Source organism: Pistacia vera, unplaced genomic scaffold (assembly GCF_008641045.1).
Source record: "Pistacia vera cultivar Batoury unplaced genomic scaffold, PisVer_v2 Contig173, whole genome shotgun sequence".
NCBI lineage: Eukaryota > Viridiplantae > Streptophyta > Magnoliopsida > Sapindales > Anacardiaceae > Pistacia > Pistacia vera.
The window spans coordinates 1,163,410-1,235,498 of NW_022195823.1; the positions used below are offsets into that span (position 1 = coordinate 1,163,410).

The 72,089-nt window shown below is 34.0% G+C and overlaps 4 protein-coding genes and 1 pseudogene across 5 annotated transcripts; 3 read left to right on the forward strand and 2 right to left on the reverse strand.

Annotated features, from left to right (window-relative positions):
• The first annotated feature begins 4,872 nt into the window (after window positions 1-4,872).
• Window positions 4,873-13,486, forward strand: LOC116125860 (AT-rich interactive domain-containing protein 4). The gene is made up of 15 exons (XM_031411576.1): window positions 4,873-5,722; window positions 5,822-6,013; window positions 6,717-6,770; window positions 6,957-7,045; window positions 7,288-7,561; window positions 7,666-7,722; window positions 8,614-8,645; window positions 8,825-8,960; window positions 9,052-9,225; window positions 9,799-10,347; window positions 11,054-11,191; window positions 11,264-11,362; window positions 12,714-12,814; window positions 12,936-13,026; window positions 13,124-13,486. The coding sequence occupies exons 1-15, from the start codon at window positions 5,570-5,572 to the stop codon at window positions 13,217-13,219; spliced, it is 2,235 nt and encodes a 744-aa protein (XP_031267436.1). The 5' UTR covers window positions 4,873-5,569; the 3' UTR covers window positions 13,220-13,486.
• A 96-nt stretch (window positions 13,487-13,582) lies between these two features.
• On the forward strand, window positions 13,583-13,751 carry LOC116125939 (annotated as a pseudogene).
• Window positions 13,752-14,672: 921 nt separating this feature from the next.
• Window positions 14,673-19,435, reverse strand: LOC116125896. Its single transcript, XM_031411606.1, has 8 exons — window positions 19,341-19,435; window positions 17,422-18,296; window positions 17,084-17,161; window positions 16,844-16,945; window positions 16,616-16,681; window positions 16,074-16,139; window positions 15,787-15,855; window positions 14,673-15,360 (listed from the first exon to the last, which is right to left on the reverse strand). The coding sequence occupies exons 2-8, from the start codon at window positions 18,154-18,156 to the stop codon at window positions 14,920-14,922; spliced, it is 1,557 nt and encodes a 518-aa protein (XP_031267466.1). The 5' UTR covers window positions 18,157-18,296; window positions 19,341-19,435; the 3' UTR covers window positions 14,673-14,919.
• Window positions 19,436-26,221: 6,786 nt separating this feature from the next.
• Window positions 26,222-27,953, forward strand: LOC116125864. The gene has a single exon (XM_031411581.1). It carries the CDS (start codon window positions 26,477-26,479, stop codon window positions 27,590-27,592), a length of 1,116 nt encoding a protein of 371 aa, XP_031267441.1. The 5' UTR covers window positions 26,222-26,476; the 3' UTR covers window positions 27,593-27,953.
• Window positions 27,954-28,995: 1,042 nt separating this feature from the next.
• LOC116125914 (probable E3 ubiquitin-protein ligase RNF217) lies at window positions 28,996-32,380 on the reverse strand. 2 transcript variants are annotated; one of them, XM_031411629.1, is made up of 5 exons: window positions 32,202-32,380; window positions 31,064-31,182; window positions 30,930-30,975; window positions 30,011-30,675; window positions 28,996-29,344 (listed from the first exon to the last, which is right to left on the reverse strand). In XM_031411629.1, the coding sequence occupies exons 2-5, from the start codon at window positions 31,174-31,176 to the stop codon at window positions 29,266-29,268; spliced, it is 903 nt and encodes a 300-aa protein (XP_031267489.1). In that variant the 5' UTR covers window positions 31,177-31,182; window positions 32,202-32,380; the 3' UTR covers window positions 28,996-29,265. The 2 variants fall into 2 exon arrangements, with proteins under 2 accessions (XP_031267489.1, XP_031267488.1); XM_031411628.1 differs by having other exon boundaries at window positions 28,998-29,344; window positions 30,930-30,978.
• Window positions 32,381-72,089: the final 39,709 nt, after the last annotated feature.

The window sequence follows — 72,089 nt, forward strand, 5'->3', positions numbered from 1 at the left end:
ACTTTCCTCTGAATTCTATTCCATTCTCTATCAGACATCTTCTCTGGCTTACTCTTCTTTGATGCCTGATTAAGACCTTGTTGTACCAAAAGGTCTTGTATCGTACTTTGCCATAACATAAAATTAATTTTACCATCAAATAAATGAATCTCAAACTTAGACATACCTCCAAAAAATTTGAGTTGCTTGATAGTCACTGATCTACTTTTAAATCCAACCTCCTCTCGAGCTTGCTTTCTCTTAGATCACGAACCATGGGCTCTGATACCACTTGTTGAAAAAAGATTCCCACAACTCAAACACAAAATTAAGGCAAGCAACTAAAAATAAAGAAAACCAAAACACAAGAATTTTAAAGTGGTTCGACCCAATCAATTTAACCTACGTCCACTATCCACTCGAATAATCTACTAAGTAAAAGCTTACAACTATACAATTTTTAGAAGAGAAAAAATTGCAAACTCCTTACACTATCCCAAAAAGCCCAATTACGCCTTTAATAATAGCCTACAATGACTATTCTTTTGGTGTCTATCTTACACTTTTTGAGATACTTTAAAAGTCTAATCTACAAGTCTATTTAAAGGGGAGAGTCCCCTTGCAATCCCCTTTCCCAAGCAATATGTGATTCAAGGCACAATCCCAACACATACTGCTTCAAGTTTGCCAGCACATTCTCCAGCTTCAAACTGGCTGATGATTCTCCCATGTAAAAGTTTCAATCTGCATATTTTAAGATTAAAAAAAAAAAAACAACAAACATAAAACACAATTAAATCAATACAACACTTGAACTCGTTAACAAAAAACAAGACATTTACAAATACACTAATGATATATGCTTCTGGGAACTAAAATGCAGACTTTTGTATTTGGCTGTATAAATTTGTTGGTTGACTTTCTATTACTTGAATGAGGTAGTCAACTTTGTCTTGCAAAGTTCTCTCTGCCCTATTGCATCAGAACTCTCCACATTCCCATGTGTTGGTGGTTGGTCTTCTTTATCCCTTTCACTAAGAACAACATAATCAATCAAATGTTGAATATCGTGTTTCTGCATTTGCACATCTGACTCTTGGAAACGAACAGAATGTCTAACACTAATGTTAACAGGGCGTTTCCCTTTCTCCAAGGATTGATTTGTGTTTTCCATGCTATCAACATTAACGAAACAAAAACAAAACATAAATGTATTAAGAAACAAATTTCAATAAAACAAACACTTGCAAACAAAAAAAAAAAAACAACCCATTAAGAGGTTAAAAACTAAAAATCTTAGATACATATAATTTCAATCAAAACCGAAAACATAAATTATATTTGCTTCTAAATATAAAAAACTACAATCAATCTTCCAAAACTATAGAAGCCCAAACACATACTTAATCCACACTCTCAAAATGCAATGCCTGTCGAACAAATTATAAAATATATCATAAAAGACAGTTTAATAATTGAAATTAAAAGGAAAAACAAAAGAAACTATTAAAAGGGAGGTTAATTATAGAGATGTTGTTTTCTCAGTTAAAAAAGCTTTAACACAAACACCACAGTCGTAATCAAACGAAGTAGCAGCAATACAACAACACTAAGCAGACAATGAGATACAAATGATGAAAGCAAAATTAAAAAAAAAAAAAAAAAAAAAACCTAATTAAATAGTAGCCGAATTTGAAATAAAACCAGCCAGACTGTTTATTAAAAATCAATAAACCGGCTCACAAAAAATTAAAATTTAATATTAACCCTAAATAAACTATAACCAAATTTTCAAGCAAAAATTCGAAACACTTGGTTTAACATTAATTGTCCAATTTAGAAAACAATACAAATTAAAATTATTTACGTGCATTAAATTGGTGTACATGGAAATGTAATATTTATTTTAAATTACTATTCTTAATTTCTTTATTGTCCAATTCTAAAAACATTACAATTTAATATTACTTATTTAGATTAAATAGGTATACATAGACATATAGACATGTAATATTTATATCAAATTACAATTCGTAATTTCTTTATTATTTATTACTTTTAATTATTAATTGAACATTAAATTAAATACTATAACAAATCTTTTATAATCCATTATTTTACTCAATCTTATGATACTTTATTGATTGTATAATTTCAAAAAAACATTGCAATTTAATATTACTTATTTGGATTAAATAGGTATACATGGACATGTAATATTAATATCAAATTACAATTCCTAATTTCTTTATTATTTATTACTTTTAATTATTAATTAAACATTATATAAAATACTATAACAAATTTTTTCTAACATATTATTTTACTCAATCTTATGATACTTTGTACATTGTATAAATTTTATAAGCAACCTGCGCAACGCACAGAGTATCCATATAAATAGCTACTCACTATCCTAAACTAGGAAACTTTGAAACCATGTCAAATTGAGAGGGCAAGAGAGACAATTTGAATAAAGCTGGAGTATACCCGAGAGATATCTTTGAGAGGGTAAAAGAGACAACAGAAAGGTTAGAGTATACCCGAGAGATATCTTTAGATGAATTCAAATCTGGCTTTCTTCAAGTTGCCTCTCTTGCCCTCTCAATTCTGATAGACATCATAGTTAAGGTTCGCTTAAAAATAACCATTAATAAACTCCAAGGGTTGGTCTGACGGTCAAGAAGGTTTGTTCCCTTCATTGACTTCCTAGGTTTGAACCTTGGGGCCACTTACTATATTTGTAACTTACCTTGGAACATTAGGTTTGTAGGGTATTCAATAGACCCTAGAGATTAGTCGAGGTATGTACAAGCTAACGATGACATCCCAATCATTAAAAAAAAAAAAAAAATCAATAGAATGGTAGCTTGAAAAATATATGATTATTTCTTAAGCTTTAAACTCCCACATACACAATTTTGGATGTAAAAATTATTTTAACTCACGTTACAATTATACAACAAAACACATTACAAACTTATAATTAAAAACATATAAATATAAATAAAAACCACAAAATAATCAAAATTCATCTATACAAATCCAAATTTAAGTGAGGGAGAGTGAGATGTGCTAGGTTAAAGACCAGAGGGTCTGGAGTTCGAGTTGTACCAAGTGAGTGGCCAAATAATTACCATACCCAAAAAAAAAAAAAGACAAAAAGAAATCCAATTTCACAATTAATCACTATAAGTCAGTTACGAATCCATATCATAACATCAAAATCTTTCATTAAACAAATCAATCTCTAGATCACATTTTCATTTAACTAACTCCATTGAATAAATTCCTTAAATCGAAACATATAAACACAAATCATTCTTTTAGAAGTTATCTACCTCCACAACCACCAGCAACAAGCCAACCCATCGCAAAAGCCACTTACGATCGTGTGAAGCACACCTACCAACAACAAAATTTCATCTCTTCACAAATCCAACGATCCATCAGAATTTAAATTTGTACGTGGTTACCACAGATTAGGGTTATTAGATTTGGATTTTCATGTTTAGATTTATATATATTAGATAAAGGGTTGTGATACTGTGACTTAAAATTCTGACACTCCTTATAAACCATTTATCCTTATTAATATAATGGTATTGTTAATTTTAACGTTTGAATATTAAAATGAGAATAGCATTGATAGTTTATGCAACACGATTTTCATACGGATTTGTGCCCGGATCTCCTTCTTTGTCTGTTAGAATATATACCTTCCTGCCTACTTCACCATAAAAAGGGTATCATTACTTCTATGAGAGGTGACAAATTGTTGCTTTGCCAAAGATAGTATGAGAAAATGTGAATTAGCGCTGCTATGAGATTTGCATACTATACATGACATAACACATTAATATGCTCTTTTTTTTTTTTAATGATCGAGGTGTCCGAATCAGTTTGTACACAACTCAATTAATTTTCTAGACTCATTGAATAACTTATAATCACAATGTTTCAGAGTAAGTTATAAAATATGATAGATAACCCCAAAGTGGTTCTAACCCAAGAAGTCAATAAAGGAAACAAACCTTCTTCACGGTAAAGGCAACCCTTAGGCATTTTGTATAAGACCACCACTTTCATGCATTACATTAGAGAAGCTAAAGATGAAACCTTCTTGCTCAATAAAGTTTGAGTCAACATAATTCTTAGATTCCATACCTGAGTAGTCCAAAAATTATTGGAAAAAAAAAAATTGGGGCTGTCTCACATGCTTTCATGACACAGCATTTTTCAGTAAGAGAAAATGAGAGTTATTGATTCTAAATTTTGATGTTTGAGAGTTGAGAGTTAAACCAATGACTTTAGAAAATAGTAATTTAATAGCCCATTGATGGGTAATTCATATTTCATAAACAAAAAAAAAAATTATAATTATATAAAGAGAAAATCAAGACAAAGGAGAAAAGTCATAAGTCAGATGACTCCTGGCAAATGGGACCCAGTTAAAAAAGACGAACCAAGAACATCACATTACTTAACTCTTCCAAAATAACTTTACTAGTATTAACAAGATTTGGTGATGATCGTGATCAAGATTTTGGACAATAACAATAGAAGCTGTGTCTGAATCATGGACTGTGTCGTGTCCAAATCCAAAACAAAACCAAAAGTGAAATTTAATTTAAGAATCTTCTTTTCATATCTTTCCCAGAAACCCGAAGAACAAAAAAAGACACCTAAGCAAGTGTTTTCTTTTTTCTTTTGGTTTTTAATTTTCTTACTTTTTTATGTTGATTTTGTTGTTGGATTCTTAATTTAACCCCGAATCTAGGGAACAAAAAAAAATGTAAAAGATAATTTGTTTCTATTACAATTAATAAATATTTAATTTGAGGTTTTATTTTGTCAAAACGATCACACGGGTTATTTTGTTTTTGGAAATCAATGTGTGTTTTTGTTTTTGTTTTTGTTTTTGTTTTGACGTGATTGGGTGTGAGTTTAAGAAACTGTAGTGAAAACTGACACAAAAAATAGTCTGATTGATTTAATAAGCACAGCATTTTCTTTTAAAGTTTATTTTGTTTTAATTATTTAATGCGAGACTTTGATTTTGTGGTTTGATTTATATTTTTTATTTATTATTTTTTAGTTGTAAGAGCGTGAGGAGATTTTTATTTGGACGAATAGGTTTAGAAAAAGATATGTCCTTTCGGGTTTACTTGAGATTTCTTTATTAGCATAGACCTAATGCACACTTAGGGTTTCTTTAATTTTACTCCTCGCTCTTTCTCGATTTTGGTCGTTTTGAGGGATTTTATTCTCTTTTCTGGTGATTTTGCCTGTTTGGGTGGCTTGATTTCTTGCTTTCTCATCTGCGTCGCTCTTCAACTTTGTGAGCCTTGACTGTTTAGTTTTAGGGATTTCGAAGTTTTTGGTGACGAAAAGTTCGTGTTTTTGTTTGGAATTCTTACTCCAGAGAGTTTTTTTCTCTGGATTTTAGCAACAGGGGTCCTGGATTTGTGGCAAATCTTAGGGTTTTGATTTAATTTGACAGTTTGGTGTTCGTTTTGTTGCTGCAAAGCTCTGGGTTTGTTGTTGAAGATCCTTTTTTAATCTCACTTGACGGTGTGGTTATGTATGCATGATGTTTCATGCACAAGGTTCTTCAAGGAATCATTGTAGTTTGCTTGCAGTTCTCAGCAGAAAATTTGCCGATAACAAGCAAAAACGAGCAGCCTCTGATGAAAAGCCCAAGTACCCGTTTCCAGAACTCTCTTCATCTGGTCGACTTGAGGTGTAAATTATATTAATTTGGCTCTAAGTTTAGTTTTATGATTTTTTTTTTTGTTCACCAGGGTTTAACATTATTGTCCTTCTTTGTCTTTGACTGCAGGTTCAAGTTTTGAGTAATCCTAGTACTGATGAATTCAGGCGGCTTCTTGAATCATCAGAGCCTAATATTGTGTATTTGCAAGGGGGGCAGATTGATGATAGTGAAGAAATCGGGTCTTTGGTCTGGGGAGATGTTGACTTGTCCACTCCAGAAGCCTTATGTGGGCTGTTCGGTTCCACATTGCCTACCACTGTGAGTTATTCATCATTTTATGATTGTCGGTTGTAATGTATGTTGATGATTGGGTGTATTCCATTAGTGGCTTGAAACTATGAAATTCGGATCTGCTTCTGAAGTTGTGATATTTAATGTACTTACTAACTAGGCGCTAAAAAAGTGGACGATTTAATTTGCTAGTGGTCTTCTTCTTGTATGTCTGTGTATGACGTCTAATGGCTACTTGGTTGGTGTTGTTTTACGTGGTTTAACCTTTGCTCTCATCTTTTCTAAGTCAAAGCTAAGTCTCTAGCTCTCAACTAATCTGTGATGGGCTGAGCTTCTAATTATCCATCAAAAGGATGAAGATTTAAGAAAAGAGAGAAAATATGTTGTCAAATGGCATAGGGTCAAAAGGACTATTTAGTTGAAGAAAGAACTGTGGGACTGACCATTTTTGTTAAGAGTTAGTTTTTTTATCCAAAAGTGATTCTTCTTGTTTAACATCTCAAACAAGTTTTGGATAATATGTTTTGTAGTTTTTAGTCTGAGGAGGCCATTCAGATCAGTGTAGTTTTCTAGAGCGATTCTTTGTTCTAAAAATTATTAGTGCTACTCTTCTTTTCTAATTCATTTCCGTGTTTTGGATCTAGTACTGGCTTCTTTATAGTGTTTGCATCTATTATTGATGGCCTGGCCCATTTATTAATCTTCTTAATCTACTCAAATATTCGTGCAGGTTTATTTAGAGATTCCAAATGGTGAAAAATTGGCAGAGGCACTTCATTCAAAGGTTGCAGAGATTGTCGGCTATTTTATTTTGTTTTATTTTTAAATTTTTGCTGCATAGATATTTGGCAATGAAATTATTGTTGATCCTGGAATTCAAGTTTTACTTGGAAGAAGGGAATCTGCAGTATATATATTTTTAAGCTCTTTTATGCCAAAGTTGTTCACTCTGGTGTTTTTAATCTTGCAGGGAGTTCCTTATGTTATATATTGGAAACATTCATTTTCGTGCTATGCAGCTTGTCATTTTCGTCAGGCACTTTTATCGGTGGTGCAAAGGTTTGATCTTCTATTCTACCTTATTTTTATCTAGTTATGTTTCTAATTGTAACAAACAATTTTAACGAGTCATGTACTTTTCATTGAAAACTAACATGATAGGATTCTATGCCCTTTCCCTATGGACATCTTTTGAGATTTATTTATGTAGATGCTGGACAATATTTTGTGGTAAAGCTATTTAGCATGTCTCCTTATAATGAGTATCAAAGACAATGTTCTGGAATTTTTTTTCTTTGCAGTTCGTGCAGCCATACATGGGATGCATTCCAACTTGCCCATGCATCTTTTCGGATGTATTGTGTACAAATCAGCAATGACGTGCCTTCTAATAGCCAGAAAGTTAGTAGTAAGCTGGGACCATATTTGCTTGGGGACCCTCCCAAGATCGATATTGCTCTGCCTGAGGTAGATGTGCAGGGGGAAGAAGATTCTCCTGAGAATCTTCCTTCTATAAAGATATATGATGATGATGTGACCATGAGATTTCTTGTTTGTGGAATTCCATGTACATTGGTAGGTTTTATTTATTTAATCTTCAGATCTACTTGCTCTTTGATTGGTGAATCACCAGTACTATTTTCTTAGTATGTTCTGTTGATAAACTATACTCTTCACAGGATGAATGCATATTGGGATCTTTGGAGGATGGACTAAACGCTCTTTTAAACATTGAAGTAAGTTAGATGCAAGACTTTTATTTAAAATTATTTATTACACCTCAATTTCATGTTGTAGAGTTGATTTGTTTGAGCCTTCCACAGTACATAAATTCTAGTGTTACAAAGAGTTTCTTTGGCCGGTCTCTTTGCAAACAATCCTCCGCTCCCTAAAATTATAATAACTTCGCTTTGCTCTGTAAAACTCTGAAGATAGGGCTGGACTCTTGTAGGTCCAGGTCAAAGTTGGATTCTGATAAAATTTTTATTATCAAATTGGGAGCTGAAGTCCATACCCAAAGTGGAATTGATAATAAGCATACAGTGACTCCTTTTATGAAAGTATGTCATTCATAGTGTTAGAGATAATATTTGACATCAATTTTATTTTTATTCTAATGTACCTACACTTTCCTTTAATCCTCAGGCATGTCCGCCCAATCAATGACCAGCCTTTCTGTTTTAACCTAGCCAATTAAGTTGGTAACCTTTAATTACAATAATATAATATTAAGTTAATGCAGTTACAGTATCATTTGTACTTCATACGCCAAGTCCATGAGGACAGGGAAATCAGCTAACCTAAAATGCAAGTGCCAGCGGCTATTAGCCGGATACCTACATCACTAGTGTCATGTGAATAAAATTATCAAAATGACATTGGCAATTTGTGAATGAGCTAAAGGCTCCTACATGTTTTTAATACTAAAGCATATCAGTTAGACGAATTCTTCAATTTCACTGATTTATTTTGGATTCTATCATTGTTATTCTTGTTTCAGGATTACCATTTCCAACCTAGTTATTCTGTTTTTGTTTTCTACAGTTGTTCATTTTGTCTATATATGTGTGTTTTCTATTTGTAACTCCTTTTTCTTTCCTCTTTTTCCCCTGGTGATGTGTCTGCAGGTACGAGGAAGTAAACTCCATAATCGGACAAGGTACATAATGATCATGTGCCAAAACATGTTATTTTCCACTTCTTTTTCTTATACTGTGACTTGTATTTGAGTTAGTGACTTCTTAAAATGTACTTATTTGGAGATCGCATCTTCTCCAGTGTAATGGGTATCTTTTTGGTCTCAATGGTCTGCTAATCATTTGAACTCATTGTTTGCAGTGCTCCACCACCGCCACTTCAGGCTGGAACATTTTCTCGTGGTGTAGTTACCATGAGATGTGATTTATCAACCTGTAGTTCTGCCCACATATCACTTCTAGTGTCTGGGAGTGCACAGACTTGTTTTAATGATCAGGCAAGGATTAATTATGTTTACAAGATTTGACTGCTGTTTGAGTTTTAGATCTCTAATTCATATGTCTGACACTTTTGGGTTTGTTTCTCAGCTTTTGGAAAACCATGTAAAGAATGAGATTATTGAGAATTGTCAGCTAGCTCATGCATTGCCAAGATCTGAGGAAAGCAAACCGCCTTCATCTGAGCCTCGAAAATCTGCCTCAATAGCCTGTGGGGCAAGTGTTTTTGAAGTTTGCATGAAGGTTCCCACATGGGCTTCACAGGTTAAGATTTCTCTAGCCTTCTGACTTCCAATTTATCTGTCTTTTTTTTTTTTTTTAAATTTCTGTTTCCTGTTTCTAGAGTTCCTAGTGGCTTGCTGGTGATAGACATTAGTATTTGTTTGGTTGACACTATTTTGCATATCTGACGCAATGAATATTAATATCTTGTTAATTTCCGATCCAAAACTTGTGTGCATGGTATCCCCAGAGTAGGGATTTTGATTTTTCTTATGATGTGCCGCAGAGAAATGGATTAAGGGTTACTTGAGAATGATTGATTCAATGACAGCAAGCTTCGTGTCAGCTTGATTCAAAACTTGTTTAAGCTTCTCCTGGTACTTTATTTTTGTTTGATATTAGTGGAGGGAATTCTAAACTTTGAAGTGCTTATAAGATAAAAAAATTAGTTCTGATTTATTGTAGCAATAGACTTTTGACTAGAGGGACTAGTAAACAGTTTCAATTAAGGTTTGCTATGCTATACCCAGAGACTCTTTATAATCCAATTTTATATTTGCCATGAGGTCAATATCCTCTATGCTTATGGCTTTTTATTGTGGTATGCATTCACAGGTTTTAAGGCAACTGGCACCAGATTTATCTTATCGCAGCTTAGTTATGCTGGGAATTGCTAGCATTCAAGGGTTATCTGTTGCTTCATTTGAAAAAGATGATGCTGAGCGCCTGCTTTTCTTTTGTACAAGACAGGGAAAAGAACTGCATACCGAAAATTCTATTCTCACTAGGCCTCCTAGTTGGTTAACACCTCCTGCACCTAGTCGTAAAAGGTCTGACTGTTGCAGAGAAACTAAAGGCCTTGAAGCTGAAAATGGAGGTAATGTTAGACCAAAAGTGAATGCTGCTGCAATGAGGCCGATCCCTCATACTCGTCGTCATAAGATGCTTCCTTTTTCGGGATTTTCTGAGGCTGAAAGATATGATGGTGAACCAGCAAAGCCTATCTTGCCAGTGGCCCCAGTGAAACATGGTGCTGTGGGTCCTACTCCTGTGACACATAGGAAATCGTCGACTTCTTATCAGGCTCAACAGATTATTTCATTGAATCCACTACCCCTTAAGAAACATGGTTGTGGTAGAGCCCCAATACAAGCTTGCTCAGAGGTTGGTATTTCTGACTTTTCAGACGTGGTTTGGGATTTGCTCATGATGTTAGTATTTAGAGTGTTCTTAAATTTCTCAATAGGGCTTTTTTTTTCTTCTTCTTTCTTCTTTTTTCTTTTCTTAATCTTTTGGGATTGGGGTATTATTGTTAAGATGGAGAATATTGGGCAACAATTTAGCAAGCGAGGGCCTTCAAGAGTCTTATTTTCATACAACTCAACTTTTATTGTTTTGCTTACTCGATTCTATCATCTGATAGTATCCTAAGAAATTGTTTTATGTTTTCCTACTAATCAGTTGGTCGGGAATTAGCTACTTCCATTATGTATCTTTGTATTGTTACTTGTTACCAAATATTTTATTTATTTATGTTTGAAATTAAGTCTTTAATATGCAAAATTTATTAGTCTTAATTAACTGGCAAGAATATCTTCTTAACGATCATCTGACTGGTATGGGCCATAGGTTGGATTGGCTTTAAATTATGATTGGAGGGGGGTTTTAGTACTGTGGGCTCATCAGGTTTAGCCTTTTTTATTTTTGGGCATGTATCTTCCACAAAAAAAAAAAAAAAAAATAGAAAAAAGATTTTTAATGTCAATTTTATGTGCCAGGACTCTAGCTCAAGTGCCTCTTTATAACAAGGAACAGAAATTTTCTTTTTTTGGTTGATTAAACTTTTCTTATAATGCTTGTATTCTGGCAGGAGGAATTTTTGAGGGATGTAATGCAATTTTTAATTCTTCGTGGGCATACTCGTCTTGTTCCTCAAGGCGGGTTAGCGGAGTTTCCTGATGCCATTCTCAATGCTAAACGTCTTGACCTTTTCAACTTGTATAGAGAGGTATGCTCTTTGATGTGCTTAATATGATTTAATAGTTAGTAGAAATCAATATTGAGATATTGGGTCCTTCAGGTGGTTTCAAGGGGAGGCTTTCATGTTGGAAATGGCATCAACTGGAAAGGACAAGTTTTCTCAAAGATGCGCAATCATACTTTGACTAATAGAATGACTGTATGGTTTCTCATGTCTAAATCGTATTCTTTTCTTGTTATTGGTTTTATGTTGCTCTATATGAAAATGCATTATCAAGGGAAAAAAGAAAAAAGAAAGCCATATTTATCTGAGAGTAAAGAAAAGATATGAGATATGTTCAAGTTCAGAAGTCTGAACCTGAACTATATAGTCCATGAACTCTTCTTACACGTTTGCTATATGCATTTGTGATGTGAAACTATTTTGTTGGAAACTATTGAAAGTATTTTGGTTTGTTCTGATACTTGGTTTACGTCCAACTTATTTTCATTTGACTTGAACTTCTCTGGCTGTTTAATCCTTCACTATGTCTTCATACTACATTATTCATTTATGGGCTGTCTTAATTTTGGTTTGATGAGTTCATGCTTTTTTTTCTTTGGTAAATAGTTACTAATGTCTTATATCATTCTAATAATCCTTGAAAGTTTGATAACTTCAAGATGTGCAATAATATGCTTATCAAACAGGAAATTATGCCACACCTTTCCCTGACCGGCGGTCTCAAAGTAATTTTAGATCTATTTTTTTGTTTCAAATATTGAAATTATATGATTTGATCTGATGTCACTAGCGTCATTTCTTTTTTCTAATGCCATTTTTCTTCTTGATTTCTGAATATCATTTTAAGTTTGAAAACCAAATAGTCTCTTAATGGTGGTTAGTAGTTATGCACTTAGGTTTAGAGTTTATAATCATTCTTTGGTTGAGGGTAAGTAACATGAAGTCTTTTAGTCTTAGGAAAGCATATTTAAGTTATTATGATGTGAAAGATCAACTGTGTTAACCTGTCAGATTTAATTTATCTTTTGATTTACTGCCTGGTGACGCCCGACCATCAATATTCGTCACCGTAACAATGTAGCCAAAGATTGTGCTTTGTCTTTGCTGTTGCTGGACATGGTTATCACTATTGCGGGAGATAATCTTTTGCAGAGAGTTTTTCTTGTAATCATGTCATTATTCTTATTTATTTATTTTTTTGTTTAGAATAATGTAACATATCCTAAGTTTTATCCCTATTTTTTTCATCACAAGTGACATGCTAGCCAATGTTTTATTATCATATCTGCTATCCAATGTCTTATTATCATATCATTTACCACATCAACTAAGCATCTATATATCAATGCTAGAATTGGGAAACACATGACTTGGTATGGGACATCTTAGATAAGATTTGGATTTTTGTAGTGCTATCCTTTGTTGGTATCTATGTGAAAATGTTACTAGCATTCTCGATTCAAACTTCTCAATCTTATTTTGAATACCCTGTTATATACTGTATGACTTTGGTGAATTCACTGGTTCCTTCTGTCTTGTTATCCAGGGTGTTGGCAATACTCTAAAAAGACATTATGAAACTTACCTTTTAGAATATGAATTGGCTCATGATGATGTAGATGGAGAATGCTGCTTATTGTGTCACAGGTCTCTCTCTCTCTCTCTCTCTCTCTCTCTCTCTCTCTCTCAACCATCCCCCCACCCCCAAGTATCCAGTAATTACAAAATTGTATGATGTATTGATAATTGGATGTTTTGGGTCGTGCAGTAGTGCAGCAGGTGATTGGGTTAATTGTGGAATATGCGGTGAGTGGGCGCATTTCGGCTGTGATAGGCGGCAGGGGCTTGGGGCCTTTAAGGTTGTTTGCATTTCAATTTTACATAATAAAATTGATTCCCTTGAGGTGGCAAACTGCATCAGATTCATGATCTTGACATTTATGTGGTAAATGACAGGACTATGCAAAGACGGATGGCTTGGAGTACGTGTGTCCACAATGCAGTGTCACAAATTTCAAGAAGAAATCCCAGAAAACGTCAAATGGCTATTAACAAGCCCTAACTTAAATTTTAGGTTCCTCTCTGAAAACCTTTCTCGCCCTTTCTATTTTCTTTCCCAATACAAATACGTGAGAAGGCATGGGATTAGGAATGTAATTATTGTTGTATCCCCCAGCGTTGTTTTAATATATAGATTATGCCATTAAAGTCCCACCCAATTTTTCCTCTATTGTTATCAAGAATCTCGAAGAAGAGAAGTTTGTAGATTACATTTTTTTAATTAGTTCAATTTAATGAGGTAGTTCTGTCAAGTGTCAAGTATATCTGGTAAACGATTTATTACAACTTAAGGCAGATGAGAATCTAGTGTTTTCTGGTCTAAATGTGGGTTTCAATCATCTTGATTTAAGTTTTATACCTTTCTCGGCCTTTTGGCTAAGATCAAGTGTAGTATATGTTCTTATCAGTTTAATATCTTGATTTAAGTTGTATTCCAAATTTGGAGTCGCCTTATTTTTCCAGTGTTGCAGCTGGCTTTATTATACACACTAAGCTTTAACATTTAGCGGAGGGAGAAAATAAATGCTGTATCCAATAAGACATATGAATATGAATTGCCATGCCTGCAGAAAGAAAGCCGATGCCAAATTGTCATGGTGCGAAACATTCTTACGAGTGGTGGCTTCTTCATGTTTAAAGTTTAACCAGTGTTTTAAAACCTAGTCTGGCCTGGCCGGTTGATCCAGGGCCCAAGACTTTCATTGGGTCAGGTTAACAATTTTCTTATTCACCTAAAATCCTAGAATTTGGAATGATGATCGATAAACAATTGAAGGTTAGGATGTTGGGGCTTTTGAAGAGGAAATGTCGATAAGTGCAATGGTGGCGACGGAAATGATTTCCGATGAGTTAATCGACTGGAAATCGAAAAAAAACCGGCGGCAATAGTTGGCTTTTGCCAACGATTGAGATGAACGGGTGTAGGGTGAGATAAGTTTTGGTCAGGAGGTTGAGGGGAGTATTTTCGTGGTGATGAGGAGGGTTGTCGATGTCGACAGTAGTAAGATTTGGTCGAAATCGGTCGTTGTCGGCATTGGTGAGATCTGGTCAACGTTGGTGTCGGTGAGATCCGGGGATGAAATTGGTTGATTTCGACCAGATCTTGGATAGATTTTCTAGGGAATGGGTTCAAGGGATGATTGAGATTGCATTTAGTGTGTCGTTGTTGTTAACCAATCGACTGTTGATTTGTATTTAGGGTGTGTTTGTTAAATTTTAAACCTGTAAAGACTTAATGAATTTTTAGAGATGTATTTCCTGAATTTTAAACTTTTTGACACCCGTTTGGTCAAATTGGTTAAACCGGTCAATTTGGACCCAACAACTTTGCCAACTTTCACCCCGGTTGGTTATTAGGACATTGTTTTAAACTTTAAAGTGGCTATCAGCGGGGAACTTGTGTCTTTCAATCTTCTGACTGGGTTACTTGTGAGAAAGACCACTGTCGAAGCTCATATATTAATATCCAGAGTAAATTAGATTATGTAAACCTTTCTGTTTGCAGAATATGAAATGCATTTTCACAAGTATCAATATACACCGTTGAAAGATATTTCCTAGTCTCTATACTGCATTTTAAACAGGAAAACTATAACGAAAAGCAAAAGGAAATAAGTGAAATGCCTCCAGCAACTAGTAGCCCTAAGTCAGCTGAAAATTAAGGGAAAAATGTCTTCACATGTAGAGATCGTTCAGGTTTTGGGTTTTAGCTCTGCGGCAGTGCAGAAGGTGTTCCTCATTTGCTTAACAGCTCCATTGCAACCATTTATCATGACTGCTTCTCTGACGGGCTTCCCTGTTACAATATTGCTATCGCTTGCCAAACTGTTGTTACTGCTGCTGCTGCTGCTGCTGCCGCTGCTATTATTTTGAGCAACACCGTTACTGAACCCGATTTTCTTCCACTCATCGGAAACAGATATAGATGATGAAGATGCCTTCCCACTGGATATGGCAGTAGCCAAAGCAATAGGCATGAGGCAGAGGCCTTTAGTCTGAAGATATTGCATTGCCATTGTCACATTTGTTTCCATTAGCTTCACTACCTCTTCTTCAAAGGCAACTTGATCAGGATTCAGAGAAATATCAACTCCTTTACCAGCTGTTGGTGATAGTGACAAACCAGTGGAGCCCTAACACAGATAAATTAGGGTGTCAGTAGTGAGCTAATTATTTAATTTTCAGTTATGCAAAACACAGTTATTTCCTTGACACAAAATATTATCTTCTAAAGAATAACGAGAAGCAAAACTTAGTGCATAAACCTATTTCATTGTTGCAATAGTGGATAATTCCTAACTGCTAACACTTTGTAATATAAGAAATTCTCTGTCCTATCTGGGGACATTACAGTATATAGTCTTCTTTCAGTTTTTCTCCACCATGGATGGTGACACCAAACTAGCAGAGCATTTGCGTGGGTAAATGCCCTAGCATTTAAAATGAGCCAATAGTGATTAATTCAATAATCACTACCAATTTTGTAGAAACAGAAGACTCTTGAATTTTCTAAGTGTGAATAAGTTTTTTTCGATATAAAATAGAGAAGGATGCTGCACCTCAGCTTGGCCATCTGTGATGAGAGGAAGAACTGCCCCTGCAGCCCCCAATCTGCTCACGCTGAGTACCTGAAATTGTTAAACTTTGCACTATCAAGGTGCTTTGAAGTTTACTGGACTAAAATTGTCTACTACTCTGGCGGGGTCCTCTATTGATTCATCCAAAAAAGGAAAAAAAAGTAAAAGAAATTTTATTACTGGTACTGCTGCCATTTGAATTCAACACAACTCCAATTTTTTAAGTATAAATGTGGGATACCTACTGGGACTTTTAAGCTTAATCATACCTTGACTTGGAGTTGAAGAAATTTTACATAATCTATGATCTCATCAAGCATCGATGCCTTGTCCGTCTGCAGAAACAAGATGGGGTCACTGGAATGTTAGAGAACTGCTATAAATTTCATACTGCATAATTAAGCCTGAAATCATTATGTTTGTGTGGAATAAGAATAATTAAAAGGAAGTAAAACGTACTGGCACAAATTTTAATTATGTTAAACTGAGCTAACAACACTATATATATATATATATATATATATATATATATTCTCGGCTTGCAAAATCATAAATGTAAAGTGTTCATCAGATTAAATTTCACTGAAAATGAGCCCATGAGTTAGCTATCATAGATTTCCAGTTAAATCTACTAAACATTTGCCTTGGTTCTCAAAATATTTTTGCAAGATAAACCATATATGCCCTAGACATAGCTGCTACATATCTATTTAAGTTTCAAACTGTAAAAACACCTGGATAATCACTGAAGAGAACAGATATATCAGAACTGCTGTTAAATGATCATGGCAACAACTTATAGAAGAGGTACCTTATTGGAATTAGGTACAAGCTCTTGCAAATTCTTCATCCTTTCAGCAATTTTCTCTCTCCTAAGCTGCACTTATTCATTTTAAGAAAAGTAAAATATATTAATTTTGAAAGTTCTAGCAAACCAAATCAGATGATACAGCTACTACAAATTATGCAACATGAGTCCCAAGCTTGAAACTGATGTAAGAAAAATAATTGATGATATTATAAGGACATTAAAACCAACCCTTTCAGCAATGCTGTGTGGGTCAGTGGCCTGGCCTCGACGTGCCCTTGCGCGAGGCTTTCCAGTTCCATAAAAGCTGCCAGTTGGAGTAGCTGATACTGTCTGTATAAAGAAGTTGAAAGCTTATTAGTAAAATACTTCACTGGACTCCCTTCACTCATTTTTAATTGCTGCTAAGAAATTTAGGTCTGATAAATAATTAAAATTGACCAGAAATTGAGATCTCGATATAAGAAGAACCTGCAGTGGAGATGGCATCATTGTTTGGGGTACAGCAGCAAAGGACGATAATGGATGATTTTGCAATTCTTGTTTCCCCTACATCATATTAACAATATATATCATCGTTTCATGTTTCCAAAGATGGTAGCATGGAGATGGTAATGTGTCCACTGTGCTTTAGGCTTTCTTCTCCAAAACTTAAATGGTAAATTCCCTTCTGACTCAATTACTAGAAGTAATGAATATAAGGAAGCCACAAGGACATGAGAGTTTAGTATCTTATTAAGTCAGTTTTGCTGTTCGATACAACTTTTAAGCAGTAAAAATTAAGCATATCGTTTGTATAAAATGAATACCTTGGGGGTGACTGAAGCAGGCAAGCTATCAAACTGCAGGATTTTCTCCATCCCCACGTATCTGGTCCTGGTAGTATCTGTATCATTGTTGATATTTGCTGCTTGCAGACCAAAGCACTGTATTCTATCTTGTCCCATTACATGAGACAAGGAAGAAACCTCCTTATAAGATGATGGAAACCAAAATCCTGGAATTGGAGAAAGAGTTTGTAAATCTCTGACAGATCTCTGAATATCAGACAATTCACTGCCATTTCCTCCAAGGTGTCCTAACTCAGTAAAAGAAAGATCAGATGAACTTATATGACTGACCACTGGAAGCTTATTTGGATAACTGGGATTTACTGAACCAAGGCCAGGAATAGCTGTATCATATCGCAGGCCTACATTTCCAAGTTTTAAGCTTCCATTCATCTTACTTGAGAGGTTGCCATTGCAGTTTTCATAATCTTTTTGCGCTTGAGCATTTTCAGAAAGTAGATTCTTGTCAACACTGTAATCTGACTCTTCACCAAGAACAATTGACGACAAATCCTGATCAGCTAAACTCTCGATTGTGTGGTTTGTACTTATAATACTTGCAGGTGAATTTTTCTCATCATCTTCATATAGTTCAACTGAAATTGGAAGCAGTCCATTTTGTCGTTCACAATAGTCCAAAGTTGATCTTTCCTTTGCATTAACATCTGACCATGACGAAGAAGAGAGATATTGATCGAGATACTCATCCATCATATATCACTACACAATCTAGTCTTTTTCTTCTTTCCCCTTTGTTTATATCACGGACAGTACGGATTTTAGAAACTGAATTTACGTTAATCAGTACTGAACATATGAAATGAACCTCCTCTGCTCATACAATTGGTCTGTACCTTCAGTTCATGAAAGACAGATATAATTAGCGTATAAATAATCCCTAAGCAAATTGAGACTTGAATTACAAGGTAAACATCATTTTAAGCAAGCTTAAAAACTAGTAAGCATTGATCAATAAAATAAAAATTGGCGCTGGAAAACTAAAGAATGAGCTTAATTCCAAATTTAAGAAGCTTGATCGGAAAAGGTCAAAAAAAAAAAAAAACAGTAATCATGACATGAGGGTTTTATAAACTCCTTAAGAAACCCCTGTTTCTTAGGCTACAAGAATTATAATCTTCTGAACCAGGATGAATATTCTTAATACAACCAATAAAAAGAAATTAAATAAATAAAGAAATTCATTATAGGTATAAACATCCAGGAACAGAAGAGCAATTATTAAGCGGCCACACAGAACTACAATTTTAAGAATGTTTATCAATTAAGCTCCTCAAAATGATGAATTGGAAACTCCAATAGAAAGAGGGCGGTAAAACGAAAGAAAAAAAAAATCACCTGAAAGCAAAAAAGTTAATGTTTGATAAATCTCAATCTGATAACTCATAGTTGATCAAAAAATCCATTCATATATAAACTAGGAAAAAAAAATACAGAATAGCAATCCAGAATCAACCATCTAAATTTCAACAAAGAAGCTCCTACAGGCTACAACAATATACAGAAGATTCCTTTTTTTTTTTTTGTCTTCTAGGAAAATCACACGTCCAAGTCCAAGAGCAAACTTTACAACAATAGAACAAAAGGAGCCTCGGATACCTTTCTCAAAACCCAAAATTCAACAAAGCAAATATAAAATTCACAAAAAAATCAATCACCAGACCACTGTTAGTCAGCTCAACTTTACATCATCAACTTATCTAAACAACATTTCGAAATTTCAAGCAACACACTTCAGGCAAACACCTTATAAGATAGTGCATGAAGAACCTGATACATATTGAAATCATTCATAACACAAACACAAAGTATATGTTAAAATGATCACCATCATTGCACGCACAAAATAAAAAATCAAACATTTGGAAAAGAAAACTTACACAGAGAGAGGCGAGGAAGGGAGAGACTGTAGTAGAAGCAGAAGTAGTGAGCGTTTACTCTACTGAGCGTCCAAGAAAAGGAGTTGAGGTTTTAGCTTTTCATGAGTAACCGCTCTTTTATAGTAAAAGCTGATTTTGTATGTATTATTATATGGAATATTTCTTCAGTAATTTCACCTTAAAAGTATTGGTGTCGTGTCAGACAATGAGTGGACATATCACTGTGATTTTATTCTTTATATTTATTTTATTTGATTGAATTTGGTTAGGCTAAACGTTACAATCTGCTTTAAGAAATGGGGTGACAGTGCGGGGTGCTAGTTTCCTGAAATGTAGTTGGGTGTTTGGGATAGGGGGTAATTTGGTGATTTAGAGAAGAGAAGTTTTCATCTTGGCGGATAAAGCGGAGAAGTTTCAGTTATTATTGATTTGAGTGGCCTGCGCCAGGTCAGATTGCTGAAAGAAAATAGCGGAGTTTGTTACAGTGCAATTCTGTAATTTTTGCTATCAAAATTGAACACAATGTTTTGTATTATGCTATAATTTAATTCTCTTAGATTATAGGACATGAAGTGGATGAACACTAATTTATGTCATAATATTTCCTTAACGACACGTGTAAATTGATGTCCAGTTAATAATATGTTATTTTCTTTTAAATTAGAAATTGTAGGTGTGAGAAGATAGTTTTGTAATTGTAATATACTGATTTTTTATTGTTATTTTCCAAAAAAGTAAAGCATCTCTTTTAGAAAACACAACAATATGCGTTTTTAAATTTTGGGCTGGACGAATAATAAAATTGTGGTTATACTTGGTGACAATTGACAATAGCTTAAAAGCAAGCTTTATGTCTTTTTGTTTAGTTAAATAGACAATCAATATTCCTTTTATTATATGTCGTTAACATAAGAAATAAGCCATAAATAATTAATAAAATGGTTAATTGATCAAAATAATTTATTGATAAGAGCTTGAAAGTACATATTTTGTTAGTGATTTAATTTGATTATTTATGGAAAAATGTGTTTAATTTATGGAATTTGAATTAATTCTTTCATAAATACCTTTTACGGGATCACGGGTGTATTTTAAGTATTTTCAGGTTTAAACCGATATATGAAGGAAAAAGAATGATGGCGATGAAATTCATGACAAGTAGGAACAAACGGTGTAAGAATCGGAGTTGAAACGATAAAGTTGTAACGCGTCGAAGATACAACGTAAAATCTAAAAATCCTTCAAGATGAGCATGCTTTGATGTTTCTATCATAACTTGAGATGTAGAAATCGGAATTTGACGATTCTTGTGACGTTAGAAAGCTTATTCAAAAGCTACAAAGTTAGTGTGGTTACTTTACCAAATTCTGAAGATTACAGACTCGTGGGACAGAAAGAACGATCGCCGTAGCGACTGTATCTTATTGCCGCAACGATAGGTCACGGGCCTGTTTGGGTTATTGCATTCTCCTAGTCCGAATCTGAATGGGTTAAGGTATTTAATTCTCTCCTAAGTAACCTCCAAACGCTAGCACTATAAATAAGGGTCTTTAAGTAGTTTTTAGGAGATTAGAGAAGGAGAAATGATGGCTACTGTTTTGGAGATCGGAATTCTTGCAATTCTCGTTCGCCAATTAGAGAAGTTTTCTATTTTTCTTTCTTGAATTGATGTTATTGAATACAATGGTTGTTTTTATTACTGCATTTATGAACCAAATCCCTTTTCTAATTTATGAATATATGTTGACTTTATCGTTGTTAATTTTTATTGAGTATTAATTCTAAGTTTTATTATTGTGTGTAATGCTTTCAATTCTTAAGGATCGGAGAGTTGAATGATATCATGGGTTGGGTTGAGATTGAGAGATTGAACCTGATTTGTCTAAGGTAATAAAACCATAGATTGAGCGAACGCTAGAGATAGGTTACCGCGATTTATGAGGCTCTGGTAAATTCCATAGAACGTAATGATCTCTTAGTTCCTAAATCCAACTTAGAGATATTTTGGGTTGTTGCTTAAGGGTTAATTCGCTAACTATTCGAGAGAAAGTTGGTGAAATATCATGGAGTTTGGCCTTTAGAATAAGCTTAATTAGGTTAGCAATAATTGTTAATGCATTGGATTAAATTGGTGTGAAATATGTGCCCTAGGTTTAGTCATATTGATCTGTTTACCAAGTTATTCATAAAATTCTGCCTTTGTTTAGTTTTTAGTTTGTTTTCTTTTTCATTAAATTCATTCTTAAAATTCAGTTTTATCAAATAGTAACAAAATAGACTAGTTTGATACTTGGTAGGTAATTTCCTTGAGATTCGATACTCATTTACTCGAGCTTTATTATTTGCGTGATTTTGTACACTTGCGAAAAGCCTGTCAATTATCCATGAAAGTTGAATATTGGTTTGATTCTGTTTCCAATTTCCATGTGCTCCTACAGCCACACCCAAAGATAAGATATTATTGTACATACAACTTCTATATAGCGTCAACAAATCCGAATTGAGATTGATATATCATACATTAATCTTTCTAAATTTATGATTTATTTCAATTCTTCTTTATGTTTCAACATAAAGTATAAACTATTAAGGGGGTATTTGTCTAAGCTTATAAGCTGATCAAACTAGTTTATAAACTCTAAAATTAAGCTGGCCTGTTTGTTTATAATTTTTTTGAGTTTATAAGCAAATAAATAAGTTGGGGGGAGGTACTTTTTTTTTTTTTTTTTTTTTTTTATTTATAAACACTCTGCTTTTTAAACTAGTTTGACCAAATATATTATACATTATCCTTGTTTAATTTAAAATTCCATAGTATATCCTTATTTAATGTAGTACCATTTTTAGTTATTTTATAATAAAATGTACTTATAAGCCACATTTTACAAAACACGTCAACTACTTATCAATCACTTATAAATACTTTAACCAAACACATAATTGCTTAAAATTTCAAATGTTTATAAACTAAAATTAGCTTATTACTTGTTACTTATAAGCTAATTTTCATAAGCTTAACAACAACCCTTTAGGCCTCATTAATCATGCTAAAATAAAATGTGAGTATGGATGAATGATATCCATGGGCAAAACCAGTTTTTATGTAAGTTCCAAAACACTAAAGCCATGATTTTAGGCTTTTAAATCCTCATGAAGAATGAAATTGTTACATCTTTTTCAAAGTATTTGTTGCATATAAAATACCTAAATAGATTTTTTCTTTGAAAAAGTCAATGATTGATAGGCGGTGCGGTGTGCCCTTGGTTAGGTCTCTAGACAATCTACTTGATGGTAACGGTGAGAATGAGAAGACCAAAGGCTACAGAGTAATGTCACCACAACAAACCGAAAAAAGATTATAAAAATAATTTCACTTTGTATGCTATTACCCTGCACAATCAGTTAACATTTCCTATCAAACTAACTGGTTAATTCATGATGTCCAATAAACTGACATTGTGGTGACTGAAGAGTGTTAATTTTCTCAAGTGAAGCTGACTTCTTTACTTAAAACAGGGAACATATGGGGTCTTTCTTTGACAATTAAACAAAGGATACATTATTCTCAATCATATGAAATATGAGACAACTTTACTGTTTCAACCAATGTAAGCTTTTATATTATCTTATAATATAACTTCAGCTTAAGCTTATCATTTGATTAATCACATTGTACCAATATGATCTTCAAATTAATTTAACTTTTCTCATCTAGATGATTCTGCCTCCTCCTTCATTGCCAAAATGTCCTGGCCATACTTATTTAGCTGTTCATTCTCAGGTTGTTGTAAAGGAACCTGCAATGCAAACGACATGTTCAATGTGCATATGAACAAATACTTGCATTTTGAAATTAAATAGTATAAGACAGCAAGAATGAGGTACTTCCAATACTACCTCTGCCCCATACCAACTACATGAACCTTCATATCTCACTCTCCCTCCAGAACCCAAAAAAAAAAAAAAAAACATAATATGCATCAACTTGAAAAAACTTAATCTGGTAACAAAAAACAGAGGTTGGATTTATCATCCAACATACAAACTTGTACTTACAAAAAATCTATTCTGTTACGTAGTAATGTTTTAAACAAAACTTGCGATCTTCATGATATGAGTAGAATTTTGATAAGAAAATTGCAAATTTTTAGAATTTTTATTAATGTTGCAGTTACTAGTTCAAGAGACTTACAATTGATCTCGTGTAGAAATCTAAGCATCCCTTATTAATTTGACATAGAAATTCTAAAAATAAGATTGCCTAAATACATGAGCTAGCCTACAATAATGGAGTCTTTCACAAAATCGAAGAATGATTAATGCATACTAAGAGACATTGAAAATAACATCTTTCTTCTCAACATACCTCTTCCAGTTCTTGTTCAGCTTCATCAACATAATAATGTCTTCATGATCTCTCTCATCCTCATTCAACTTCAGAAAGTCCACATACTCTGTCCCTTCATCAAGACTGCCATGTTTCTGTCATAGAAGGATTTGAAAAGGGTATTTGGAATCTGTAGCCCACATCTTTGTCAGTTCAGTAAGTAATTCTTCAAAGACAGGAAGGGTCGTCTACATTTTAACTTTCTTGGCTTCATCCACTATTCCTCCGGGTTTTTAAGCAGGGACCTGTAAATGATGTGCTAAATGTGTTAGCAAAAATATTTGAACTGTATTCTGAGAAAACCTCAAGGAGTAGTAGCTTTTAGCTGTTGTCTGACTTCAAACATTTCACAAATTGAGCAATTGTTCAAGTAGCAAAGATCCTGTGCAACAATGTCATAAGTCCATTTCCTCTTACATGTAAATGTAAATTGTAGTACAGGACCTTCATGTGCATTATATACCAAAATTTAAGAAGATGGACAATCAACATGATTTCTCAATTCAATAGAAGACCAAAATGGTGAATTAGGGTCCAAAATAACAAGAGATGTGAAAAGTAAGTCCGGTTACACCTACTCCCAATCCTAAATGGTATCAACAACATAGAGATCATGTAAGGGTAATTCATCCTAGCCTTCTAACCTCACAAAACGACTATCCCAATGAGGACAACGCATAGATACATTATGTTACTGAGCATCATTACATAATCTGGCAAATTAAATGGGAAATACTGGTTTCTGCTATCATATTATCAACCTCCATTTCTTGTCAATATTTATAATGCATTTGTTAAACAAGTTAGGTAGCAGATTTCAGCACACAACAAGGCAAACATAACGTAATGTTGAAGAACTAGTTGGGCTGAAGTATATAATGAAGAGAAATAACAGGAGGTAGTCATTATAGGATACAGAACTGATGCAACTGAAAGGATAGTCTCATTGTGTTTTACAGTATAACCCATATTTTCTGGTAGCACAAGAAAGCTATACAAACAAAGAAAACTAGAACATAGAAATTGCTGCACATACAAATAAGTATCTCCGATTAGATTTATAAACAAATTAACCCAAATAATAATACGAGACGGCTATAGAACTTCCAGTCAAATATAGGCAAACGTGCTAGGATGTTTACTACAATGAAGAAACTCAAGGAAACAAATTTTATGATTCTAGCCTAGTTAGGGTGAATGCATAGTGATGTAAAAAAAGAAAAAGGTAATTATATGAGAGTGAATACAGCTTATAAAACAAGAAAGACAGTATTTAGTTATTTGAAAACAAGTTGAACTTCATTTGGAAATTATATTTATATATTCATACCTTATAATGAATCTACATTTGTAATGATAATATCTGACTAATAAACCATATTAATTTCTTCATGATCAATAATGTTCAAGATTAGATAATGTCAAACACCATTCATACAATACAAATGGATATCCATATATCTGAGGCACTGAGGCTGCATGTGTCATTATCACAAACAAATCATGAACAAATTCTGTAATACATTGAACCAACATGTTGTCGTACAACTTAACTGTTACGACATGATTCCACAAGATTAAATTTCTTTTCTGGTTTTCCAACACAAATATAACAAAACAGTGTCCACCAATTTCAAATTATGAGTTTGAAACAGAATCAGAAAAGAACAGTGAAAGTCTGTAAGGATTTACAATAAAACGGTATATAACAGATATATTATAAAGCAAAAGAGTTTGAATTAGAAAACTGAAAAAGACATCTTTGCATAGTTTTAAATGCCGACAACATAAAACCTTCATTGATATATTTTTAGATTTTCAAACTCAAATCAAGTAATAACCCATAACATTAAGCAAAACACAAAAAAAAGAAAGAAAAAAGTAAGCAACTGATAAAAGCTTAACAAAGAACATGACATGAAACCAGATATTGCCCCACTATCTCATATCCATTATTTCGTTACTTCCTCTGCATCCAAACCATACATTCCATATGCTTGCCATGCAATTACATATTAACACGCCACTCATAACTACTAACCATCCAACTCACTCAATCAACTCATTCATGCAACCTCTTACCCTTAACATTTCGAGAAGCAACTGAACCCACTACGCACAAATTCTCTAGCTCCACTCTTCAGCTACGACTTAATTTGTAGTTCAATGAAATGAAAGCCAGTCATAGCCCATGGTCAAGCATTCAACCACCATCTTTAGCTTAGACAAGTTGTATAAACTCTTAACTCTCCTTCTCTTTCTTTCCAATTTAAAACTTGGTTGCAGGGACACAAAAAATAAAAAGAAAAAAGAAAGCCGCCAAATATCAGCAAGAGCTGCATGACCCACATGACAAATTCCATCCAAAAGTAAAATCAAACATCAACTAGTCAATGTAGGCAGCATTAAATGAACCACTCAAAATAAACAAGAAGAATTGACTCACAAGTTCGATGAAGAGATGGGAGAGATAGAAGGCGGCTGCTACCTCTGTTCAAAGAATTTCTTCGTTAATTAACAGACTGATAAAATAACCATAAAATAGCGTCAGTTTGACTTTTTTGCCCTTCATATAAGGGATATAATATCACCAAAATCAGGCTTCTACGAAAAGAGAACTGAAGCCTCTTTGACAAGAAATTAGCACAAACTTGTCATTAAAAAAATAAAAAGTTCATTGACATTATCACCCTCAAACCACGACATAAAGCACCACCTTCTTCATCGTCTAAACTTCATAACTCCAATCATGTCTTCAATCAAATCCAAAGTCATCTCTTTCCTCTTCTTATTCTTCCTCATCCACTTGGGCACCGTCCCATCACTCGCCAGAAAGTACCACCTCATCAATTTCCGATCACCCAACCTCTACCCAGAGGGTCTCACCTGGGACGCATACGACCAGCACTTCGTCGTCGGCTCCCTCCACCACCGCTCTCTCCACTCCGTCTCCGACGCCGGCGTCATCCAAACCCTAATCTCCGACCCTTCTCTTCCCCCGAACGCTACCATCTTAGGCCTCGCCATCGATTCTATCAACAAGCGCCTCCTCGCCGTCGTAAACTCAGTCGCGCCTCTCCCTCCCTTCAACGCCCTCGTTGCCTACGACCTCAAAACCCTCCGCCGTGTCTTCCTCTCTCTCCTCGATGACGTTGTCCCCGACGGCGACTTCGGCACGCGCAACGGGGCCAACGACGTGGCGGTGGACTTTGAAGGAAACGCGTACGTCACCAACTCGCCGGCTAACTTCATCTGGAAAGTCGACAAAGATGGAGCGGCTTCGGTCTTCTCCAGATCTCCGGTTTTCACGGCGCATCCATTGGCGGTTCCACACGACGCGCCGTTCAGCGAGTGTGGATTAAACGGGATCGCTTACATCAGCAAGGGGTACTTATTGGTGGTTCAATCGAATACGGGGAGGATGTTTAAAGTGAATGTGGAAGACGGGTCAGCTCGGGTCGTTATGTTGACCGAGACTTTGACTTGGGCGGATGGTGTTGCAGTAAGAAAAGACGGCGTCGTTTTGGTGGTATCTCATACCAGGCTGTGGTTTCTGAAGTCTCATGATAGTTGGGGAGAGGGAGTGGTGTATGACAAAACAGCCCTTGATGAGGAAAAGTTTGCTACTGCAGTGGCAGTGGGAGGGGATGATAGGGTTTATGTGTTATATGGGCATCTGATGGAAGGCATAATGGGAAAAGGAGGAAGGGAAGAGTTTAGTATAGAAGAAGTGAGGTCAAAGAAAGAGAGTGAAGATGAAAATGTGTGGGTGTTTGTATTGATAGGGTTGGGATTGGCTTATTTCTTGTTCTGGAGATTTCAAATGAGCAAACTTGTTAAGACTATGGATAAGAAGATTAATTGAGTTTTTGTTGTATGTATTTGATTTCTAATTTGTGAGGTTCAGCTTGAAGCTCATAGTTTTTACTCTCTTTACGAACTCAAATTTCTTTCAAACACTTTGCCCTGCCTGTGCAGTCTTGATCCTTAATCAGAAGATAGAAGTTGGGTAAGCTCTAAGCCTGTTTTTTGTTACTATATGAATTGAAAAGAAATCTTATGATCAAAGATTAAAGCTTTGTTGAATTAGTTTGATGGATTAGAGAGTTTGAGTCTGTGTATTCAGGTTTTGATGATACCTGTGCTCTGGTGTTTGCAATTTATATATGAATCCAAGTGTTGAGAATATAATCTTTCTTGCAAATAAATAATGTTTTTTTCTTTAATTTGTTGTTCACTTCACCTCTGTTTACATGATATCTAAATAAATGTCATCCGGGCTTCCAGTTTCAGTTAATTATTCTCCTTTTTCAGATACTTTTTTCTTTCAATTATTGCTTTTATTTGATCTTGTTTCATTGATCATGTATTTTGTTGTTAGAAAACGCAAGGAAAAAGTTTTGCTGTAATATTATACATTGTATATCTCTTCTTCCACTGATCCTGTGTTTAATTGAAGAAGAAATCAATTAGATAGAAAGTCTTTAATTTAATTACAGTAAATTGGAAAGTTGTATTATGATATGCTAAACAAAGGTTTTTTAATGCCTCAAACTTTAATCATATATGTGTCCTGAAAACTAATTACTTGTATTGATATTTGTTTGAACAGAGGATGAGTGATTGAGTGACGTGCAACAAAGAATAACAACAGTATCTTTTCAAACAATTTCTGCCAATGTTTTTTTTTTCCTTAAAAACCTCCTTAAGTGGGAAACTTAAAACCCTTTCGCACCTTCATATATTGCTGAGCTCGAGGTTTGCTTATTTTGTATCTAGAATTTGAGTATGAAATTGCTGAGCCCCTTCATTTCTAGATAGATTGAAACATTTGTTGATTTAAAAATTGATTGGCAATAAAATGATTTCTTTCACTTCTGAATTCCAAACAATTCGATTGGGGGTCAGCACACAAAGATTGAACCCCTTTGATTTTTTATTTTTTTTTAAAACCATAAAATATACTTATAATTTAATTCTCTATTTTGATCAAAGAGCATTTCTGCTTATATTTCGACTTTCTATATAAAAAATCTACTCTCCTTTCTATATTATAAAAAATGAGTATATAGGATAAATAAATATTAGTTAAAATGAGATACAGAGATTAAGTTACAATAAGATGGTCAACAGAACGGAAATGAGGATGCCCCTGTTTCCAATTATTGAGAAGGTATCTATTATAACGAGTCTAAGAATGAGCGAAAACAATGGCTAATCTCAATACTTTCTTTAAAGGTAATGAGTCATTTACTTGGCAAGTTTAAATGCTTTCCAAATTCCCTCCACTACTGTAATTGCGAATCAACATAAACCTTGACATATCCAGAACTAGCATATTAATTATAACCAACTTTCAAATCCAAAAAGGGAGGTGATGAAGTACATCTTCCATTCATTTTTACATCTTAAAACAAAAATTTCCCCACCAACACACTACATGGTGATATCTAGTTTGGAATTTTCAACATCATCCCAGAAAAACAAAACTATTCACATTACAAAAGACCAGTCTCCATGACCAAGTAAAGAATTAATTTAATGCATGCACTTGGCGCACAAATGACTAGTAGTACTTGAGAGAGTTCCACAATTGTAACAGAATGAATGTCCACACCTGTAGTGTTTTATCAAGGAGACCAATCAGATAAATTACTGAAGCTATCAACAATTATCGTTGAGATGGAAACTGATTGACATTCAGCTGAGTTATTTTAGATTAAGATAGGTTCATGCCATATCGATTAAAGAAAATATTACATAAACAATAAAGTGTATCAAAGTTTCATTGAAATTGAACCATAATAGAAGAAAATGTCTCAGAAGTAAATTAGATGCAATATGTAACATAGAATTATGTAAAGAATCACCAGGAAAAGACAAATGCACCTACGTTACTGCCTTTATCAACTAGAATAGTGAAGGCTGTGATTAAAAATGGGCTTTGTCTATTCCTAAGGGCTAAGGCTTTATTTCTTTCTCACAGATACTGACGCAACATTCTTAATCATGAAGGCAAAGGCATCAGGCAGAGGATTCTCCTGAGCAATAACAGCCAACAGATTGTATTAAATTTGTATAAGTTATATTAAAAAATAATGCATAGAACCAAGAAATTGCCAACCCTGATAAAATTGAAGATAATTTAAAACAATGTGGATATAAAAATATAAAATATATTCTTAAATATATAACTATTTATAATAGCACCATGAACCAAGTAAAATCCACTAAGGTACTAAAACCATGAGATAGTATAAAAGTAATGGAAAATAAAGCAGACCTGCACTTCATATTATTGCAACCATCTTTCTTCGAAACATAGTACCTACAGTGAGGACACCTCTTCCATTTCTTCTTCTCTGCAAGCTTAATCAACATCATATCTTCACTGCTGCTCTCATTCTTATTCAACTTCTTAAACTCAGCACAACTAATCCCTGCATGCCAAGGAACCTTACATTGGGCACAAAACAATCTATAACAATGCGGGCACTCTGATTCCATTATAACTTCTCCATCAGTAATCATAAGCGCCGAACAACTTTTGAATGGACAATAAAACTTTTGAGCCCCAGGAATAACATCCTCACACAAAGCTTTGTTCCACCTATCAAACACATCTTGAGGGAGTATCTTGTGACAGTACTCAGGCTCTAATGAACCTTTACAGTCTGCTAAAGGGCAACGAATATATATAATGTTTTCCTGCAACTTTGAGGCCACATACTTAGACATGCATCTGGTACAATATGCATGAGAGCAGCCCTGGATGCTAAATGAATCATTTGCAGTCTTGTGTTCAACACAGATTTCACATACAAAAGAAGGGCCATCATTTTTGGAGTTTGAGGACTGATGTCTTTCAGTCTTGCAAGAACTTGAAACGGACGTTCTTCTTTTAACTAAATGATTGTCACATAACTTTTTGGAACTCGTATCTGGAACCTGCAAATAACATACTAAATGTGTGAGCACTAAGACTATAACTGCGTTTGAAACAACCTTGAGCGGCATTATCTTTTAGCTATCATAAGACTTCAAAAGGTATGGTACTTCAAACGGCAGAGTACTTCCACCAACTTGCAAGTGATCTGTGGATGCATGTCCCAAGTCCAAATTTCCTCTAGCATTTAAGTTCAGAATGTAGTACAAAACTTTAATACTCATTACATACCAGAACCTAATGTGTATTAACTGACCTTAACATCCGTCTCTGTTGCATTTTCCTGCTCTTGTGACTTGCTGCTACTACATTAATTAGCATTGGGAAAATCATTATAACGTTTATGTAAACCGATAATAACACCAAGGAATCAAATGTAAGATTACTTACGAAATTCTTGTGGTAAGTTTTGGGGTGCTACTACTAGTAGATCTTTTCTTAATGGGTGGATCATGACTATCATGAACAATAGGCCTCTTACCCTTATTCTTCAAAGTCGACATGTAATTCTGCGTGAAATAAACAGTAGTAATAGTGTTAGATGGAATCTGTACGAGTAAATCAATAAATTTAATAAAATAAAATAAAATAAAAACTAACTTTCACAGCTTTGAGCTGATTTCTTTTTGTATAAACCTATATGTACATTGTTAATATTAAAATCATTATAAAGGAAATCAAAACATTAAAGAAACACAATCCTGTATTAGGAAACAGTTTGATGTCTGTCAGAGTTTAATAAAATTTCCTTAATTATTTATCCCGCATTTTATCAAATATAAACCCTAAGAAAATATCCAACAAGATTTGTATTGCTTTTCCGGTTTCTCACCTATTTCAAACAACAGGTTAAGGTCCAGAATCAAAATGTCAGGTTAAGGTCCAGAATCAAAATGTAACAGTTTGATAAAGGATAATCGGATAATGTAAAGAAAAAAGATTTCTAAGATCGTTACAATGGAGTAAATCTCTACATTATACACCCATCATTTACATATTCTTCAATTTCCTATCTCACATCAATCAACAACAAACAAAAATGTTAAGAACACAAAAGTAAGCAGCCAAAAAAAGCCTAATAAAATAATGCCGATGTGCCACAATATTTGTGAAAAAAAAAATTTTAATTTTTTAAATATAATAAACAAATAAAGGGTGTATACTATAAAGGGTTCTATGAGAGTTTGAATACTGTAACGTGTGATTTCTCAAAACTAAAATATAAACATAGACATTGACTCAAGCTCCACTTTTCAGCAACTATTATATTTAGCTTAGACTAGTTTTCACAAAACCGTAACTTCCTTTGGGTACAATAACACAAAAAAATAAATAAATAAAATTAAAAAATGAATTAAATCGACCAAATTAGAGCAAATTCTCTGAGACCCATGTGTAAAATCAAGAATGAAGTTCTGAATCCGAATCTAGGCACAAATTTAGGGCCAGAAAAATAAAAATCAACTACCATAGATTGAAATAATGTATGCGGAACAGTGAAACTATAAAAGAAGAAGAGATAACTCACCAAGAATAAGATTAGAAGGCGAACAGTCTGCTGAAAAAATAATAATAATTAGGTTTATTAAGAGAAGAGAAAGGTTTCAAACTTCAGTTTTGTTCCGCAGAGCAGTTTACATTAGCAACCACTGGGACTGATGCCAAAATTCCCAAGGATGACCCTTGAACGAGACGTGTCCAGTAAGTTATCAGTATATCATGGTCCTATAGGCTATAAGGCTATATAATATTAGATAAATTAATAACCTTCGTTACATAATAATTTTTTACGGTGCTAACTAATAATTTCAATAAGTTAATAAATAATACTTTTTTTAAAAACTTAATATAATTAGAGGTGGAAATTTTGGGCTGGGTTAGACAGGTCAACCCTAATCCAACTCGAAAAAATACAGATTAAACCCAGACTGCCATCTTGGCGGTCCAGGTTGACCCTAACCCGGCAACAACCCCCAGACTGGCCGGGTTGCACAATGGCAACCCGCAACCCGACGGGTTACTGTTTTATCTCTTTTGCAAAAGACCCAGCAACCCGCTGGGTTGGCTATGTGCAACTTGGCGGGTTGTACGCTAGGCCGAAAAAAAATTATTTTATTTTTCAAATTACCCTTGAAATATAGCCGTTTTATAGCTGTTGGAGGGGTGTTTTTCGTCATTTTTCTTTCCCATTTTTTCCTATAAATTAGCTCTAAACTCTCACATTTTTCTCACAACTCAAATTCTCTCATTCTCTCATATTCTCTAATCTCTAATCTCTCAAGTCTCAATTATTCATTTATTAGTTTTTGCAATTTGCTCATATTTTAATTTTTATTTAGTTTTTGTAATTTTTAATTCATATTTCCAATTTTCCAAATTCCAATTTCCATACTCCAATTCTTTTTCTTTAATTTTTATTTCTTCTACATCAATATTTTTTTTAAACTACAATGGATAGATATTTCTCTCCCATCAATTACAATGATGACGAGGCAATAATTATTGTAATTTTTCACTTTATTTTTTAATAAATAAATAAATTTAATTATTCTTATATTACAATTTTAATGTATTAAAATTGAATTAATATTTGGAATGTTAACAAAAAAAAATTAATTTAATTTAATTATTGATATTTGAAAAGAAATTAACAATCAACTAAAAACAATTACATTTATAAATTGTTAATTATTCATTTGAAAAGTTAATTAAACATTTAAACTTAAATAAAATAAAACAAAACAAAATTTTAAAAAAAAAGTCAAAATACGGGTTAACCCGGCCCAACCCGAGCCTAACCCGACGGGTTAGGGTTGGCGGTCCGGGTTGGGCCAGCCAATTCTCTAATGTTGGCGGGCCTAACCCGGCCCGCCAATGTCGCCGGGCGGGTCAAGACTGACCCGCCATTTGCAGCAACCCGCCGTGGGCCGGGTCGGGCCAGGTGGGTTGCTTTTCCACCTTTAAACATAACTATGTATTCTCATTTATATTATAAATAAATAATTTACTAATTGATTATGATATTTTAACTCTATTGTTTTTTGTTTCCTCTTAAAATTTAAATTTTATTGGATCTTATCTCTAAATTTTCTCATTGCATCTAACATAAGTATAATAAATTTATTATATATAATGAATATTATTTAATTAAATACACAAATAAAATAAATTTAAATTAATGTTTTAATGCATATTTATTGAATTAATTCATATTCAATTGATTAGATTAATAAAATATAATTAATTTTTAGTTGATTAAATATATCGTAAATACATTCTATAAATTATTAATTTATCGATTAATTAATACCTCTTTTAATTAATAGAATTTATATGATCCCAATGTTATTAATTTATATATATATAGTTCCCTGATCAGTGCATATTAATATAAATTCAGGTAAGACCATACATATTGATCATTGAATTCATTATATTGAACTAAAATGATATTTTGTAACTCAAATCTAATGGTGTATATACATTATTCTAATAAATTTATGAGAACGTCCTAACTAGAAAATTATTATTATTATTATTCATAAAAATATTTTAATTTATTTAATTTTCTATTTTCCTTTTATACTTTTGCAAAATAATATTAGGCTGCATTAAAAGAGGGTATGTGATAAAGAAGGTCGATTTGTCGGCAGTAAATGGAGATAATTACCTTAGCTCTATGTTGAGTCAAATTAAATTAAAATGAATATAATTATTTCCTTTAAGGTCATTTATTTGAATATATTATTTCTTTTCGTTTAATCAATTGTTATTTATTATAATAAGATCTTTTTTTTTTTAATTAGGATTTTCATCTATTTAATATTTATTTGTTCCAACCTTATTCTACTTTCAAATGGATATTTCTATATTTACAAATAAAATATTAAATACTATAAATAAATTTTAGAGATATAAAAAATATGAACAAATTGATGTTGCACTACCATTTTATTATCATTAATTGTAAATTTATTATTAAATTTACGTACTCTTATTTTGTGTGTGTATCATTCATAAATTTAGTTAAACTTCCTACAGTCTAGGAAAGTTCAATTTTTGAATAAAAAACATTTTTAATCTTCTCCCAATAGTTTCATAAATAAATCAAACAAAGACTAAAACTTAAGAGGACATGTAACGTGTGTTTAAAAGGGTACAAAATCTTTTCCATTTTCCTAGTATATTATTGCTTTTTTTTTTTTTTTTTTTTTTTGAGTAAACGACATTTTCGCACCCAAGGTTTGGCGAATTTGCAAGTTTCCACCCATGATTTCATAAATTCTAGATTCTTACTCTTAAATTAACATCATTAGTTTTTTATTAACATAACCCCCACATCTCAAATTTCTCTCAAATAACCCCCATAAGAGAACACAACCAAGCCAAAAATCTGGCCTGATTTCGACACCATTGGATCTCCTCGACACCACCATTAGCATCCCTTATCCTCCTCACCAAAAACCCTAACTTTTCCACCTGAGTGCACCTCGGCGAAGTGTCGGAATTTGGCTGGAAATGCACAGCAACACGCGAAAAACCTAAGGGAGAAGCAGCTGCAATCAGCGGGCAATTGCGATTGGCGATGTTGGGGGTTTTGGTGGGGGGAAGCTGGTGATGTTATTGGTGGTGTCGGAGGTGGTTTCCAGTGCCGAGAGCTGTCAGAATTTGGATGAAACAGGCAATTGCAACTAAGAGCGGCGACCAGCAATTAGGGGGTTCAATCAGACGAGAAAGTTAGGAGTTTTGATGGGGGTTGAGGGGATTATAATGGTGGTGTTGGGAGGGGTCGACTATGTCGGGAACATGCTGGAATTGCCTGAAATAGCCGGTGGAGTGAATTTGAGAAGTGAAGGGTTATTTTAACATTTTTATCTTTGAAATGACCATTTTACCCTTTTAACTACTAGATTAAACAGTTTTCTATTAATTTAAGGGTGTGAATCTAGAATTTATGAAACTATGGATGGGAACTTGCTGATTTGCCAAACCTTGGGTGGAAAAATGTCGTTTATTTTTTTTCTTTTCTCTCTCTTTTCTTCCTTTTCATTACTTTGTTGTGCAGGAAAATCATGTCACGTGTCCCAAGAATATGCTATTGTTCAACAAACAAATGTATGCCATGTGTCAACCTATCTTGGACTAATGTCACTAATCCCATTTACAAGTCCACATGGTAAAGATCGGCAAAGAGTTAAACTTCAATTACAAGTTTGCTAACGGATTTCTCTCCCTCTCTCTCTCTCTCTCATGTAAGCCCCAAGAATCTTCTTTTTCTACACACATCTCATTGAGAGAAAAGAACAGCTCTTTGTAATTTGTAATCAAAGGGAAAAACACTCAAAGTAATAACATAACAAAGAACATAGGCTTGAGAGTTAACTTATCCAACCTCTTTAAAAATTATTTCTTCCATTATTTTTCTTATATTTTTTGTTGATTATCTGTAATCATATGGCCACTCAACCTGATTTTGTCTAGGTCTATCTCTTTTTCACTTTTGTTTTCATTTATTTATTGTTACGAATCTTTATTATTTTGACTTTCATTAATTTATGGTTGATTGTTACTAATCACGCAGACATCTTACTCAATTTCATCGAGGTCAATTGAGTATCACAGGTTGTTGTGGATTTTTGTAACAACATACTTATTCCTTTCTTTCTTATCTCTATAGTAATACTCTATATAGGCATAACCTCCATATAATCATAAAAAATCATGGTCTCAACTTGGGTTAGTTATAAAAAAGAATAAACTTCATATTATAATAAATTTAATTTTTCTAAAGTTTCGTCTTAAGGAACTTGCCTCCACATAGTAATAATTATTTGTATATTGCAAAAAATATATGTTATGTTACATTAAAAGTTTAAGATGAAATAAAACAGTTATATAAAGTTGTTTGAACTTGCGGGTACGTAATAACTTGCGAGCATGGACACTTTCTTGTTGAAGCCAAAATATTTCTAGGTTTTCAAGCATGTTTAGAGGTTATTGACACGAAACTTTTTGCATTTCTATACTTATCATCTTCATGATTATTTCCTTCATTTTCTTGTCTAATTGCAGTAATGATTTCTTTCTCAATTAAAGAATATACGACTTGTTGCTCATTTGGATGATTGAGGAAGACATTAATATCCATTTAATGGGTTCTCAAGCATGAAGATTGCATGGGTTATGTTACAGTCCAATGTATTTGTAGAATTTATGTTGAAAGAAAAACATTAAAGAGAATGCAAAATTTTACCCCTTGTTTGTTTCACTCTTTCAAATCATTTTTCTATTTTCCTATTTGGATTAAAAAACAAAAATGTGTTTGTTTACTTATTGGGATCATTATTTACTTATTGGGATCGTTGTTTTGAAAATCAATCCAAATCAAATAAGATTTTTTTTATTGAACATGAAAAGTGTGTGGGACTTGTTTTTTATTATCCTATTCTAACAGTTTTTCAACTCTATTCAACTGAAAACAATTACATTCCACAATAAAAAATTTATAAATTAACAAAAACACCCCCACCCACGCAAGCCATTGTCAGCCGCCAGCAACCATCAGCGACCATTGCCATTGCAACTAGTGGTCACCACCAACCATCAGCGACCGCTCAAATCTGGCCGGTCGTACGCCGATCTTACCGCAACCAGATCTATAGCAGGATCCATGGTGGATCTGGCCAGAAACAACAAAATCTATCTGATTATTGACAACGGCCAGATTTTTAGGGGGTGCTTTTGTTAATTTTTAAAGTTTTATTATGGGGGCTGTATTTGTTAATTTTTAAAGTTTCAACATTTTATCTAACTTAAATATAATTTTCAAATATTATACCAAACACATTGTCAGAATCCTATCCTATTCTATTTAATACTAGTTTAAGGCCCGCATACTGCATGTGTTGCTTTTGAAATTGGATTTGGACATATTGTTTATCTTTTGGATTTTGTTTATTTAGTTATGAATTTCATTATGACATTATTTAATGTTCCATTAATGAATAATATTTTATATTAATTGCATATTAATTTTATGTGAAAAGCAATATTTTATTGCAGGTATTTTTTGATACACTGGATAAAAGAATTTAATATTCCATTAATGAATAATATTTTATTTTAACATATTAATTTTATGTGAAAGAGCAATATTTTATTGCATGTATTTTTTGATATACTAGATAAAAGAATTAATAATAGTATTTTTTTTTCATTATTACACATTTATATATACTTATTAATCCAATTTGCTAAAATTAATTATAGTGGATATATATTGTCAAATATATTTAATTTAAAATGTTAATCTTAATTATAGTGTTTTTTGAATTGGACACTTTTGGATTAATTTTAACTTGTTAGTTTTTTGGACTGGATAGTTAATGCTTTATTAGTTGTTGGGCCGGGTTTTATTTCAAATTGGTTACTGCTGTATGAATTGTTTGGCCAGGTTTTATTTCAAAATTGTTTACTATTTAATTAGGGTATTTTTCAGTACATTGTCATTGTCTCTACCTTGTCGTTTTCTATCTGTTTTTGTTTTTTCTCCTATTTCTTTGACTATTGCTTTTGTTTGTTTAAAGTTTCTACAATATCTAAACAGTATTTTGTAAAAATGTAAGTAATATTATTTTGTCCCTTTTTCTTTTTATTGTTTGATTTGTTTATCTGTGGTTTATATTATATTGTGTAGCTTTGTTTGATATACATCGGATAATGACAGTGATGATTAAGTATGTGTTTGGGCTTTCATAGTTTTGCAAGAGTGATTTTTGAAATTTGATTGTAGCATGGAGACCTGAAATAAAGGTTTGAAGAAAGTGAAGCTTTATTTGGTTTTTTTTTTTTTATTGTTTGAATTATTATACTGTTGTTCATATTATATTGTGAACCTCTGTTTGACATGCATCGGATAATGAGAGTGATAATTAAGTATGTGTTTGCGCTTTTATAGTTTTGCAAGATTGATTTTATTTTATGTTTTTTCTATGAAGTGAGAGCATAGGTATGTATTTTTTTAATTTTCTTTATTTATTTATTTTTTTTTGTAAGTGTTTTTTTTTTTTTCAAATTTGATTGTGAATGTATTTGGCTTGTGTTTTTGTTCTGGTTTTGTTGATAGCATATCAACCTCAAATCAGGCATTGAAGAAAGGAAAGTGCCCTGTTAATGTTAATGTTAGACACTCTATTCATTTTCAAGAAACAGATCTTGAAAAGCGAAATGAAGATATTCAACATTTGATTGATTCTGTTGTTTATAGTGAAAGTGAAGAAGAAGATCAACGACCAGGATATGTGATTACAGAGAGTTCTCAGTCCATTAGGAAAAAGAAAACTCTAGAACAAAAAATTGATTACTTGATTCAACTAATAGAAAGTAAACAAAGCAAGCTTACTTCTCATGATAATTTTTGTACCTGTCAATTCAAATACATAAGTTTATATTTTAGTTCGTAGAAAGAGGTATTATCAGCATAGTTATAAAAGTATTATTTTTTATATTGATTTAATTGTTTTATTTATTTATTATTTTTTTCTTTTTGGTGTTGTTTTGTTAAACATGTTGAAATTTTAACTCAAGAGAACCATAAACTTGCTTTAAAGCTGGAAAATTTGCTCAGTAAACTTGAAGTGGTATGTTTGTTATGGCATTTATATTTTTCTGATTTAGTGGATTGTTTTTATTTGGGATTCATGTTTTTTAATTAGTGTTGATTGGAAGGTGTTTTGAATATATGTTCTTTTGTATAACATATATGTGTTTGTTTATATTAAGAAGTATTTTATTCTAATAAAATTTTTTATATTTTTTGACAAATAACTTACAAATATTTGATTTTATTGTAGCATAAGAAACATGTTTAATCATATTCTAGGTCTGTGGAGAAATGGAAGGATATGTTTTTGAGTTCAAATGTTTCAAAATTTGCTGAAAAGGCAGTCGAGATGCCTTGTCAATCAAAACCAGGGGAAAACGTGGTTGCAAACCCAAAAATTCAACTATCCAGCAAAAGGAGTTGGATATATAAGTTATATGTAATTAGTTTTTGTGATACTCTGTTGTTTTTTATAAGGTGTAGTGTTGAATATGATATTTACATTTGTATAATTATGAATTCTTCTTGTTCCAATTATAATTTATCATGCTTAAAATTAATTAATAGTTGGTTATTTGTTATCGCAATTTATTTTAGGTTATAAAAATGATTTTAAGATTAAACAAGTATATATTTTGATTTTCTTAGGTTAATGTTATGTATATGTTATTTTTGATTGCTATATATTTCGTATTAGTACTTATTAACTTGTTACTAAAATTATTGTATAACACATTTGTAACATATTATTGTTCGGAATATCGGTTGTTAACAAAAAGAATAAAAAACTTAAGATAATGTTGGAAAATCTGAATATTGTAAGTTAATGAGAAACATAAACTATTGATATTGTATTTGGAATTCAATATATTGTTATTTTATTTATTATATATTAATTATAAAAGAAATGTGTACATTGGCATTCTTCACTTCTTATCCTGATGATTTTCCAGTTCCATTTCGTTTGCAACAATTTGTAACTCCAATATCATCATATTAGAAATAATAATGATTGTTGAATGCATGATATCCACCAACCTATCAATAAGATGTTTCGCTTTCTGTCTTTCGGTATTTATATTCTCTTCGTTGGTGCCAACATTTTCTATAATTTGTCTCAATTTGCATTGTCTGTTAAGTATTGTTGATTCAACTGTTGAAAAAATGAAAAAAACAAAAAATTGCTGGTTTATGAAAACCAAACAATTATAGAGTTTATGTATATAAAAAAAATATAACAAAATGAGTAAAATGTGTGGTACCACTTTCAAAGTTCTTCAGATCTGATTTTTTGTTTGGCATTGTGAAGTAAACAGTAGAAGCAAAAAGGATCAATAAAATTTCAGTACTTTGTGAATGCATTACGAATACAATTTTCTTAACCTTATAAATAGATAAATATCAAGAGTCGGTTTTAATGGCAATACAAATTGAATGAATAGAAAACGAAAAGACATGTTAAAAAATAATCACAGGGATTAAAGAAGATAAAAAAATTGTTGGATAATGTGCAATAAAATGGTAATAAGTATTTATTTGTAGTTTAATTATTATTATTAAAAGGTTTGATAAAAATAGTTATTGCAGTAGATCAAAACAACTGTTCAAACAATGTGCAATGAAACAAATTCAATTGTTCGACACCACAATTATCAAATCATATTAATAAACCGTTTGTATAACGTGTAGTTAAACGGTAATAATTATATATTAAATGTAAATATTGATATATATTTATGAAACATATTGATATGAATGTGTTAATAAACATTTATACATTTTTAATTTGAATGTGAATTAATTAAATATATTGCACAAATTTTTAGGTTACTAAATTGTTCACCGACAGGTTGAAGAATGAAGTTTACCACAATAAAAAGTTAACAGTTGGTATTCGAACAATCAAGTTTAATAAATAAATAAATTTGTTCAAGAAGGTGAAATTTTTTTTCATATAACGTGCATATTAACTGCAACATTTATTTATTAGTTATAAAAATATTATTGGAAGGGAATGTGAATCATTAGTTTTTTTTCAAACCGTTCATATTTACATTAATAATTGTAATTCTTCACATTATTATCAAATGAATTTTAGGTATAAAACATTTTAGGTTTATGTAAATTTTCGTTTATCTAAATGAAAATATCTAATGTGAATGTGAAGTTTGTCTTTTAAATTAATAGGGACATACATGATTGATCAAGCTTCAATGATTAAGGTTATTAATAAATGTTATTAATACCAAAAAAATATTGAAGGACGAACTATAGTAAGCTATATGTCATAGCAAATCCTTTTTATGTATATATTACAAATCATTATCAATGACGTGGAGTAAAATCTAAAACTCAAAAATCATGGTTTATAACATGGTATCATGTGTTGGAAAATCTTTTGCATGTTATGTTAATAGCGTACTTTTTTATTATGGTTAGGATATAGATTATGCGATTTGAGATTTTTTTTTCAACAATATAATTTGGAATGCACGTATCATTAGTAGGATTAATTCTGAATAATCACTGGTATATTAAAATTCAGTAAAATATTATGAAGTTTCTAATTTGATGTCCTTATGTTTGTATTACAAATTGTATTTTACACATACTATTTGGTAATCTACACAACAATTTTGGCAGGTGATATTTTTTGGTGCTATTATTCTATCCCGGTGCACAACACTTTCATATTGTTTGTCACAAATCCCAAATATCTTTCTTTTGATGAGAATCATTGTTGTTGGAGTCAGGGATTTGAAGGTTTCTCTGCAATTTCTCATCCTGACAAAATAATATGGCTGTTTGACCAACTTGAGTAGAATTTGTATACCTTTCTGTTCATATATGGTTAGTAGAGCAATTGCGAAGTGATATAATGCTTGCATTGTATTTGTTCTGCAAGCTGCATTCAACATCGGTAAACATGTGACCTGTGTATACATCATGTTTGATGAAGACTAAGTGCGTTCCAAGTGGTAATAAAGCATGTATATTTTTTGAGTTTGCAAACGTTTTTAAAGTTGAAACTCCTTGTAGTGTGATTGCTGGTAGCTTGGATCTTTGCTTGAAGATATTTCTTTTACACAATACTTTCTTTGAATTTGCTCGTTTGTTAAGATGTTTGCATCAGCAAAATGTTAGAGAAATAAAGTGTAATTTATGTCTTGCAATAGTATTTTGATATAGTAATCAATACCACTATGGTTAGTAGTACTTACGTCAACCGAATTGTGCATAGAGTCTGGATGCTTCTTCGAGTTGCTTTAACAATGATTTGTTGTATTATATCTGCCGGTAGTTGTAAAATATTATTGATTTCTATTGTTGAATCTTCGTCAGCCATTGTAAGATTTTTTTAGTGTATGAAAATTTTAGATTTTGGATATTTGCATTGTAGTTTATATAATTTTTTGGTTGATAGTGAATCGTCATTATACGTTCTTGTTTTAAATAAAATTGTTAATTGCATCTAGCTTTTTGTATTTCTGAACATTGATCATGGTATTGAATATTTATTGAGCATTGAATTATATTTTGGTAATTGTACATCATATGTCAAACGGTTTATCATGTGAAAATGGTTCTCCAAAGACAATCTCCCTATATGTCAACATAAACGTATCTCTGAAACATTATCATCAGTATTAGTTGATTATTAATGTTTATTAATTGTTGTTCGGCGAATGGTTTTGTAATAATGACTTGTCATGGTTCGCCAAAGGCAATTATACATTAACAACATATCTTGATATACATGTGTTACCAAAACAGTATGTAATAAGTAATGGTTATTGTAAGATTCATTGTAAATATTCAGTATACATAATACAATTGTTCGGCAAAACGTTTGTTTATGTTATTCTGTAATTGAAAAATACAGTTTACAATGATAAGAGTATTGTTTATTAAAATTGTTGACGTGTATCGTTGATAATGTCAAGTTTTAATTTTATTTAATAAATTGTTCAGTTTGTTCGACATGTTTATTGAATACGTAATTGTAATGTTGATGTATAATATTTTATTAGAATTGTTTAATTATTTTTGTAATTTGATAATCTGCATAATAAAATAATGTTTAACATATAAGAGATGTAATTATTCAAAGTTAAAGATTTTTTAGTTTAAACGCTGTTGTTAAATTATTGTTCAGCATGTAGGTTATTATACACTAAAATGGTTAAACTTATATTTATAATATTTACAAATAATGAGTTACTTTTATCAGTTTGCTGTTTTAAATATTTTTGCACATTTGGACTGTTGCTGTTTTATTTTTTAATGGAATATATTGATATTTTTATTAAATGTATTGTAAACATCAAAAGATTGTGTACATGGGAATTTTTTATTTTTGCTGTTGATGAATTCCGAGTTCTAATTCCTTTGTAGCAATCCTGAACTCTCTCTTGGTTAGATCAAAAATAATATTGACGGTTAACTGCATGATTTCTAACGGTCCATCAATTGTTTTTTTCAATTGCTGTCTTGCAGCATTTAGTTTCTCCATGTTGCTTTTGACATTGTGAAGAATCTCTTTCAAGTCTAATTGTTTGTCGATTGATGCAGGTTTATCTGTTAAGTATAACAATCAAATTTTGTTAATTTAAAAAAATATATATAAAGATATAAAGTTTTTGTAAAGAAATGAAAATATTAGAATGGTTCAGATGTTTGTTACCGTCTGCAAAGTTCTTTGGATTTGATGATCTGTCAGGCATATTGAGATAAGCAGAGAAAGTAAATCAAGTATTTTGTAAAGGCAAAACAAATGCAGATTTACTTATCCTTATATAGATATTAACATGAGAAGACGTTTTAAATGAGAATAGAATATGAACAGTTGGGAACCCAATAGCTATCTCTTCATAAATAAAGGCATTAGTCATTAAAACAATTTAAACGACTCTTTGTATAACGTGGAGTGTAAAAGTTAGAATATTAATAGATTTCTATTAAAAAATAAACACGGTCATTTATGAAGAAAAGGAAAAAAAAGTTTTGGATAACGTTCAATTAAATGATAATAAATATTTATTGTACATAAAAATTTTAAAACATTACAAATACATATTTATATTGTTATGTTTTTAAATATATACATATATATTTACTTTAAATTTAAATGGTTTGTATTTTTGTGTATGTTATGGGATTAAACACATCTACAAAATTTTGAGAATAATACAATGGTTCGCCAAAACACAGTTATGGAGGTAGATGAAAACAAATGTTCGAACAATATGCAATAAAATAGGTATATAATTATATATTAAATGTATAAATTCGAAAACGTTTACAAAACTGATTAATAACTGTTGTCAATGGGTTTGCAAGTACAGTTGAATATTGTTGGGAATGAGTTATACTTTTTTTGAACAATAAAGTTTACAACACTTAAAATTTAACAGTTGGTATTCGAAAATGAATTCCATTTTGACAATCAATTTTTACATAAAAAAAAATTACTATTAGGTATTTTATAATGTTTTATGAGCAAATGTTATGTCTGTCTTTTATAAAATTGATTTGTCTATTTTCCCTTCTTGTTGATTATGTTGTACACCTGACTTTATTTGTATTGATATATTCATCTCTTTATGGTATTGCTTGATTAGTTGTTTGATATAATTAAATATTGCTTATCCTATTTTTTATTAGTTAGTATCATTGATGAACAATATCAATTGTTTTTATTATAGTATGTTAACGTTTGATATTGTATCTAACGAAAGTTATTTAGAACATGTTATAATTAACTTTTTAATCAATTAAACATTTGACAATGAGACAATTGAAAAAGAATTGTATTTATTATATATGTATTCTAAACATGGTTACATCATTATTTTTTACTATCAGGTATGTTTGGATGATGTAGAGGAAAGATCTTGATCTTTCTGTTTAAGAATCTTCAATTTCTCTTCAGCAACCAAACTCTCCTGTTTATTTAGATCAGAGATAATGCCCATGCAAGAATCATGATGTTACCTGTTGATGCAAGAATTACACCAACTAGAGTTATCCGATTGACCTTGACGGGATCAGAATTAATGTGTGCGTGATTACAGGTAACCAGCAGTGAGTAAATAAGAAATGGAGTAAAGTAAATGACAAAGAGATTTTTAAAGTGGTTTGGCAAGATGAACTCTTGAGCCTACATGCACTGTTATTATATTTGCTGTGAGAGCTTATAATGACAATCCTAGAAATACTTATTAATCCCTTTCTCATCATTGGAGGGGGTTTATATACAGAGTTTGTACAAAGGAAAGAGCGAAAATAAAGGGATTACAATTAAGTTTGAAATGCAACTCTGATATTCTCTCGATTGGGTGCTATGATTGTGCAAAGATTGTTGTCAATCTAATTCTTTCTGAGATATCCGGGATCTAAAGCTATCTGTGAATTGGTTGAACAACTACAAGGATTGGTCGCGACTAGCTTGTGCTAGTTGAGCTATAACTCGACGAGCTTATGTTGGGTCAGACAATCGGTAGAGTCGAGCTAGTCTTGGATCAAGCTATAACCTCGCAATACTCCAAGCTTAGTGGAAAAATCACACACAACATCTACCCCTAAGTGTTCGGTGCTCGTTTCGAGCTTCGAAGACTATTACTCAATTTGATATCAAGCTCAACATTCATCGGTAGGGCATTGGATGCAGATTCGGTCGAGCTTTAAGAGTCAGACTCATGCCTAGTCGATGCACACCACACTTGGACCTTTTCTCTTCTGTGCCATTCTCGACAAACTCAAAATTTGAAAAGAAAGAGTAGTTGTGTAAATTCCACACAGTCATGTCGCATTAAATGTGGTAGCCTTTGGCAATTACTTTTTTTCGTGCATGGGCGACTATAGCTGTCCACACGCAAAGTTGAGGCGACGCGCAGTGATGGTTATGATTATGGTAGTCTAACAATTGATCGCCCCTCGTGGACGATTGACACATGGCCACATCCAAGGGCCGAGATTGCTGGACGAATGAAGGGTCGAGATTCACTGTAGATCAACGGATGCGATCAAACCTCGCCCTTTCGTCTCTCATGCAGACCACTATAAAAGCGGGTGAACTGGTCAAAAAGCTTACTCTCCTTGCAAAAACTCTTAGACCTTCTTGCTCACTTTGTCGCTACTTCTTTGTCTTCACGGTGCTCTTTCCGGCGAGTTCATCCTATTCCCTTATTCTGGTAAGGTTTCTTTTCCCTTCCTTTAGTTGTTGTCTTGATTTTTGTGGTTGAGGGTGGCCATTATTGTGGCCATATTGAGTCTTTTAGGGCTTTATTAGGGTTTTTAAGTGTGTCGTCGACGATCCTGAGTTTAAGGAGGGTTTATCATGGTGGCTATCGAGATCCTCGGTAGGTCGCGTGTGTCTGTTGTCCGACGCGAGCTATCTCAGGTACCTGAACTGAAAGCAAAGTGTGGATAGGTTGTCGAGTTTTTCGAGCTCTTACACAAGTTCGCTTCTGTTTCAATTACCTTGAGGCGAGTTATAATCATGTCTTCGTCAAGCATCCACACAATTGATCACATGTTCGATTCCCCTACGGGCTTGGCAATCCTTGGGGACATAATCCCTGAGGTTTTTGAGGAGGTCGTCGCACAGAGCTTAGACCCTGATGCGGCGGGCTCATCCGATCATGCTTCTGTGGAGGTCGTTTAGTCAAGGAGATCTCTAGTTCATAGACCGTGGAAGGAACCACAATCCTCGATTGATGTCGAGGATCTTGGGCGCAAAAAAGAGACTTATGAGCTTCAACTCAACTTGTGGGTTCCGGGAGGCTTCTCTCTGAAGAATCCCCCCACATGTTGGGTGGCGATCTCTGAAGACCCTTCTTAGATGTGGGATGTCTATTCCCCCTTACCATTTCACTGACAACGTCTTGGGACGGCTCGACATCGTCCCTCTCCAGCTGTCCGCTAACTCATACATTATAATCGTAGGTTTATATATAGCGTACATGATTGTCGAGCTGGGCGAGCCATCTATTGAGAAGCTTGTTCATCTGTATAGATTAAAAAAAGGTCAAGACCATACATATTACCTCTCCAAGGCGAGGAAAGTACATTTCAATGGTCTGGTCGACGTTCCAAAGAAGGTCCCGCATTGGGATTCTTAATTTTTCTTTTACGAGGCTCAGGAGACGGGCGTTTTTTTTTCAGAAGCTAGTAAGACTTTGACCCTCAGTGAGTGCAAAGAGAGCTTTCAAGCTCGATGGTTGAACTAACCTAACTTCTTTGTTGTAAAGTTAACGTCGAACACAATTTTCTCCCAACTGTGAGCTTATAGAGGCTTCAGCGCTTCAACAACCTTTCCGACAGGGAGAGCAACGTTAACAAGATTATCTCTCTTCCTCACTTGAGGGCATATGACTTTTGCAAGGATAACGCTAATTTCATTACCATTCTTGAGAAAGGTAAGCGTTCGTTTGCTCGCGCTTCTTCCTTTTGTGTAGGTAGGTCGTTTATTGCTTGCTTCTCCTTTTGTAGAAATGTGGGCCGAGAAACCAAAGAGTCTAAAAAAAAAAGTGGAAGCTTTCAGGCCTGCCAAGAAACTGCCAATTGCTTTAACGACGAAGCAGCCCTCTAATGTTGCTGGCACGAAGCGAAGCGAGGACGAACTTGGGGAAGGCCCAAGTGCGAAGAAGATTGCAACTGCCTTGAAGGCAATTGGTAGGAAAGGTACCCTCGAGCCCCCAAAAGGGTTGGTGAAGAAAGCATTCGAGCCAACTGGAGGCTCGAGGAAATAGAAAGCACCGGGGCAATATGATGGCTTGGGCAAGAAGAAATCGATTGAGCCTCAAGAAGGCTTGAGAAAGCAGAAGATGGCCAAGCAACAGGTCAGCTCGGGCAAGGAGGTCGCCAGGCAAGCTGGCGGCCTAAAATTTTGTGGCCAAGGACTTGGCCAAGAAGATGTTCGTTCCCACAGGCGAAACTGCCTCTACCGTGGGAAGTAAATCCAGCTCGTCTTGACAATGAGGCAAAAAGATGGATGAGGCAGCTCGAGCTATGGTCGATGCATTAATCTATCAACTCCCTGATCATATTAGCATCAGGGCCATGGCAGCCAGGGATGGCATTACCCTGCGAACCTTCACAGGTGTTAGAGATTTGTCTCCCACCTAGATGTTGGCTTGGGTGTGCAGTTATATGACAAAGGTACTAATAGTTCTCCTCCTTCTCCCTTTTATACATGCTGTCATTATTTCTCGTTGACTTTCACTTTTCCTTTTCTAGGCTGCCATGGCAAGTAGGCTTCTCTATGATGAGTGCTATCCCACGTTGGAGGGCACTCATCAGGGATGGAAACTAGAAGAAATGCTGAAGGAGGATGCTTTGGCTAGGGCCTAAGTTGCAGAGAAGGAGAAAAAAGCGAAGTAGGTTGAGCTTGAGCGGTTTAGGGAAGAAATGGCGACCTTTGGGGTCAAGGAAAGGGAGTTCTTTGACAAAATTAAGGTGAGCGAGGCCGCGCGGGCAAAGGATAAAGCTAAAGCAGCCAAGACTGAGAAGAGTTTGGCACAACAGCGAGGTGCCAATAATAAGCTAAACTCCGAGCTCACCTCAACTTAAAAAACTGCCTCTGATTGGTAGGCAAAGTTCAAACAGGCCTCGCTCAACCTTGCCCAGAAAGCGGAAGGTCGATGAAATGTCAAGGCTGAGACTGGGCAGCTCAGGCTTCAAATCAGGGAGTTGAATGAAGTCATCACCAATTGAGCTTAGGAGATATTGGTCTTCCTTGTGCAAAAATTTTAGGAAGCTCACCCTTCGATCAACTTCTCCTTTCTTCCGCGATCTTATCAAATAGAGGTCGACAAGATGAGGACCGAAGCTCAGGAAATGGCCTATGTGTACTTGGATGATTCCGAGCTTGATGGTGAGGGCCAAGAGGAAGTTGAAGAAGGCTAGGAAGAAACTGGCCCTAAGCAGGAGGTCGAGGATCCAGCTCCTCTGGCCACACTTCCCGCCCATTACTGTCATCTTCCTTCGGGGTGAGGTTCCAAAAGATGTGCCAACTCCCAACCCTGAAGAGGCCACCGTCACTCCTACCGTCAAGGAACATCTGTCCCAACTGACGAGAAACTTCATGGTCCAATTGACGATGACGCCCCTGCTCCTCCACCTATTTAGGAAGAATTTTTTTTGTATCTCTCTTTTTTTTTGTTAACATTGTAACCAAACTTTTTAACCAATGAAAGATACTTTTGTGTGTCTTTGTCGAGCAATTTTTTATTTCTGTGGAGTCGTTTCGATCGTCCTAATCAAACTTATCATAAAAAATTCGAATTTATTCCAAGTTATGCGTAGCTCGCTTCTTGAAGGACTTTTCAAATATATGCGAGGAAATCTTATGCGACAACTCCAACTTCGGATTCATTGTCTGTCTCGAGTTTTGGTCGTCGATTTATGACCAATTTCCCTCGACGTGTTTTACTTGAATTTTTTCTAAGTGTAACTTCATCGATTTGGGGTATTTCACCATTAATAAGTTGGATTTCGACATGGCTTATCGAGCTTAGCTACCTTTTTCTGAACTCTTGACTCTGAGTTTTTTGGATGCGATCGCATAGGTCATAATTTGTGAAGCAATAAATGATAAATGTTAAACAACAAGTAAATAAAAATGGCGAACAAAGAAAAGTTATGAATAATACCTTTTTTATTGATAGAGCTTTTTGGTCGTAAACGACCTTACAGCAAATGATTGAAAGAAAATAAAACATGAGTGGAACCCGAGCTGCTCATTGGTAATACATTTGTAGATGTTTGGCGTTCTAGGCTCGCAGTATGGCTTCGCCATTGAGGCGTTCCAAGTGGAAGGTTCCTAGTGAGAGCTTTGAGGAGATCTTGAATGGACCTTCCCATTTGAGCCTAAGTGCCCCTAAGTTCGGGTTTTGAGTACCCTAGATAACCTTTCTGAGGACTAGGTCACCCATTTCAAAGTTGTTGTTCTTGACTTTAGTGTTAAAGTATCGTCTGGCTCACTGTTGATATGAGGCGAGCCTTAAGTGAGACTTAGCCTGATGTTCTTCGATTAGGTCTAGCCTCAGAGGGAGAAGATATTTGTTTGTTTCTTCATTGAAAACTTCCTTCAAAATGAACTAATCCCTTTTTCAACTGGGGCCATTGCTTCACACTCATAAAAATAGAGAGAACGGGGTTTCTCATGTTGAGCTTCTGGCTATTGTTCTGTAAGACCACAAGGCCTTGAGCAATTCTTCAGCCCATCTTCCCTTTAGGGCATCGAGCTTCTTATTAATGGTGTGCTTAATAACTTTGTTCACAACCTCTACTTGAGCATTGGCTTGAGGTCGATAGACAGCGGCGAAGCTCTTCTTAATACCAAGCCATTCACAAAAAGATCTGAAGTCTTCACTGTTGAACTATTTTTTGTTGTCGGTTATTATAGTGTGGGAGATTCTAAACCTACAAATAATGTTTTTGTAGATGAAATCCTTCAGCTTATTCGACGTGATGGTGGCTAAAGGCTTGGCTTTTGCCCATTTGGTGAAGTAGTCCACAACAACTACTACGAACTTAACGCCCCATTTTTCTTAAGGCAAAGGGCCTATTAGGCTGATGCCTCAGATTGCGAACGACCAGGGGCTTGTCAAAATAGTAAACTTTTAAGCGAAGCTCATAGAACATCTGCGAACCCCTAGCATTTGTCACATCTGCACACATAGTCTGCTGCATCGTCAAAAATTATTGGCCAATAATAACCCTAACAAAGCACTTTGTATGCTAGAGATCTAACTCCTGCATGGTTCCCATAGATGCCTTTATGGATCTATCTCAGAACATAGTCCACATCCTCATGGTCAACACACCGCAATAATGGTGAATTGAACCCACACTTATACAACGTGTCATTAATGAGCGTGTATCGAGCTGATTTTGCACGGAGTGTTCTGGATTCATTTCTCCCTTCAGGTAGTGTTCCATCTCTTAGATAGGCAATAATTGCATCCTCCAATTATATCTCTGACTTGTTGCTAAGATTGGTTCTTGTGGAGTCAAGATGCTTGGACTTGAGATGAACTTAACAGGTATTGAATCAGTTTTCTCTTGGCACATTGCTGAGGCTAGGCAGGCTAGAGCATCAGCTACTGAATTCCTTTCCCTTGGGATCTGAAGAACAGTGAAGGATATGAACTGCTTAAGCTCAGACTTCACCAGCTAGAGGTAGGATGCCATTCTGTCCTCCTTCGCTTGATAGTCCCCAGTAATCTGGTGGACTACAAGCTAGGAGTCACGATAAATCTTGATGGATTCTACCCCTATTTCCTTGGCAAGGCGGATCCTCACAAGTAATGCCTTATACTCAGCTTTATTGTTGGAAGTTATTGTTGGAAGTGGCAAACCCGAACCTTACTACGGCTCTGACCGGGTTTCTTTTAGGAATTTTGAGTAAAAGCCCCGCTTCTACCCCCTTCTCATTTGAGGATCCATCTATATATAGAGTCCATTGCCATAGATCGTCGAGCTTTGGCTTCTACTATTCGTTTTCCTCTGAGGTGCTTGCCCCTCGCAAGCTTATTTCCCCTTCTAGCTGACAAGAGAATTCGGATATGAAGTCCACCAAAGACTGACCTTTGATTTCCATTCTTGGGATGTACTTGATATCATGCTGACTCATTTCTATTGTCTATTGGATCAATTTGCTCAATGCCTCGGGCTTTTGCATTATCTTCCTTAATGAAAAGTTTGTCAGCACATGAATAGAGTGCACCTGGAAATAAGGTCGCAACTTCTTGGCAGCAATGACAAAGGTATAGGCGAGCTTCTCCATCTCGATGTATCTTGTTTTCGCGTCGAGCAGCCTTTTGCTCACATAGTACACCAACCACTACACTCCCCCTTCTTCATGTACCAAAGCCGCGTTGATTGCGGACTTTGATACCAATAAATATAGAAGCAGTGGCTCACCCTAGACGGGCTTTAATAATAAAGAAGGTTGTCCAAGATGTTTTTTCAATTCCTAGAAGGCTTTCTCACACTCCTCTAGTCATTTGAAAACCTTCTTCCTCTTCAAGGTCTCAAAGAATGGTAAGCACATGTCCGTGGCTCAAGAAACAAATATGTTGGCCACACGCCCTGTCAAGCTCCGTGCTTGCCTTATGCTGGTCAAGCTTTTCATGTCTAGAAGAGCTTGAATCTTCTCTAGGTTGGCTTCGACACCTCGCTAATTTATAAGGAACTTTAGGAACTTTCCCGAGCTTACTCCAAAAGCACACTTCAGAGGGTTGAGTTTCATTTTGTATTTTCTGAGGATGTTGAACATCTCCCTAACTGCTCAATATGGCTTTTGGTGACCTTTGATTTGATAAGCATGTCATCGATGTACAGCTCCATTGTCTTGCCAATTTGGTCAGCGAACATCTTGTTCACCAAATACTAGTAGATCGTCCCAGCATTCTTCAAGCCAAACGATATAACCCTATAACAATAAATCCCCTGGTTAGTAATAAAGGAGGTATGTTCTTCATCAGGTTGATACATCAGGATTTGGTTATATCCCGAGTATGCATCCATGAAGCTAAGTAGTGCATTTCCAGCTATTGCATCTACTAACTGATTGATCTAGGGTAGCGAAAAGTTGTTTTTGGGACAGGCTTTATTTAAATTTGTAAAGTTGATGCAAGTCTGCCACTTGCCATTCGACTTCTTAACCAGGATTGAGTTGGCGAGCCAGTTTGAGTACTTCACTTCTCTGATGAAGTTGATGTTCAGGAGTTTGTCAACTTCATCTTTGAGCGCTTTAGAGAGCTTTGCATCCATAGATCTTCTCTTTTGTCTTATTGGTTGAGCTGCTGAGTCGATGTTCAATATGTGAAACATTACCTCGGGGTTGATCTCCACCATATCCGCATGCACCCATGCAAACACATCGAGATTTATCTTTAGAAAGCTTACCAAACTGTCGGCCATTTCTTTGCTCAGACTGCTGACGATCTTTAATACACGAGTTGGGTTTTCCTCGCTAATAGATATTTATCGCAACTCTTCTATTGGCCCTACAGCGTGCTTTTCCCTATGAATGTGAGGATCTATGGTATCCTCGAGAGGTTTAGGGTATGGCTTGGATTCTGCAATGACCATGCTTCTCGGGAGCGGCCATTTTAGTGTAGCATTAATGGCCCAGTTGTAACATTCCCAAGATTTTTTTTTGCAGCTTCTTATAGTCGCGACTCCCGGGAGTTGGAAACCTTATTACTTGGCAGCGCACTGAAGTGACTACGCTCAAATCATCCATGATCGGTCTTCCAAGGATGACATTATAAGTGGTCGGGCAGTCTACCACTAAAAATTCTACCATCACCGTCCTGATTCTAGATTCTACCCCCAGAGTCACGGGTAGGTCGATTGTTCCCTTCGACGGCTTCTGTTCACAACCTATCACTCGGGGGATTGAGTTTGTTCTGGCTTCTCGAGCATATTGTTCGCGAGAGCATTTTGAGCTCTCTGCAATGTCAAGAGCCCCGTAGATCATGCCCACTAGGACTTCATTGTTGGTGTTAGCCAAGGCTTACAAGATCTAGTTATTCTAATCATCTGTACTTTCACGAGCTGGTTACTCCTTAACAAATTCTTTTAGGTGGCCCTTTCTGATCAGATCTTCAATGGCATCCTTTAAAGCCAAACACTCGTTGGTATTGTGCCCGATGTCCCAGTAGTATCGATAGTATTTCTACCAATCTCTTCTGCCCAGAGCCCCCTTCATTCTTTCTAGAGCGGGCAGCCTTTTAGCCTCACAGGAGACTTCATATATATGAGCTATGTCTTATGTGAGAGGGGTGTATTCTGCATATCACGGGAAAGGTTGCCTGTCCCAGCGGTTATTTGTTCTCTGTCTCTTTTGGGACCTGTTCCAGTCCATGTCATTGCAATCTTGGCCCCTTCGCTTGTCTAATAAGAGATCTTGTCACCTGTCTGGCGCTCTTCATGGCGAGCTTCTGGCTAAGGCTGCTAGCGAGTTTTTTACTCGCTGATGTTTTGTCGCCATCTGGTAAAACTTTGCCAAGCTCACATGATCTTCAATTTGGAGCTCTTTCACAGCTCCATTTGCGGCCTGATGCTAGCAATTAGCAAAGTTCGGATTGACTCTTCAGGTGCATCTGCGACCTTTGCTTGCTCATTTTGGAACCTCGTTAAATACGAGGTCTGTGTTTTGTCTCCCTCCTGATGAATGTTACTCAAATAGCTGACTGACATTACGAATTGTCTTCTCGCTTGAAATTATTGTAGGTACAGCGAGGAGAATTGCTGCTAAGAACTGATGGTATTCACCTTAAGTCTTTTGTACCACCTCTTGAAGTCCCCTACCAATGTGACTGCGAAGCAACGATACTTTGCTAAGTCACAGACCTGATGCAGCTCCATCAAATCATTGAAAGTGTCGAGGTGGTCTTTGGGATCTCATTTCCCGTCGAACTTACTTTCTAGCGCCCTGAATCCTTAGGGAAGCGGGGCTTGGCGAACTTCCTCTGTGAAGGAAGAGCTCATTATCTCTTCTGTCGCATGGTTCTAGCGAGCTCTTAGATCATCGAGCATTTTTTGTACTTGATCCAAGTCTTCATTGTGGTTACCCTGGCTAGCTCCGTTAAGCCTTACCTTCAGCAGGTGAGTTCACAAATCTGTTGCTTATGAGCCCCCTCCATTACGTGCATTGATGCGCGAGGTTGAGTCATAATGGCTAGGTTAGTAGGTGCTATCATGCTCGTTAGTGCATTGCTCACTACGTCAATTATAACCGAAACGTCGGTCATTGCCAAATTGGCGAACATGACTCCCCTCGCGAGTTTGTGAGGTCTGAGCTTACCTTGGGCGTAGGTTAAAATCGGCATGCTGATGCTGGGGATTCCATTGAGCACATTGAGTGTCTCGTGGATGACCATTTCTTTCACCTTCCCCTATTGGTTGTTTTCCTAGTCGCCTCATGAGGTCAGTTTGCCTGTGGGACTCATGCTCATGAGCGGAGTGTACTCTGTGATGTCGTAGGTGTCAGTCGCCCCACAGTGTCGATGAACCAGACTAATCACTGGCTGAATTATGACCTATTGGGGTAATATCAGTGAAGCGTGGCTGGTCTAGGTTTTGTGTCGTTGGTTGCTGATTTATCAGCTCAGCCATGTTTTGTTGCACCGCCTATGCAACCATTGTTCTGATCATTTCCACCAGTTGGCTATTCTCGGGATTTGAAGTCCCTAATCCCGGGTCATTCGCGATCTCTTGAATTGGCTACACTAGCGGTCAACACACAGCAGCATCTTGTTGCACCTCCTGGTGGGTGGTTTCCATGTGTTGTGGTTTCTGATAGTGGTTTTTGACTTGTACACACCATTGCGGGCCTAGAGTGATCGGGTCATTGGGATTGCTTTCCAGAAATTTTGAGATTTTGGTGGAGGCCCTCCTTCTAACACCAAAATGTTGATGTAAAATTTACACCAACTAGAGTGATCCGATCGACCTTGACGGGATCAAAACTAATGTGTGCGTGATTACAGGTAACCAGCAGTGAGTAAATAAGAAATGCAGTAAAGTAAATGGCAAAGAGATTTTTAAAGGGGTTTAGTGAGATGAACTCTTGAGCCTACATCCATTGTTGGAGATGGTTTATATACAGAGTTTGTACAAAGGAAATAGTGAAAATAAAGGGATTACGATTAAGTTTGAAATGCAACTCTGATATTCTCGCGATTGGGTGCTGTGATTGTACAAAGATTGTTGTTGATCTGATCCTTCTCGAGATATTCGAGATCTTAAGTTATCTGTGAATTGGTTGAACAACTGCAAGGATTGGTCACGACTAGCTTGTGTTAGGTCAAGCTATAACTCGACGAGCTTATGCTGGGTAGCCGCATAGGGCCTATACGTTGTTTTACTCAGATTTTTCAGCCACCAATAATGGGTCTCGATTGTGGGTGAACCGAGCACTATTTTTTGAGCGTTTTCTATTTGGTATAATCAATACTATGTTTAGAGAGCCAACAGAGTCGATCTCGTCGAAAACCTGATGACAAAACGAGCAGAAAGCCGCATAGGGCCTATACGCTGTTTTACTCAGATTTTTCAGCCACCAGAAATGGTTCTCGATTGTGGTGAATCGAGCGCTATTTTTTGAGCGTTTTCTTTTTGGTATAGTCAATACTATGTTTAGAGGGCCGGACAATCGGTAGAGTCAAGTTGGTCCTAGATCAGGCTATAACCTCTCTATACTCCGAGCTTGGTGGAAAAATCACATACAACATTACCCATTTCATTGGTAACATCTTTCAGATCGAGTCTTGCCGCATTTAAATCGTCTATGTTTGTCTTGACATTCTGCAAAAGTTGCTTCAAGTCTTTCGGTTCATCATTTTTGTTCACTGGCAAACCAATTGACAAAAAAAGAAATTCATGGCATTATATCTATTTACAAAATGCTGCAAATAAAAAATTCTTTGTAGTTTAATTCAGAGAAACATCATCAATGCAAACGTATTTGTTTCTTTGTTGAAAAACTTGAAATATCTTCGTCTACTTTTTTCTTGCCTTTATCTGCCATTTTAAAAACGTGAAGAAAGCTTGAGCAGATAATTAAACTACAAAAACTTATATAACAATACAGATGCAGTTTTAGTAATCCTTCTATATATATATAAGCATGAAAATATCATTTTAATGTGTATGGAAACCGAACAGTTAGAAAGCGAACAGACGTATCATAATAAATAAATTGGTCGATTGAAGAATGTGCAAAAACTATTTGGAAATGGTGAAAGACAATGCAGTGGCGGATCCAGAAAATCTTTTTAGGGTGGGCGAAAATAAAAACTAATTACATATTAATATTTTTGTCCATTAATATTTTTGTTAGGGTGGGCCAAAATCCAAAAATTATATATATTAATGGGTGAGTCATGGCCCACCCAAAAGTGGGCTGGATCCGCCCCTGACATAATGGTCATTAATATTATATCAAATTTAAAACCAAGCAAATGTTAACAATTTATATTTACATTGTAATTAGTATTTTTATTTATTATAAAAATAATGTTTGTTTCAAATTACTAACTTTTTTATTCGAATTTGAATCTAATGTTTTTGTAATGAAAGATGAAAAGAAAATCAGACAATATTTTAATAAGATATTATATTTTTTTTCACTAATTATTATATTTAATTAGTGATAATCATGTTTATTTTATTTTATATTTTTTGTGGCAATTGGATTTCAAGAATTTACAATTGTTCATATGATAAATTATTCAGTGAAAATAATTTTTTTTTAAAGAAGAATAATATGCAATTATTATTATACTGTGTGTATTCATTAAGTTTAAAATAAACTATACAGTTATTGTTATTTTGTCTTAAAGAAATTATTATTTAATGATTAAAAAACTGGCATTATTATTTTGGTGTGTGACGTTGTTTAAATTGATAAAATTTATATGTTGTTTAAACGTTGTCGTTCAATATGTTTATCGCTTTTAAGGACATTTTATTGATTAAGAGTATTTTTTCAGCCTGATTCAAACTCTCTAACCCTAACGTATGTATTTTTGTTTCTTTTACATCGGATTTTTCGCTGTGATTTGAAGCAAATTGATAACATTGAATGGTTTCGTCAAAAATCCTTTCAGTTTGCACAACTTTACAACAGTAAAATTTATTTCTTTATTTATATGGATATGCATTTACACACAATCTGTTTAACAAAATATCGAAGTCAAAATGAGTCAGGAATTTCCAGATGAATGGTTTGTAATCACTTTGAACTCATGATTGTTTGAAATTTTGTTTATAATTTGTCTTGTTGGTTTGCTATAGTATTTGTTAATGCAATTTTTTACGAAGGTATGAATAGATTTTTATACTATTATTTTTGTTTGTTAACGATTTTAGGCAGTTTGGAAATATTGTTTCTTTAGGTTGACTGATGATTCAGTTGTTCATTTTTCTATAAGTCATGAAGTGTGCTTTTTAAATTTTAGATATGGCTTCTAAAAAATTGCTGAAGTTTATGGATAGAGCGAGGCCAAATCAGCATCTAATACAAGACCAAGCATTACTACGACAATGAAGTTGATAAATCAATTACAGACTTCTGTTTCACCTGTATCAGTGCCTAATCCCATTGTATCCCTTTCTAGTTCATGTCATGTTGAAGTTATTGAAGAGAAAGATGATGCAACAGAAGAGGTTCTATTATGTAGGTTTATCAAGCGACAAAAAATATCCCAGCAAGAGAGTGAGAATATAAAGAATGAGAGGAAATTTAGAACATTATCAACAGAAGAATTAGATAATAGGATATCTTTTGTTGGTACTCAGGTATTATTTTTTTGGAATAATTTAATGGTTAGTTAAGTTTGTACATTTTTTAAATGTGTCTCATTGAGATTTTATGTTGTTCCCCTTTGTTTCTGCAATAGGGTTTTGAACTTTCGAAAGAAGCTCGGGAGCGTTGGCTGGCAATAGAGAATGTTATTTCAAAATAGCAAAGAAACTGAAGTTCTCAATTCTGACAAACAAAAATTAGAAGAAGTGAGAAAGGTTTTGAAAGAGAGGGTAGATAAAGTTCAAGATGACTTGAAACATCTTCACGAAGCATTTAAATCTGCTGAACAATCTATTGAAAATCAACAAAAAGAAAAGGAAGTTGTGAAAAAAAAAAATTGAACGAATTGTCTAATGAGAATACAAAAATCCGATTTTTGGTTGTCAAAGCTGAGAAAGAGAAGAATCAAGCTGAAGATTTAGTGGTAGACATGTTTATGGCTGCCAGAAAAGCTTGTGTAGATGCTTTCAAGTCAAAATTTCCAAATGAAGACTCTGAATTTTTAGAAAAAATTGTGTTGAAGAAAGAGTAGAATCCTTCTAATGAAGTTTGTATTAATGATAATGCTACTAAAAATGTATCTACACCATGCAATACTACTTGTACAAATAATGAAACAGTATAATGGTGTTGTGGAATATTTGACAGATATTTTGTATTTGAAACTTTGCATTGTTACATAATCAGTATCATATCTAATTTTCTATCCTGTGGAACACTTCTTTGAAAACAATATTTCTCAACTTTTCTTCTGGTTCATCTTGTTGTTGGGCTAATAAGATCTTGATACCTTTTCTCGAAGGTACTCTTGATAAGGCAACATATAATTGTCCATGGGTAAATACATGGTGTTTTATGTAGAATCCCACCATTTTGAGCAATTGACCCTGACTTTTGTTTATAATCATGCAAAAGCTAACTGCAATTGGTAATTGCCTTCTCTTCAATCTGAAAGGCCATTATCTGCATTGGACATTGTTATTCTAGGAATCACAGCATTATCACCAATATTTGATCTTGTAATAATTGTTGCTTGAATGCATCACTTCCCTAGATGAGTCACAATCAATCTCGTCCCATTGCAAAGACCATCTGATTGACTCAGATTTCATAGCAACATAATTAGAACTCCAATTTTGAATTGCAATTCATGTTTTGGCATACTAGAGCACATCAAAGAGTTAAGGAACTCTATTGGATATAGAATGTCATCATCATTTGGAGTCCATGCTGCTTTGCAAGTGCTGTTTGAACTGTAATAGGTCTTCAATTCTAATTGCAATTTTTGAATAATGTAGTCGTTCATTTCATGTGTTTTATCATTTCTGGCTATCAATATTGCCCTCTCTCTGATATAATCAACATTGCCTATCTCAGCAGATAGATTCAGGAAAACATCATTCACAATTCTTTCTTCTAGATTTTTGTGTTGAGAAAGCGTCAAATCTTTAGGAATTTCTATAAAGCTTTCATTTTCTGATACTCTTGTTCCATCACCAATTTGCAGTAACCATCTGTCAAAAACAGTCAATTCATCCAATTCTGCATTACTTTGCAAATTCTTTTTCAATCTCATATTTTCTGTTAGCTTCAACACCGTGACATGTTCCCAAAGAGGAGATGAAGATAAACATGCTTGCATCACATCATATTTTTTCCCCTTTGGTATAACTGGTAAAATCTGTCTGAAGTCTCCACCCAGTGCAACAGTTATGCCTCCAAATATTCTATTAGCATTTGACGGATCATTATCAGACAAATTGTCTCTCAAAGATCTATCAAGTGCTTCAAAATAATACCAATTTGCCATCGATGCTTCATCCCAAATTATCAAAGATGTTGTCAAAATCAGTTTTGCCAATTGCGTCCATTTTTTAATATCACATGTACTCTCTTTAGTTACATCTGAAGGTATCCTAAAACGTGAATGGGTTGTTCTTCCTCCTAGTAATAGCAAGGCAGCAATACCTAATGTAGCAACAGCGAGAACAATTTCACCATCAAACTGTAATTTTGCTATTATTGTTGACCATAGGAATGTTTTGCCTGTTCCACCATGCCCGTAAACAAAAAATGGCATTCCTCTTTCATTATAAATTGAATCAATAATTGAATTGTAAATGTCTCTTTGTCCATTGTTTAAAACACTGTATAAATCATTGTGCAGGATTTTGTTGCTGTCAATATCGTAATTCAACTCCTCAGTAATCATTCTCCGTATTTTCAAATTCAACGCGATTTGAAATTGGCAGTCCATGAAAATCAGCCATTGTTTTCCCTCCTTTTTTAATGAAGTCTTCAATCTCAGTCAATGCATGATTGTGTAATTGTTTTGTACTGTATCTCATTGTTCCCATTCCTTTTTTTTTTTTCCTAAGATTATATGCGATGCCTTCAGATAGTCGATCTGCATTTTCTCGCTACAATTCTGCTGCATTTATAACTTTATTAAATAAAAGAATTGTTACAAATAGTTGTCATAACTGCATTCCAGCAGCCCATATTGATGCTTCAGCCAGACAATCATTCCATTCTCTGTCATCATCTAGCAAGCCTAATGCATAACATGCATCTTTGAATGTAGAATATATCCTTTCATTAACAGTTCTAATATTTTCAAATGATGTTGCTCCTCTAACCAAATTTAGCAACATCCGCAAATAATATTTTTCACCACTCCCTGGAAATGCAAAGTAAAATCTGCCAATGCATCTTCCACCTTCCCGTTGACTCCATCTCCTTTATTTGTCATTCCAAACCCATTGTGTTAGGAAGTCAGAATAAGTCAATGATCTCGCCTCTTCATATTGTTGATTACATTTCATCCATTCTGCTAATTTTGTCTGAGTGACAACGTTGCTCTCCAAATATTTGACTAAATTCTAATTTGGATCGAAGAAAACTGTTTGTTCATTCTCCAAGTGAAAAGGAAGCCTTTAAATAGCTAGTTCTCTATAGTATATATCAAATTGATATATCCTTCAACAAGCTTCCATGGCAGAAATATATCTGTAAATGCAATAATTGCATTTTTCAACATTATATTTACAACCAATAACAACAAATATATTATATTTTATTCTTCTATATACATACTTGCAATCAACATAAGCTTTAATTTCACCCTCCTCTGTAATATTAGCGCATTCAGAATTCCCTTCATTATTTTTTGCAACCTCCATAGAAACTCTGATTTTGTCCAGTCCTTTGTTGACATACTTGAATAGATACTTGATTGATCTATTCTAGTTGCCTATCTCAATGATTATGTGACCTCGTACTTAACCGTCAAATTTCTATTATAAGGAACAACAAAATGGTTGTCAATTTTGACACTTTTTTTTTCTCATTAAATGTTCCAGTATCTCGCCTTCTATATACTGGGTACCTTTCATCATCTACATTTGTTGCATTCACAAATTTCTTTGGAAAATGTTTTTTGCATTTCCCGTTCTCCATGCAGGATGAACTTGTATCTAAATTTCCACATGGACCATGGATGTTGTAGTTCCAAATAGCTGCATAGGCAAGAGGATCATTTTCTTTATCTGGCAATTCAGCAGATATCATCCTATCAATCTTCAATGGCAAAGGATTCTTATATTCACTGCAGAGGAAAATCAATACATGTGCATGTAAGAGACCTCTTTTCTGGAATTCAATAGTATAAATAACTGGGAAATAAAATACAATATTGTCAATAATTGTTGACATATTGTAAATTTCATATTATAAATCATAAATGAACAAATAGTTTAAAAGAAAATATACATGTTATTTATAACAGTACTTACTTGCCAAAGTTTCACCAAAATATTTATCATTCTTTATGTCTTTCATCAATTCAAGCAATTTCATATCGAACACTCTACAAACAGTAGTTGCTCTTACTTCTTCATCACATTGACCAATGGCATTCTGTATATATTGTATCTTTGGCCACTTTGGATTACATGTGAATGTCAAAAAAATATCAGGATATCCGTGATATCTGCAAATTGCCATACACCTTGATAATTTATACGATATCATGGGCTGCCTGTGTGAGATGACGGTAGTAATGTACACTTGCCTATATTCTCTGCATTAACATCACCTTTTGAAATAGCATCCATCGATTCGCTATACAAATCACTTCTTTATTTTTATTTTTTTTTCTTATCCAATGAGATCTTTCCTCTTCAATAACCATATGTGCATCTAAAATATATTGTTGCAATAATCTGTTAGATTTCATCAAAGTGTGTCCTTCATTCAATCTATACTGAAATCAAAAGGCATAAAATTGTTTCATAGTTAGTTTATGCCTTGTAGAAGTTTCTCTGTCGCCTGATTCTCTATGCTTAATGCCAACCCTGTATCCATCCTCTCCATATGGAAACAAAATTGGATAACTTAATGCTATAAAATTGGGATGTAAGTCAATAATTCTCTATAAACCATTCTTTGAATGATAAACAATAACATCCTTTTCCAACATATGACAGTCCAACATCACCAACAATTATTCCTACAATTTCAAATGCAGTTGACAGATTATACAGTCTTCCATCTTTTTCTCTATGGATTTTTAAATGCAATTGGGGTTCAGAAATATTATTTGATTCAATATAGTCCCTGGCAAACTGAAAACTTTTAACCAACTCATTGTTCCTATCAAGCATTAGTTTCAATTCTTCAATCAATTCCTTGTCAACACTATTGTAAGTTGTTTGCCTTCCCATACAATTCAAGCTGTGACTGATTTCACATTGTGTATCATAGATGTAAAGCTGTGCAAAAGTAGGTTTCTTTCCAATAGGTGGAAGTAATGTCCCTATACAATGATAATTTTGCCCACAAAGTCTGAAAACATATGGACCATTATTTCTATTGATATCAGTATCAATGTCCCCTCCCATTGATGTAGATAAGAATATCAAGTTGTATATTCTTATCTTGTTTCTGAATATCTTTCCTTTAGAACCATTGTTTACATCCAATAATTCTTTCAACAGTTCATGTGGTTCTTTCAACAGTGGTAACTCAATTTTACCATCCATACAACATCACGAAAATACAGGAGAAGTTATATTTCTGCTCTTAATTGTACGCTCCTCATACCACATGATTGCCCCACAATGCTTGCAATTGTAAGATGGTATAACAAAGTTCAATGCATCCAAATCCACTGACAATAGAAATAACATTAATTTTAAACAAAAATAAAAATAAAAAATAATGATATTGTTACACAAATGAACAAACTGTAATAATTTGTTATGTAAATATATGTTTGAAGTTTATAACTTATGGTTACATATTTTTGAAGGAGTAAGCTTTAATTTAAATTTTTTTCTTACATAATAATCAACACCTGCAAAATTTTATATATAGTCAGTCGGATTTCTCAAGAAAATGAAATGAACATAATTATATAACAACATAATTTTCCTTAACTCTCTTTCTTTTTAATACAGATATTATGTATCTTCTATTTTCTTTGTATATGAGATCATTATTTTCAAAAGGGCCTAAGAAAATTTGCGAACATACATTTGTTTCCAACATAGATTCTGCTTCATTATTCGATACGTCTACATTTGTTTCCAACACAAATTCTATTTCATTGTTCGATACGTCTACATTTGTTTCCAACACAGATTTTGTTTCATCATTCAATATGTCTACTACATTTGTTTCCAACACAAATTTTGTTTCAACATTCAATACGTCTACATTTGTTATAGATCCTGTTTCATTATTCGATGCGTTTCCTAAAATTAAAAATAACAATAGTATAATTGTCATACTATTACAGAAGGGATAGGAAAACAATAATTGATTTATGTAATGATTTATTAATTACCTCTTTTTCTCTTCGATCTAGACATTTTGTGATTTGTACTATCCCCAGTTTCAGTTGTACCAGCTTTTGTAGTTCTTTGTTGTTTCAATACAATCATTCTCAATTTCCTATTTTCCTTGCACACTTTTCTTATCAATTCAACAACAATTATATTTCCATAATCAAATTCCAATTTATAACTTTCTATCGTTTTGAAATATAATTGTACGCTTGCTAAAACTCCATCAACAGTTTCCATACTATGCTTTCCACATCAGCAAACAAAATTAGACTTGAACAATTTAATGTTCACTGTTTTTTTTTTTTTTTTTTTTATATAACACAATTATACACCCATGCTGATAATAATTTAATACAGTGAAAAAAACGAACAAACATCATATCTTTTAGAATTGCAAAAAAATTTGGTTCGGCAACAGTTTATGACATTTTTATATTTCTGTATTATGGTTCGGCATACTTATAAAAATAAATCTATAAATTATTATTATATAGTTATATAATAAATTATCGTTTGGCAAATAATACATATATAATATTATACATCAGTTATATTTAAATCATAGGTTAGTATTACCTTAACACAATTCTAACAATCTAATACATTGTTCGGTATCCAGCATATCAAAAAATAATAATACACCAAATAAATGGATGGAAATTGAAAATGTTAATTAACAAATCTATTACAATCAAAACAAAAATTATAGTTCAGTAAATGATTTACTACAATTCTATAGAAGAATTGTAGTCGAGTTTGTGTAATATTTTCATATATTGGTGAACATATTACAATCCTATAATCTAACCAACATAATTCTATGACCAGTATAGAAAGTTGCAGAATACAATGATATACAAATACAAAAAAAAACAAAAAAACAAAAAAAAAGCTTCATTACTTGTAAAAAGAAAAATATTGTAATAATAAATTTCAAATTATCTTCGTTGATTGTATATACCTACATCAAATAAAAACAAAAGATATTTACAACACATGGACATGAATGAAAAGCATATAACAATCATCTATAAATTGTTATATATATTGCAAATTTAAAAAGTAATACATACAGCATTTAAGTATTAAATTGTTAAAAGAATCAAGACCATTACATTATCTTTATCAGCAGATATATTGTAGCTACGAGGAACAATGTTTATCTTGTTCTATAGATATAATAAGACCAAACGATCAGGAAAAGAAAAAAACAAGTATCTATTAATCTAATATTGATTACATAATTATATTTATATGTATACGAAGTATATTAATTACAATAATTCAATGTATGAATCACTAAACATTTAATTTTTGCAATAGTACAATGTATCTATCACTTCATATTAACATAAATACTTTGAATGTTTTCTATTAACTTCACATAACAATAAAAACAAACAAATTTTGCAATAGTACAACGTATCAACCACTTCATATTCAAATAAATACCTTGAATGTTTTATATTAATTTAACATAACAAAAATAATTAACACATACAACGTATACATTCACATTAAGAAACATTACCTGAAAGCAAATCAAAGAGACCAGATGCAATATACCAACCGATTAATATCTAATAGTTTATAAAAAACATTACAATAACATGAACAACGTATAAATCCTTCGACATCCAAATAAATATTTATATATCAATTAATTTAAAAAATATTTTGGTAACAATATTTCATTAATGACATAATTAAATTCATAACATACATAAAACATTAAAATATCAAATATGTAATTAATATACAGTTAATACAACAATTATCAGACGATATAGTTGAAAATTTAAGAATGTTTACAATACCTGGGTTTAATCATATACAATTTGAAGGATTTTGTATGATCATCAATCAGAGTTTAAGAGAAGAACATTGTAATCATTAATGAGGATTTAACAAAACAACTCTCGAAGTTTTAAGAAGTTGAAGATATAGATCAATAAATTAAATTTCAATTTGTTTGTGAACCCAAATAAAAGAAAAAAATTGCTATATATAAATCACTAACATATTCTTCTGACAATATAAATCTTTATTAAGTATAAGAATGTTCAGAAATTTGTAAAATCTATAATTCAATAAAACGTTGCCGTTTAGGTTCTTGCCATGTATTTAAAATAATTTTGGGGATTTAGGGTATTTGTTCTTGTTGTACGTATTGCGGAATCAAAAATTTATGTTCTTACATTTGACTAAAATACAAAAGTATCGGTATTTTCATTTGTGAATACAATTTGTATTTGTACTTCAATGTCTTTGAAACCAATTCATGGGTAAGTGAAGTTATTTCCTATTCCACTGGTTTTTAATATCATTTTTCTTGACAATGTCTTTTTTAGAAATTAATAGTACCCTTTTCTAATGAAGAAGTTCTAAACTTCCGAACAGAATACAATATCTCTGACGATTATGATTTATTGCCTTGTGATTCGCCTGGGTTTTATATATGCACTGCTCCTCCTTCTGGGTTTTTTACCCTTTTTGAAATATTTTTGCAATCTGGCTTAGTTCCTCCATTCTCTCCATTTGTAGAAGAAGTAATGATGGCTTATAACATAGTGCCAAGCCAGCTCCATCCAAATGGTTGGAAAATTTTTATGGCTTTTGAGGTTATTTGCTTGATGAATATAATCAAACCAATGTTTTCTATTTTTAACTATTTTTATGCAATTAAAAAGAGACCCAATAGTCCCTTTTACTTTATCGAGAGTGGGAAGGGTAAAGTCTTGTTATTAGGATTGAGCAATAAGTTGTGAGGGTGAAATGATAGATACTTTTTATAGGGTTCTAAGAAAGGTTGGGGTGGATTACCTACTGAGTGGACAGAAGTCAAAAAGTAGGACAATGAAAGCGACAATATTAAGGGAAATGAAATTGCAATCAAAAGATTGGAACTTCTTATTCAGAAACAACAGATTTTTGACATCAACGATATGCTGAGCAAATACTCGGATTTTAATTCAAAAAGTGGCATTGTGAATTTTAATATAGTTGCATCTTATTTTTGTTAGAAATTCATTGTTTTTTTTTTTGTTGATGAAAATTATATTTGTGAAAGCAGCTCTAGTTGCAACAGCTGCAATAACAATTTCTCCAACCAAGTTGATTATTTCTGCACATCCTACACCATCTACATCTAAAAAAATATATTCACCAATTGAACCGAATGATGAAGATATAGAAGAGAGTCAATTATTAAAGAGAAAGAAGCGTAAGAATGACATCCAGGAAGTAAATATAGTTCCTAATTGTGGAAAGAATTTGAAGAATATACATGCAACAAATCTGGATAGACTTACACCAGATGAGGTAACTTTGCTGATATAAAATATATAATTTGTTTCACTTTATTTTTTTGAGGATCATATAATTTTTTAATTGGTTTTGTCTTGTTTTATTAACAGAATTTGTATAGTTTGCTCGAAATGAAGCATTGTTAGCGAGGGTCTGGCAATACCATTGTTAAACTGTAGAAAAAGAAAAAAATCTAGGCTGCGTTTGGATGAGTATTTTCATCCATATTTTGAGTTAGATTTTCCGAATAGTGTTTGGTTCAATATTTAGATAATAGGATCTTCAAAATTCTATTCCAACACTTTTCTGACAGCTTGACCGTTTGAATTTATTTTTTGCAGCCTTACCCTTTTTCACGCGTTCTCTTTTGACAGCTTATGACACGTTTGAATTTTTTTTCGCAACCTTCCTTTTTCATGCGTTCTTTTTTCTTCTTTCACGCTGCTTCACCTATTTTTTTTGCAGTCCTTTTTCACGTGTTCGTCATTTCTTCTTTCATGCTCCTTCACTTCACTTGTTCAGTGTTCACCATTTCAGTTTACATTACGCACGGTTTCACTTTTCTTCTTCACTGCTTCTTCACGTCACCATTTCAGTTTACGTTAGTAGCTTCTTCACTGTTTCTTCACTTCAGCATTTCAGTGAAAAACTCCGATCGTTCACCGTTAAGCCACAATACGGTCAAGCCACAAACACTCCGATCGTTCACCGCAACCACCGATGGACCACCACGATACCCACCGTCAAGCCAGAGACACTCCGATCGTTCACCATTAAACCACAACACCGTCAAGCCACAAACACTCCGATCGTTCACCGTTATGCCACAATACCGTCAAACCATCAAATCTGTCATCGGAAATATTTGATTTTAGTGAAGGGAACGTTTTGGATTTTTTTATTTTTTTTTTGCAGGTTTGTAAATGTGTTGTACATGTTGGATGAGCGCGTCAATTAGTTTGGTGTTGGAGTTTGGCGAATGAGTTTAATCTATCGTTTTTTTTTTTTTTTTTTTTGTGCTTTTGTTGCTAGTTTATAATATGTTGTAGCGTGAATTTATCAGAGAAGGGAAAGGGCTGTTTGAATTTTTTTTTTTTTTTTTTTTTTTTTGCAGCTTTATAAATATGTTGTCAAGGAACGTTGGTTTTTGCGAATCCAGTTACCTTATGTGAAGCAATACAACGTAATTGTACTTATTTATTCAATTGCCATTGTTAGTACTTTTTTTCTTTTAACACAAGTGTCAAAAAATTGTACAGCTTCATATGTTTCTTATGTAACAATTTGTATGTAATGGATGAAATATTGGATAATTAGAATTATTTTTTTCGGATTTCACTAACTGATATATGTGTTTGTAGATTCGATGTCGTTCTTTAATCATAACAACAAATTACGCTCATATGCACAGATGTCAGTATAATTTGCCTCGAGTCGCAGGGTTGATTACTACTTGAAGAGAGGCGAAAGTTTCAACGTTCTTCGAGAATTGGGGTTCGTCATACACCCAATGGTGCGACATTGTCTGTATCTACCCCTGCATTGACGTATCAAGCAGTGTCGAATCGAAAGAGGTATAAGTTTATCTGTGTTTACTTGATTACCACCACATGTTAGTATTATATTTTTTAATGTGATTGGTGATTCGTATGGTGTCCCAATGTTTGTTGTCCCTTACTGTACTGTCCTTAGATGAGTGATTCTGTGGCCTGGTTGCTGAGATGACCCACAAATTTATGGTCTGTTATCTGAGCGGGCCAAAAATTCGCACAGTATCGCAATAAAAACAGCAGATTACCAGGCAATGTTGGAAGACATATCATCAGTGGCTGGCAGGAGACTCAACGTCACACAATTAGCCTCTAAGTTCTTTCGCCTGCGAAAAAACTTATCAAGCATGGCAGAAATTGCCGCAACACACGGGGTTCGGGTGGGATCAGAGTCACAAAGTCCAACGGTGTCCGTTGAGGTTGGCAAGAATATGTCAAGGTAAATTTCATATTTTTAACTATATTATTCAATGACACCGTAAATGTACCCTTTTTTCGGACTGCTAAATATTAATATATTATCTTTTAACTTACCAGCAAAAACCACTGGCGCAACAATTTTACCACAAGGGACTTCCTCATAAGGAGCTTTATGAAATAATATTTGAGAAGCAAATGCCACTGGAAGATATGCGTACACATCATATCCAACCAGTGGAGACCTCCAGTTATTCCAATCCTGACACGGTTCCCATGGATGGTAGGACTTTGAACCTGATCCTGATCGGACGACAGGGGAAAAATGACCAAAACATCTGGCCATAGAAGAGCGAGAAATAGGAGGAACAGAAGCAGCCGAGGACAATCACTTGCGGATGCCATTTTAGCTTGACGGACGAGCTTGCGGAGAAGCGGACTATAGGATCGAGGGCTAGCAATGCAGTGCAGATGAGAGGGAAAGAGAGACACCAGTGCTCCATCTGATCCTTTTTCCATGAGCAATTGTATTGACACTTGACGGCCATGCAAGTACCGACACAGTTTTACCTGCCGGTTTGCGAGTACTTATATGAAAATCCAGGGTGGCGGGAGATATTCGTGAAACTCCCGCTTGAGGAAAAGGCTAACTGGATTTATAACAAATTTTCCAATAAGTAGATGACACTATATTTCCTAAGTGTTTGGCAACAATTTGTAGCGTCAGTGAGCCGTTGTCATTACAATTACAATTTATAACGCTACTGTATGAACTTATAATTGTGGTACTGTTTTATGTGATATTACATGTTAAACACGTTTTAGATTGTCATTAGAATTAAAAATTCGCTGTTAATTTTGCTAAGTAATACAACAACTGTTAATTGTTGACAAATGTTTTGAAAATTGGTAGCTTTAAATGGCGTCGTCTAGCGTACAAGAAGAAGACGACGTGCTATAGATGAGAGGGACAAAGAAGAAATAGACAGATATAGCCATTGCACTCTGCGGTGTTGCCGCGTTAGAAGCAAGTAGGCCGACCATGACATTCATCCAATTAACTAGTCATGAGTACATGGTGGAAGTACTCAATGGTCATCCTGACAGGATCTATGACAAGTGCCGCATGGACAAAGACTGTTTTACATACTTATGTGAAATTTTGTCCGATCAAGGCAAATTGCAACCAACCAGGAATACGAGTTTGGAAGAACAAGTTATGATATTTCTAACAATCGTTGGAAAAAACGAGACAATCAGAACAATGATGGAGGATTTCCAACATTCGGGTGAGACGATCTCTAGACATGTTGCCGCAGTTTGCGACGCTATATGTGAGTTGAAGACAGAGTTTATCAGACCACCTGACTTCAATGATGTTCCATGGGAAATATCAGCCAACAGAAAATATTACCCTTTCTTTAAGGTACTGGTTCATTATGTTTTCTATTAGTAGATAGTTAAGTTCATTGTGTTATTAATTTTTATAGTCGGTTAATATGAGTAAAATTCAATTTTCATGATAGGACTGTATTGGAGCCATGGATGGCACACATGTATACGCTTCAATTTCACGTGAATTTGCCGATAGGTACCGGAATCGCAAAGGAACGAAGACACAGAATGTAATGGCTGTATGCAACTTTAACATGATGTTCACTTATGTCATTACTGGATGGGAATGATCTGCGCATGATTCAAGAGTTTTAAATTCAATTCTTGATGATCCTAATTCTGGATTCCCACATCCTCCACCAGGTATAAGTATTTTCTTGACGTATTATAGTGTATTTTCTTCATTGTTTTGGCCCTTTAATTCAAATAAAATGTCTGATATTATTACAGGGAAATACTATTTGGTTGATGTGGGTTATCCAAATAGAGACGGGTTCCTCGCCCTTCATAGGCAAGTGGCTTACCATATTTCTGATCATCGCCGTAACCGAAGAGGGCCGCAAGAGTTGTTTAACTACAGACATTCTTCACTCCGCAATGTTGTTGAGATAACCTTTGGTGTTTTGAAAAGACAGTTCCGTATTCTGAATGGAATGAACAATTACTCGTTGGACAAACAAGGGAAGATTGTTATGGCATGTTGTGTACTTCATAATTTTATCAGAATGCACAATATGGACGACCGTATCTTCGAACAAACCAATAATAATACAGGTAATGAGCAAATATATTGTGATCGTCAAAACGGGACAAAATATGGCCGAAATGGAGAAGGACCGAGTCTATCGTAACAAGGTATTATAGACAACATGACGACTATACGGGATAACATAACGAATGCACTGTGGGCAGCACAGTGGACCATGTCATAGTTGTTAATGGAGTATATGTGTAAGAATGATTGTAAGGG

What these genes read in the sequence shown, in the direction of transcription:
- LOC116125896 (XM_031411606.1), bottom strand. Translation starts at nt 18,156, where the DNA reads ATGATGGATGAGTATCTCGATCAATATCTCTCTTCTTCGTCATGGTCA. An exon ending in TGATGCCATCTCCACTGCAG is followed by an intron (nt 16,946 to 17,083) that starts GTTCTTCTTATA and finishes TTCTTTATACAG; the next exon opens with ACAGTATCAGCTACTCCAAC. An exon ending in CACACAGCATTGCTGAAAGG is followed by an intron (nt 16,682 to 16,843) that starts GTTGGTTTTAAT and finishes GAATAAGTGCAG; the next exon opens with CTTAGGAGAGAGAAAATTGC.
- LOC116125860 (XM_031411576.1), top strand. Translation starts at nt 5,570, where the DNA reads ATGATGTTTCATGCACAAGGTTCTTCAAGGAATCATTGTAGTTTGCTT. An exon ending in GTTCCACATTGCCTACCACT is followed by an intron (nt 6,014 to 6,716) that starts GTGAGTTATTCA and finishes ATATTCGTGCAG; the next exon opens with GTTTATTTAGAGATTCCAAA. An exon ending in CAGAGGCACTTCATTCAAAG is followed by an intron (nt 6,771 to 6,956) that starts GTTGCAGAGATT and finishes TTAATCTTGCAG; the next exon opens with GGAGTTCCTTATGTTATATA.
- LOC116125914 (XM_031411628.1), bottom strand. Translation starts at nt 31,176, where the DNA reads ATGTCGACTTTGAAGAATAAGGGTAAGAGGCCTATTGTTCATGATAGT. An exon ending in CAACAGAGACGGATGTTAAG is followed by an intron (nt 30,676 to 30,929) that starts GTCAGTTAATAC and finishes TGTTATTTGCAG; the next exon opens with GTTCCAGATACGAGTTCCAA. An exon ending in TGCAATAATATGAAGTGCAG is followed by an intron (nt 29,345 to 30,010) that starts GTCTGCTTTATT and finishes AAAACACTACAG; the next exon opens with GTGTGGACATTCATTCTGTT.
- LOC116125864 (XM_031411581.1), top strand. Translation starts at nt 26,477, where the DNA reads ATGTCTTCAATCAAATCCAAAGTCATCTCTTTCCTCTTCTTATTCTTC.